Source organism: Glandiceps talaboti, chromosome 17, assembly GCF_964340395.1.
Source record: "Glandiceps talaboti chromosome 17, keGlaTala1.1, whole genome shotgun sequence".
NCBI classification, from domain to species: Eukaryota; Metazoa; Hemichordata; class Enteropneusta; family Spengelidae; genus Glandiceps; species Glandiceps talaboti.
The window spans coordinates 10662527-10724241 of NC_135565.1; the positions used below are offsets into that span (position 1 = coordinate 10662527).

General features: G+C 34.3%; 2 protein-coding genes across 2 annotated transcripts; one reads left to right on the plus strand and one right to left on the minus strand.

The window, feature by feature from the left end:
* Positions 1 to 6669: 6669 nt before the first annotated feature.
* Positions 6670 to 7779, minus strand: LOC144448055 (5-hydroxytryptamine receptor 1B-like). The gene has a single exon (XM_078138205.1). It carries the CDS (start codon positions 7777 to 7779, stop codon positions 6670 to 6672), a length of 1110 nt encoding a protein of 369 aa, XP_077994331.1.
* A 3933-nt stretch (positions 7780 to 11712) lies between these two features.
* On the plus strand, positions 11713 to 60381 carry LOC144448056 (putative ATP-dependent RNA helicase DDX60). Its single transcript, XM_078138206.1, is given in 39 exon segments — positions 11713 to 11846; positions 12117 to 12303; positions 15415 to 15749; positions 18222 to 18783; positions 19386 to 19493; positions 20285 to 20437; positions 21686 to 21874; positions 22238 to 22397; positions 23466 to 23678; positions 25151 to 25250; positions 26198 to 26316; positions 27493 to 27665; positions 28657 to 28705; positions 29394 to 29615; positions 30672 to 30877; positions 31808 to 31972; positions 32533 to 32682; positions 33433 to 33552; positions 41391 to 41486; positions 42587 to 42702; positions 43233 to 43321; positions 43480 to 43625; positions 44738 to 44842; positions 45406 to 45537; positions 46581 to 46756; positions 48430 to 48591; positions 49153 to 49297; positions 49958 to 50107; positions 50986 to 51090; positions 51880 to 52080; positions 52378 to 52482; positions 52837 to 52966; positions 53238 to 53350; positions 54435 to 54484; positions 54486 to 54583; positions 54949 to 55400; positions 57008 to 57159; positions 58039 to 58101; positions 58711 to 60381. Coding segments are annotated over 37 exon segments (5931 nt in total). The 5' UTR covers positions 11713 to 11846; positions 12117 to 12303; the 3' UTR covers positions 58832 to 60381.
* The last annotated feature ends 1334 nt before the right edge of the window (positions 60382 to 61715 follow it).

Genomic DNA, 61715 nt, shown 5'->3' on the forward strand with positions numbered 1-61715 from the left:
GGTCTTCAAACAATAAATTATCATTAATTTGTATAGTTTGCACTCTCTCTCTCTCTCTCTCTCTCTCTCTCTCTCTCTCTCTCTCTCTCTCTCTCTCTCTCTCTCTCTCTCTCTCTCTCTCTCTCTCCCACACACACAATTATATATATGTCTGTCAGTCAGTCTGTCTGTTCTGCCCGTTTGTGTCCCAGTGTGTGTGTGGACATGTATGCCTGTGTGTTTTAGAGTAGACACCTGTTTCTACCTAGAAAATGGTGATTGAATACGCTCATGTCTTCGTGAACAATAACCGTCTAATGATAATAAGCTTGCCGGAGGCTGATCATTTCAAGAAGCCTGATAAGTAGTGTAATGGCGTTGCATAGGATAATCACATTTACAGAGAGGGAGACTAGAAATGGACCATTACCTGTAGTAACTCTGTACATGCTTAATCATTTGCCTCTAACGAAGTGGCGTCGGAGATATAGTTTGTAATGTGTATAACCTTTCTGCCTGCCATATGAAATAGGGCAATGTTTTTTTTTTCAAGCGAAGGTAAAAAGCAAAATTCATATTTTGTGAAAAGTCGTGGTTTTAATCAGTTACTGTTTTCAAATGATTATCACTACTAAACAAATTATCTTTTGTTTTATTTTTTTGTTCATTTAGCTATAATTCAGGTCATTCTATGAATTCGCGTCACTCGTACTCGTGACTTCATTGTACGTTTTTCCATGCATTTGATTGTTACCCGTTGTATTCGTAACTATTCCGGTTCTTGATATATACCCCTGATAATCGAGCCTTTGGTTTTACTAAGATAGATGCAAACTAAATATATTGTTCTTTAATGCGGTATATTACACAAGTGAGTCTCTGTAGTGCGATTCTAATCACCCTGTGATCAACATTGGAAGTCTCAATCTAAATCAACTAGTTGTCAGAGACGCCTCCCTCCTGAGACTATAATCAAATCATGATCAACGTTAACGCCCATTCATTACCTTATTACTGCTGTATCAACATGTGGCGACAGTAGTACTAGTTTTATTTTGTGTCTATCTTAGAAAACCAATGGCGTGACCACCAGGGTAATATAACCCACTGACTTGCCAAACGAGTCGCAGTTTTTTGTAGCTATTCACTCCTGATTTCTAAGATAATGTACCATCTTCCAAATTTTACTAACATTCATAATGTATACCATACATGTTTCATGCAATTTTAGCCAAATGTGGTGACGTACACAGGAACGTCATTTCTGACACATTACACTCGCATGATTAAATATTTAAGCGGATTACTTTTTATAAGCACACATCTTATGTATGGCACTTATCAATCTATGAACTCACAACAAATCAAGGTTATTGAAATAACTGTTGTTTTATTAAACCTACATTAAACCTTCAAATACACAATAACTACTTGAGTGTAAAATCGTAATTCATGTTTACTGATGAGCTGTATAAGAATCCGTATAGTTATCAATCTTAATTGCATTCTGTAAAGAATAAAACACATCTGTAATTTTAAAGGAAACGCAATAATATAACGATCGAGCTGAGTAATTTCGAAAAACTGCAACGTTTGATCTTATCATGATCATTTATATAAATAATGTATGTATGTATGTATGTATGTATGTATGTATGTATGTATGTGTGTGTGTGTGTGTGTGCGTGCGTGCGTGCGTGCGTGCGTGCGTATGTATGTATGTATGTATGTATGTATGTATGTATGTATGTATGTATGTATGTGCGTGTGTTTGTTTGCTTGTGTGTGTGTACATGTATGTATGTATGTATGTATGTATGTATGTATGTATGTATGTCCCATGTATGTATGTATGTATGTATGTATGTATGTATGTATGTATGTATGTATGTATGTATGTATACAAGTATGTATGTATACAAGTATGTACGTACGTACGTACGTACGTATGTGTGTGTATGTATGTATGTATGTATGTATGTATGTATGTATGTATGTATGTATGTAAGTATGTATGTATGTATGTATGTATGTATGTATGTATGTATGTATGTATGTATGCACGCATGTACGTACGCATGTCACCATTGTTATCTCATACATATTATATTCACATTTCGCTACATCATCACTTGCGTGTGCGTTTGGTAATCCCAGCTCAAAAAGGTCTACGAGCTGATTCAACTGTTATGACTAGTGCGAAGATATGTTATTTTATTTTTAAATTAACATTTAAAGTGGTCATCTGTAGAATAGATCAGATCAAAGAGTCAAATGAACCATAGAAGGAACAGTAGACTTACTATAAGTGGTACAAGGAGTTAAAGGGAACCACTACTCCGGAAAATCAAGGTATTTTCGTAAACTTTTGGTTCTGGACAGTCATTTATGATTTTACTTCACATGATTTTTATTCGGTTGCCAAGCAACACCAACGTGAAACTCTTTTTCACCTATAGTGTTATTTCAGTTATAGGTAATTGCCTCTTAGCAGACATGAATGTCCATTAGATTAAGTATGCATATTCATGCTATGACTATTTATCTGCAGGAAATAAGCACTTATTTGTCATGAGTATGCAACATGCTATGGTTTGACGGGGAGTTAAAGTTGCTGTCAGCATGTTGTAGCTGGTACAATTATCCTTAATGATGCATGTAACACACTCGGTAGACCATTGCATGTTGTAATTTCTGGCACGAGAATAGTACATACATGAGAAACAAATATAGATAAAAAAAAATCAGTTATATATTTTCAAATTATACCTCTGCGACCTAAATTAATAAAACTCGTGTATATTTAATGTAGTAATAAAGATGATAATTAGTCGACCTGCATACACCATTGGCGGGAATCTAAAAAGTACGCTTAACCTTCAAACAGCACACTCATTACCTTCCGAAATCAACACCAGATATGAATTATATATATATATATGCCATGAATGTTTCATCACATATTCAATCAACCCGTTGAAGATTTTTTGACCTCAAGGAGATTTGTATTTCAAAGAGGCAATCTATTTCACTCGTTAGACTTCTTATAACGGGTTTCAAATTTCAACCTTTCTAGATAATACCTTTAATGAAACCCCTTGATGTATATTAATATAGATTATATTACACCTATTAAAATTAATGTCAACTGTGTTACAGATTTGTGTTTTCGTGCAAACTACTTATGTATTCTAATTCTTGGTTGAATCTTTAGGAAGAGTTTGCACCATAATTTCTTTTTTGGAGGGGAGGATTGATTCGTTTTTTGACATGATCGATGTATATACCTCTTAATAATGAAACCACGTCTCACATTAACAACATGATACACATAGGGCAAAACTATGTATACAGCACGCTGTAGCTTCGGTACTTGCATCCTGATAGCATACACGTCACCAAAGCACTCCGTTTGTAGGTCAGATATCAATCAATCAATCAATCAATCAATCAATCAATCAATCAATTAATCAATCAATCAATCAATCAATCAATCAATCAAATTTCTATAGCACCGATTTCCAGAGTAATGTTCTGTTCTGTAGTACTGAATGGCTAAAGCACACCATATGCTTTGATGAACAAACATGTCTTCAGTTTTGTTTTGAAACAATCCAGCTGCAGGCTAAAGGCTTTGAGAATGTCAAGTGGCAAAGAGTTCCATAGTTTGGGGGCAACGTATGAAAATGAGCGACCACCATAGATGATTCGATCGTCTGTAATTTGTTGTTGCAAGCAGATTCTTGTTTGTAGAACGTAGAGTGTGAGACACAACTGTGTGTGTTTGGCTAGAGTCGATGATCACACATATACTCTAGGAGTTAAGCCATGGAGAGCTTTATACGTCAACAGCGAACTGGTAACCAATGCAGGCTGATGAGAGAACTGGAGAAATGTGTTCATACTTCTTGGTACGAGAGATGATCCTTATCGCTGTATTTTGAGAACGTTAATAGGTTTATGGAGGTGTCAGGAAGTCCGTATAATAATACGTATAATTATATCTCTGTTCATTATAGTATGTCTGGAGAACATTTCATCTGGAAAATGTCAGTGAATGTCTGTCATCACTTTAAACTTTTACTCGCTATAAACCAATGTAATGTTATGGACGACCATGTTAATGTTATCTTCGTCAACAAAATAACCAATGAATTGCAAATACGATGACTGTTAACGCCATTGCTAATGTATGGATACCAAGCATCTCGACGTACAACTAAAATGAAATGTTTCACATTTAACCCTTTTCCAGCGAAAGCAGACATAGTTCTATAAAAAATTCAAAATTCAATATTAAACGAAATAATGTCTGAAACCCGTGTTGTACATAAAACAAAAAGTGCTGACAATACAGATTTCGTGAAATAGTTCTTTTGATATACCTCCATGGTGAATGAAAATTTAAAATCTTAAATTTCCTGATAAGAATAAATACGCAAATAGAAAACTTGATATCACCAACAGAATCTGGCAGTTCTAATCGTCAGTGAGTCGACCGAGAAAAAGATCGTACGTAGTACCGAAGCAATATCGGATTACTTTAGCTACTGTGACAGTCGAAAGCTGATAACGTGTAAGCTGTTTTATATAGAATCAGAAAATTACACAACAAACTATATAGACGTACCTGGTAAAAGTGCGGATATTGAAGATAAATTTGGTAAAAGGAAATATTATCAGGAGGTGGGGTGGAGTTGATTGATGGTCAGTGGGTCCAGGGTGGTATTTAGCGCGAAACTGACGAAATATTCCTAGTTCTAGTTGACGAACAAGATAAGGCAACTCTAGTTCCAATCATCCGAACATAACCATGTCACACCTGCCAGTAAAGTCATCACAGACTGTATGCCAATGTTTACAAGAGGACATGTTCACTTGAACTTTTCACCTTAATGATATATAACTGGGCTGTAATAAGCACTGAGGTGATGATGTTTTTTTTTTTTTTTAAAAACCTATAAAACAAATTAAATAGGCCAATTTCAACCATTAAAAAGAATTGTTTTGTATTTGAAAAATCACGCGTGTTATTAGACGATACTGACATTCCAAGGGAGGAGAAAGGTCAAGGTCACAACTAAAATGAAATTACGACCTTTTGGTTGGTCATGACATTCGTGGAATTTCGAAGCTAAAAAAAAAATCTCGTCTCAGTGTCACAGAATTCCAAAAAAATAAGTAGCCTATACTATGATACGGGTGAGAACAATGGTCATATGTTAATCATAACAAATACTGGATACGGCTGTACAGAGTTTAAAGTGTGATATTTATTTTGATTGTTGATGACTAATATGAACATATAATTGCGTGTACTACGTTAAAAGGGTTTTGTAATTATGAAAACAATTTTTCCAGAAATGATATCATAAAGTTGACATAGGTCACAGTATTGGGGACGTCATTACAAAATAGTTCCTGCTGACAAAATGGTGTAATTAGACATCGCTGTATCATCATTATCACCATATATCGTATTGTACCATCATACTGATGTGAATGGAAGGCTTGTACCCATATAGCAAACTTGCAAATCAGCCATCTTGAATATCCTGAATGTTGCATCATGGGAAATGTGATGATAACTATGAGTTTGTCAGTATTGTAAACAATATTGTTTATAACAACAAGTAATCTAGTAATGGTTACCCTCACCATTGCGGGTGACACAATTTTCATTTTGGCACTACTAATGTTCGTGACTTTCCATTGCGACACTAACAAGGTAGTTATGTTTTTCTGTTGTTTTCCGTATGGTGTCTGTGTTACTGGTTTCTTCTCATCAGATGTACAGCCATTAAAGATTGGAAGAATAGTTTTATATTGTCTTTATAAGTTGATGTACATGTCAGTTTCTGCATCCTCTATTCTCGCGAGACTTCATAATTTTCGCGACTTTATTATTTTTTCTCGAATATGTTTAAAGTTTAGGGTCGGGTAACCGGAACCAAATAATTTCTTTAGGCCTAAATATTTTTTTTTTAATTTTTTTAATTTTTTTTTTACAGAACGTCTTGACAGAATTCACAACCAAATGATATTGTTTCTTCAGCTTTTACTAGGTAAGTGGAGTATCTACAAATACTGGATGTAAGGGAATAGTATTCCGATAGATTTAAAACTAAAAGAAACTGACGTCACACTCTATCCAAGTCCAATGGTTTAACATTTTAATGAAAGAAAATGAATATTTGGGTTACTTATCCTTAAACAAGCTCACCTTCACTGAAATACATGTGTGTTACTATCAAATACAATGCCACAATACAACTGAAAAAATGATTAACTTATGCACCGGTCAAGAACAAGTAAGTAGTGCTATAAATGTCACCCTAAAGCTTAAGTGGTCTGAGAACAGCTGAGAGCAAAGTAACCAGGGAAAGAAAAAAAATAGTTTTAAAACTAATAAGTGAATTGATCAAAATCACACACAAAATAAGTTATATTGCATCACAAAAATTCAATCATTCAATCGATCAATCATTCAACCAATAATAAATAAATAAATAAATCAATCAATCAATCAATCAATCAATCAATCAATCGATCGATCGATCAATCAATCAATAACATGCTCGCTGCCCCCTGTGGTATATAGTAAAAGATTATTATATTGTCAAAACAGGGAAAATTATACTTCTCGTACCATTAAATGTACGTATTTTCTTCTGCGTTATAATCACGGTTTCATCGACCGTTCCTCACTTGGTTTAAGCGTTGACATCCAAATATTCGTTTGAATGCGTCACGATACTGCGGTACTGTGAAAATATAGACAATCGGGTTGATGGTAGAGTGAAACCACACCAACCAGTTCACAAAGGACCATGCGTGTTCATTGTACGATTTGGGGCAAACGATATCAAGAATAGTGTATACATAAAACGGTGTCCAGCAACCAACAAAGAAGACAACTACAGCCAAAAGGTGTCTTCCCGCCTTAAAATGTTTTGGGCCGCCGATAGCTTGCCTTTTCTCAAACGTTTCGCCGTGTCTGCTCCTGCTTCCTGTTACAGTAGCGCCAACTTCTGTCTGTGTCGCTTCACAAACATCTACTATCGTATCCGAAGGTGTGATTGTTACTGGTAAAGTAAACACCATGTTTTGATTATTTCGAATCTTGAACGATCCATTCAAACGTTTACGGACATGACAGTACACAGCGACGTTTAGGTAGGCTATCAAAAATCCAGGTAGTATGTACCCGACCACAAATTTACAAATGTTATATGGCAAAGAATGGAACTCTTCATTCTTACAAGTGACGTCATAGTTTATATTTCTTTGACCCGTTACAGTTGACCACAGTAAGGAAGGTGTATACAGTAGTAAACCTAAGAGCCATGTTATATAGCAGTATATTACAACTCTTTTCCCCGTTTGGATAACAGCATACTGCATTCCTTTGGTGACCATGATATAGCGGTCAACACTGACCAGAATAACACAGACGACGGTCACAAAACAAGCAACAAAATCCACAAGGAGTACAAATTTACACGTTGTTTCGCCATGTTTCCAAATATCTCGGTGCATCCATTCAATTTCGAATGGCATCGATACAGCACCGGTTAGTAGACCTGAAAACGCCAGGCTTACCAGCAAACGATTGGAAGGTTTCTGACGGAGCTTGACATCCGAGTAGAAAGCGAAGATAATAAACAGGTTGTCTAGAACGGTAGCTAGAGAGACGAGGGACAAAACAATGGCTATACACACGGTGACTTCTTTGGAGTGAAGCATACCACCATCGGAAGATGGTGGAAATTCCTTATCGAATCCTCCACTTGAAAACATCACGGCTTTAAGTTAAACTCTACTTAAACAGTGCGTGTTCCTCGGGAACATAGCCGCCATCTAGTTTTGATCTTTCCAATGACTTATTGTCACGTATTACAATATATATCAACGGTACACAGAAATACATCACTTGCATGAATTCTTAAATCGAGAGATCTGCTTTACAAGTTAGTGATAACGAGTTAGAACAAGTTGAATTCTACCTGCGTTGACACGACGAATGTAGAAATAGATATATTACAAAAGTCTAGTACAAAATGACATTAAAAAACATGTTATTATTTAAATTTGCATATATATTTACAAATAATTTGATTGTATTGACCAGGGTATTAACTGTCAAGGTAAGTTGATGATTTATTTGTGCGTTGCTGTATTATAATTGTGACGATAGAAAAATCTGAATTTCCATATTAAGCACAACTTGTGTAAAAAAGTGTTTTATTTTCTGGACCACGAACCATGGTTATATATTTTGAATGTGATGTATTCACACTAGCATGATACACATTTTCATTTATTGTCATTTGTCATTTTAAAGTTAAATTCCATCTATTGAAAAAAAAAATTATATACGTGCTATAATTACTTCAATACGCCAACTACTTCTCCCATATGATGTTTCAAGCGGGAAACCGTGCATTGCATATCATATATGTTAATCACCTGTCAGAATATAATCTGACAGTTCGATTGGTGGGTCATGGTGGGTACAGGTAGGTAGGTAGGTAGGTAGGTAGGTAGGTACACGCCATGACTTGTATAGATAACATATTACCATCGTACCTTTCTGAACTTATTTCAACCAATGATACGTTTCATCAATACAATACAAGGACCAAATTCCACATTCCGAAAGCCCACTCTCGTTCCTTCAGATACAGGGCATCCATCGCTGCAAATAATTCATAAATTTAATGCCCTTTGCACTCCTTCCTCAAGATGGTCATTATTGTACAGAGCTTAAATTTGTGTCTGTTATGTATATTTGTATTTTAAATCTGTATTGTATTTGTTTTATCTTGTATTTGCATGAAAAGCCATTTAATGGATGCACTGCCATTTATAAATAAATAAATAAATAAATAAAAATAAAAATTGAAACTTTGGAGTCCCGTTTTGTTGAAATTCAAATTGTCTTTTCATTGTTCTGTCAGACGCAACATTATGCGCCATATGTATGTATGTATGTATGTATGTATGTATGTATGTATGTATGTATGTATGTATGTATGTATGTGTTTGTATGTATGTATGTATGTATGTATGTATGTATGTATGTATGTATGTATGTATGTGTTTGTTTGTGTTATACTATATCACAGTTCAAAGGTCAACACACACACAAATACAACTTAGTATCGATGACATCTACGAATAATACTTTCCATCAAATGTGCACTTATCCATTTTAATGTCACATTGAACAAGCGTTGTTTTTTATGAGACCAGTGTCACATGTAGTTGACTTGGGAATAATGATGAACGAAAGGAGTAGCTAGTTTACCAGTAGACGACAGGGTGTGTCAGATTGTGTGTTTTTTGTATTTAGGAACCCAGCTGTTGACAATACATGTCTGTCTCGTCAAGACAGAGCAAATCATTACATTGAAGACATAATTATATGGCTTAAGTCTTGGTTGTGTTATAAGAATGATTTATTTTCGGCTGATCATATCCTGGCCAACAAGTCAGATTACAGCTTCAACGATGGCAAGAAAGTGACACTACAAGCGTGTGTCTGGGCCAGGACAAAAATGATTGTTTATCGCTGAAATTGGGAATATATCAAAAAGGTCGCTTTGTCATTTCTAAGACATTAGTCTACATCCAGGCTGTCAAAAGTACACTTGTTACAAACTTAGTGCATGACAGCATAGACACACACACACACACACACACATACATAGTTTTTTTTGTCTTAGTTTGAACCGTGCGAGTCAATGTTTGAGAGGGTACCATGATGAGAAACTTAATTGTAAAATGCCATTCGTACGTTATACCAGGGCTATATATACAATACTTAGTAATATTGATGAGTGGACCTGCATTCCAAACCATTTACTGGAACATCAACTTGCAAGAGGCATGCAGTGTTTGGTATTATGCCATAGTGTATGTTATTCTCCCACACAAGTATTCAACACTAGAGGGCGCTATGTTTCCACTTCCGGTTTGCATTGTACAATCGGCATTTGGAAATATATGTTGACTTGTAAAATATTTCCAATTGCTAATACAATAAATATCGCAAATTGTAATATAATTAGTTGATCGTGAAAAGTAGTAATCGTTGTCATTAAACTGTTTCTCATGGATAAATAATATTGGCCTACACACTGCATCACGTTATTTGTTATTCATGAGACCTTGTTAACTTATAATAGCCTACACTTTTCTAATTTGTCATTACATATTTTGAATGTATTAATGGTCACATTTCTATCGCTTTTAGAAGCGTGATTCATCCCATGGTTTGCCAGCTGCTGTACAGTGTATCAGACCTCCTCTTGGAGTTTGTTACCTCTACTGAACATAACATAGTCAAAAACAGGTTTGAATATTTGCATATCCAACGTATTCCTCTTGTATTCTGTGGCCAGAATAAAGCCTCTATGCCAGTACATATACATTAAAATAGCGCCACTAACGTCATCATCTTAAAATCGTTTGTTGTTGAATGAGAACTTACATATATGGGTGACAATGTTGTACTTGTGGACTAGTGTAGGCGTCTTCAAGGTCAATAATAATATAAATTGGCGAATAATAACAAAAAATGTGATTGGTGTTATTTTAGGCGTCATATGTAGTGCAACTTTTCGTTCCCTTATAGAAAGCTAGGACGAACAAGAATGAGATGTTTGGTGTCTCCAATTGCAAGGCATTTGGGGGATCGGGAAGGATAGGTGAGAGCTAGAGAGGGGGGTATACGTATTTTATTGCAGTAATAATATATTCACACATACATTGAGGTGTATACTAGTATATGACATTACGGTTGAGGGCGCTCCTCTAATTTCACTCTGTTAGAACATAACTACGGAAGTCGTTTTCTTTCGTATTTGCCATTATTGCCTCCATGGCAAAAGGAATTGGATCATGGGCATCATGGCACAATAAAGCTAAGATTGTGAATATATAAAATAACAAAATGAAAATAGAATTTAAAAACGAAACTTTTCTTATTGTAGAGGTAGATTTCTGATGTAATGCATGTGATGATGTGTGAGTTCGAGAAATATTTCGTGTCAAAATGAACGTTAGTGGCTCACTTCTGTAGCGAGAGTGTCAGATGATACATTGTTGCAATTGGTTGCTAAGGGCGAGGACGCGCTCGCTAATGTCACCTTCTCCGCACACTATAACATAGACAGGGTATGCAATCCAAATTTCATACCCTGTCTTCATATGAATATGAGAGCGCTTCCTCGTTCTTCCTAGCAACGCAACAAAAATATCGATCGTCGGCTCGCGCCCGCGCTTCGTTTTGAAAGTGCGCCACCAACGTCGATGTAAGGTAAACCAGGAATAAACTTCCGGCGTAACTTCATTGTATCACTGTCATCATAGTAAGCAGGACTATGATGACCGTGATACAATGAAGTTACGCCGGAAGTTTATAGGCCCTTGACCTAAATTGACCCGGGCCGTTTGTCTACATGATCACATGAGGAAGGCGTTGATTATATACATTGTAAATAAGCTCACACACCATAGGTGTTGCGACTGTCTGCAATGGCGATTATTGGCGTACATTTTTGAAAAAGGGAGTGGGTGAGAGAGGGGGATATACGTATTTTATTGCAGTAACATGTACACTCACACATACATTGAGGTGTATACATTACCTTGTCATTTACATACCGTGAGAGCACGGTGTGTAAATTAAACCATTTGGAGGATTGCATGCCGTTTGAAGTTGGTGCCGTTCAATCATGTGTGTACGCTACCAACCCTCTTTTAAATGGTTGAGTCTTTGTTTTCCGATTATCGGACGTGACGTCTACGTACGCGTCTGTGTCCTGCATGCGGGCGAAGTAAATAATTTTGCTGGTTATGAGGTCCGTAGCACTATTATTTTCATTAAAAGTTGAATGTGGTACATGTTATAATCAACATTTTTTTTTATTCATTCCACGAAATTAAACCAAATTCCAATTAATACTATAGCATGGTTTTTTTGTGTGCTAGACAATGACGTCACTCGATGTCGCGATATGGAGGCAATACCAGGAAATCAATGTGAAACGAAAATATGTCATGTGTACATGCACTTCGGAGAAAATGTATTTTACATTGAGGCACTATCGCCAAATATCGTTCATTAACAGATAAGTCATCGACCGGGAAGGTGCCAGAGGCTAGAGGGTGAAATAAGACTACAGTGGTGACGTGACATATCGACCGGGAAGGCGCAGTGAGAGAGGCTATAGCCGGCTAGAAGGTGAAATAAGACTACAGTACAGTGCTAGTGGTGACCTGACATGTGCAACTTTGTCTCGGAACTTGCGTAGGAAGGTATGGTTGAGGTAACTTTTATTTGTTGTTTCACGGTTGTCTGTGAACTTATATTCACAAGTCCTGCTTGCAGACTAGACGGGACCATGTGTCATAGTATCTGCATGGCTGTACAATAAAATGTCGATAATACGATAATATTGGCATATTTTATAGCTAACTGTATATGAAAGGGGTAAACTTATATATTATATTTTCTGTACTGTGATCGCACAAGTTCACTCAGCGATGAAGGAACAAAATAATGGTGTTATTAGGTATATACTATATGCAATATTTCTAAAAAAAAATACCGTTACCGGTTACTTTTCCGTTTTAGACTGAATATTAGCATACAAATGACTGTGGTCATCAACCACTGCCTCTTTTACGGCATGCACCGTCAAGCTCGCAGTTCTAAGAATTAAACAGCTCTGGATTTGCGAGAATGTATGATGATGTGCCGGTTGCTGGACCACGAGTCAGAAACGTGACAAAACAAAATCTAAATACTTTATTCAAATACCGGCGACAAAATTCATATACATGTCGATCAAATCAAATAGTTATCAATTCATGTATATCCAAATTTTAATAGTGGGTATTTTCTCATCGCAATTCGAGCAAGGGCCAGCACATACAGGCGATAATATTATTCCGGCGCGCGCGGCAGTACCGGACAACAACACATTTAAAAACTGGCAATTACCGAGAAAAATCAATAAAAAGTGGGTGGAGCTTGACTAGATGCGTCACTATGTACAAAATATAAAAAATTAACTAAATTGGTCAGCTGTTAAACTAGTGTCAAAGTTCAACTTGTGACTGTCAAAGCATAATGTGCTGAACAACAAACAGTTTCATTCAAGCTGGTACCAATTACATTTGAAATAAAATATTATGTCCGTCCATTGGCATACAATTAACAATTAAACACAGTACAAATCGTATGTATTAAAAGTTGAAAATTTTTAAATACCAAATAGTAATGTATTCAGTTATCCATATGGTATTAAAATAACATCTCTATGTAAAACATGTACATGATGATAAAAATATACAGGTGTGTGTGTGTGTGTGTGCGTGTGCGTATGTGTGCGTGCATGTGTATGTGTGCGTGCGTGCGTGCGTGCATGTGGTGTGTGTGTGTTTTTTTTTTTGGGGGGGGGGTCATTTTGGAAAATGTTAAAATGTGTTTACTGGGGATGATTTAGACTTTGGTCATGGGGGGGGGGGGAGGAGGTTAAGTTGAGAAAACCATGTTCAACTCTAACCCCCTCCCCTTAGTATTAATTTTGATTTTAACCATTTTCATTTAAATTTACATTTTTAACTGAATGCTCATTTGCATTTGACTACACTATTGTGTGTACATGTACTTTCGTTTTCATTTTAATAAAACTTTCCCTTCAAATTCAGGTTTAACTATTTTACTGGTATTTTCATATTCATTCCAATGTGAATTTTAAATTCAAAAATTTGATTTTGATTTCATTAAATTTAATTATATTTTTTTTTCTGTTTTAAACCCATTTTTATTTTCATTTGGACACCACTTTCATTTCATATTTTATTTTCATTTCATGTCAATTTCTAGGAAAATTAGGTCAATTTTCATTTGTTAAATTTGGTACAGACTCAGACCGCTGTAGTGTTCTGAGATAGACATTTGTACAATATACATTGTACAACATGGGACATGTTTTAGACCAGTGTATATATGTACAGATCAATTTGAGAGGAGGGTGGGGGTGGTGAGGGGGGGGGGGGGTTAATGAGCTTTCCTAACAGATCTAGAGTAATCCTTGCATTGCATCTTAATTAAAGGTGAGCTGCATATGTAGTCAAATAACTGTTTTGCATGCCATGGTTCACAAGTGACTTGTGACATCAAAGTAAATGTATTGTATATGTGTAATCCCAGCACGCACATTCTCGCAAACCAGAGCGGTTATTTCTTCCATGGACTTTGAAATAATAAGACGTTATCAAGTTGACGGCATGTTTTGGATGGTGCCATGGAAGAGGTCGTGGTTTAATTGAGACAATGAGTACATGTACATGTACTCAGTATGCATTAATTCAATACAATAAAGATTAATACCAGTACATGTATGAACTTTATACTTAAGCACAAGATCTAGGTGAAGATACATGACATATGCTAAATATAGTGTCTACATGTATATATCATTATGTCAAACAATGTAAATGTGTACATTTCGGACAGATTGAATGACCATTGTCTGTGGGGTGACCTCAGAAGGACAAGGTGTGCAAATCATTAGACCTAGTAAATCACCTGGTCCATTTCTCATAATATCGGATACAGGAAAGTCTGGTCAGGCTTTTTTCTGCCTTTAGGCCTCATAAAAAAATTGTGTGGCTCCGGCTACACTCGATTTTAGAATAGGTGGGGTAGGTAGTTTTTTTATTTTATTTTATTATATTTTTTTCTGTTTGAGTGTCTAGTTCAGGTTTTCTGTTTTCCAAACGATCTCTATGTTTTTTATTTCTTCCTATCAGATGTACAGCCATTCCAGATTGAAAGAACAGTTTTAGAGTGTCTTTTTAAGTTGATGGCAGTTTCAGCATCCACTATTTCTCCTGAAACTTCACACAATTTTTGCAATTTTGTTATTTTTTTCTCGAATATGTAAAAAATTGTTTAGGGTCAGCAGTGAAAAGTTAGGTGGGGTTGGGTAACCGGAACCAAATAATTATTTGTTTTAGGTCTTTAAGTAGTTCTACTCTTGTATAGTAGTTGCTGCTGCATGTTACATTGTGATGTAAGTATATACATAGTCAGAGCTTCTAATACAAGATTTCAAAGTTGAGTAAGTTATTGAGGCACTGTTTTATTTATCAAGTTATCAAGTTGGAAGCTGTAATCAGTACATGTATGTATGTGTGTCAAAGGAGGAAATGATCAATTCTGACTTCATGATTAGACTTAATTTTCCTTCAAATAGTTGTTCACCAAAGCATATGGTGTGTTTAGCCATTGACCACTACAGAACAGAACATTGCTCATATGGATATCAGTGCTATAGAAATTTGATTGATTGATTGATTGATTGATTGATTGATTCAACAACCTGAGTTGTTGATTGATTGTCATTTTTCCTTCAGATGGCTAGCAATTATCCAGAATCTTGGGATGATGAGGATGATAAGGATATTCCAGACAGCTGGGAAGACATGGTTAGTGATGATCAAACTAAAAAGAAAGAAGGTAATGAGGAGACAGAACTAAACCATGATGTGCAGCAACTACCGGTAGACTTGATGGACGATGAGGATTGGACAGAGATAAGTTCCACACATGAAATGGATGAAAGCACTTCCACTTCTACACAGCAAGATGAGAGTGGTGACGCTTGTGTAACATTAAAGACACGATCAGGATGCAAAAGGATCAATATATTTACTTTAGCAAATACAATGATTTCTGAAATGCGTCCACAGTAAGTTTTTTTCTTTGTTAGTCCTCCAAAGGGGGGTTATTACAATGAGCTCTGTCTGTCCATCTGTCCGTCCATTTGTATGTCAGCAACACATTATTTCTCAGACATATAGCATCCGATTTCTTTCAAACCTGGTACAAAGCTGACATGCACATTTGACCAAATGGTGGCCATATTTGTAGTTTAAAATCAATATTTACAGCATAACTAATACATAGAGACACCATTCAAGTGTCTACCGCCTATTATCAGGTACAAGTTTTTTTTAAAGACCTTGACCTTTGACCTTGATCTTCACTTTCAGGGGCAATTATGTAATCCAGCCATTTGTGCCTATCACAGACACTTTCTCGCATTTATTTGTCGCCAGTTTCTGTTATATCATGCCCACAGGTAATATAGAAGAAGAAAAATAGACACAAATTGACAATTGGGTTTAATTTAATTTTAGTGCTCATATCACTTGTTACTGAATGGTGAGTAATAGATCAATATATTACTGCATAACTAAAAAACTTCAATATATAGAGACCCCATTCAAGTGTCTAAGCCTATGTAATCACATGCAAGCTTTCTTGTAAGACTTTGACCTTGATATTGACATTGACCTTTTTTATCAATTATCAAAATGAAGCTATTTTTTTGCATATTGCACAATCTGTAGTATTTATGTGCGGACAATTTCTTTCAAGATGATGTCTGAAGATAAAGCTGAAAAAGACGAGAAATTCATACATTACTTTTTGGTGTTCAGATAACTTTTAACTGAATGATGTGGCCATGGCCATATTTACAGTGAACAATCATGATATATTGCATAAGACCGAGACTCCATTCAAGTGTCTATCCCTAACTTATTAGGTGTACAATCTCTTTTGAGACCTTAACCTTTGACCTTCAATATCACAATCAGGGGCAATTATGAAAATATATCCATTACTTGCATATCACAGACACATTTTAGTATTTATTTGTTACATGTACCACAAATTTGTTTTAAAATCATATCAACATTCAGTCACATACAAGTAAAGTATTTGAGGGAAGTGTGTCTTCAATGAAGACTTGTTTTATTTTAAGAAAAAGTCCTGTCAGACTATTTTTCCTTTAGTACACTCAGCTATCAACTTGAATATGATTTTGATTGATAACAGTGGACCGCGTTAATTTCTTCGAATTCAAATAGAAAATTGAATACTACACTTGAGATTTGTTTGGCCCTTTTGGGGATTCTTGGCAAGGGTTCCTGGGAAAAACCCAGGTGATGATATCACATTTACTGCAACCTCTGTGTGATCAAAACAACATGGTGAAATGCAGCATACCACATGATATCATTTGCATATAGTACAGATAGTGCGATTACATCAATGAGAAGTCTCTGTTGATCTGTACAGCTCCTCAAAGATATAATTATATTTTTAAAAAATTGTGCCTACCCACCCTATTTTGAAATTGGGCATTATCAGAACAACACAATTTTATTTTTTGCCTAATGGTAAATGTGACATTTTTTCTGCAATGTTTCACCATAAACCAGTTAATTAGATTGGAAATCATAGTTATGCTTCAATTAACCAAATTATTAGACTGTCGACAGTCGTTCGTGCCTTTTTTTGCTTTTTTCATCTAAATCAAAGTCGTCGCCTCGCTCCGTAGCACTGGATAATGCATACTGATAGGAACTGCGATTGCCGGGGAAGGCACGAACCTCCGGCACTCGCTGATCAGTATGTGGTTATAGTATTGCTTCGGATCGGAGCGAGGCAACGACTTTAGTTTTAGATAAAACATAGCAAAAAGGCATGAACGACTGTCAACAGTCTACCAAATTATTTACTCTGTTAAAAATTGTTCTTGAATAATCAAAGACGTCTTATTATTGTTCATCTCCTTTTTGAAGAAGTTGTCAGTCTATTATTTTTGCACGGAGTGAAGAGATTTTGGTGACAGTGATGATGTCATTACATTGTTGTTACTCCATGAAGTATTGATGTCATTACATTGATGTTACTCCATGCAGTGATGATGTCATTACATTATTGTTAATACTCCATGCATGCAGTGATGATGTCATTACATTGATGTTACTCCATGCAATGATAATGACATTACATTGCTACATCATGCAGTGATGATGTCATTACATTTGCGTTACCCCATGCAGTGATGATGTCATTACATTTGCGTTACTCCATGTAGTGATGATGTCATTACATTTGCGTTACTCCATGTAGTGATGATGTCATTACATTTGCGTTACTCCATGTAGTGATGATGTCATTACATTTGCGTTACTCCATGCAGTGATGATGTCATTACATTTGCGTTATTCCATGTAGTGATGATGTCATTACATTTGCATTACTCCATGTAGTGATGATGTCATTACATTTGCATTACTTCATGCAGTGATGATGTCATTACATTTTTACTTCATGCAGTGATGATGTCATTCTATTGTTGTTACAGGTATGTCAATTTGATGAATGACTTTGTAGAGTCTGAATTGTTTGTCATTGACGGTGATTCTCTTCTCCTTGAAGTTCTATCAACACCAAGCCTTGACTTCAAACATGGAGGACAGTATCTTCAACTTATCTATCTTGCTGAGCAGTTCTTGCAATACTTCACACAACGCGGGGGTTTGTTCAACATCGTCTTCTTCAAATGCATGAAGAGTGTATGGCACAGTCATCCATCCATGCAGTTAGCAAGACACATCCTGATTTCTCATCTTCAGATGAATACCCAGTTTCCTGTAGTTACCACTCATGGTGATTGGTACGAGAAGAATTGGTTAACCTATCTCCATGACAACCATCCAGCATTCATTATGGTAGCTGATGGTGATACAAAAGCCTGCTTCGGAGAAACTAACAAAAATTCCAGATTTCTGTTTCAGACTCTTATTCTGCACAGTCTTAGTGAAAAAGTGAATGTAGCGTATCCATCAGAAATACAACACACTGTGACCAAACTGTTTGGATACTACATAGAGAGTCATTATCACGTACACATGAGAATAAATAAGGTAAATATTATCTTATTAACTTTACATTCAGTATAAAATTGAATGTAAATTATCATGGTAAATAGGTTTACTACACTCAATTAAGTTTAATACATGTGCTTGCATTTAGTGAGTGTTTTTGATATTAAGAGCCAGGTTAGCCGGTAAAATCTACTGGGCTTCCCTTGTAATTTTACTGTAGTTCCCAGACAAAGTTGTAATCATGGTAGATTGTATGGGAAACTATGCTACATTTACCTCCATTCCTCCTTCCTGTTACCTGAGTTCCCCAACCTTAGCAAAAGCACTGTTAGTGTTCAACTTAATGTGCAGTAAAAGCAATGTCAGTAGGAGACAAGAAAAGCATGTTATGGTATTTAAAGTTTGTATATTGTGTGCACAGTGCCAGGACCCTCTGTCTTATTTAAACAATCGTCCCTAATAATGAGGAATTTCTCCAGGAGGTCCAGTCAAATTTGCACTTGCCTTGTCGGTTTAGACAATATGGGAGAGTGGTGCAGTCTAACACCCAAAGAATATAGTGAGCAGCACATTATGTTTTGATCTGAACCACATTAACATTCACATGTCTTTTAATTTTTTGTACTTTTGTTTCTACACAGGAAGTCAAAGCTTTCAAGCCTATATTTATGAACGTTCTAAAATTAGTTGTACATGAAAACATTAAGAGCCAAAGTGTTCGGGTGATCCAGAAATATGACATTGTACAGGTAAGTAATGGCAAAGTTGTAAAGAAACCATTTTCATAAACTATTGGTTCTGGAGAGTCATTTCATAATTTTACATCATCTACAATTACTTGCAATTTCAGAGAAATATCAAGTTGATCTTGTGTCTTTGTAGGATATCTTTGCTATGGGCTATTGCATCATGGGAGATAGCAGAAATAATTAATCGATTCATAGTTGAACAATGGATATTCTTGAAATGTTGCGTTGTCTAATATAACTAACACCACGTTGCCCCTGACAACCAATCAATGAGACATGATTTGAGTGTGGATGTTGGTGGATATGTGAAAATAATTGATTAGTTGTGTAATGAATATCATCAAGTCATCACCACAAAAAGAACTGTTTACAATAAGACCAATTTGGTTCTGGATACCCAAGCCCACCTAGATTTTCACTGCCAACCATATTTTTATTTTTACATATTCATGAAAAAAATAATAAAATCGCGAACATTGTGAAGTCTTGCCAGAAATAGCAGATGCGGAAACTGACATCAACCAAAAAAGACAATATAAAACTATTCTTCCAATCTGTAATGGATGTAAATCTGTTTAATAGGAAGAATAAATAGCACAGACCATTTGGAAAACAATGGAAAACCTGAACTTAGACCGTGCACTCACACAGGAAAAAAAATATAATAAAATTAAATAAAAAATCTACCTACCCCACCTATTCTAAAATTTAGCATAATCAGAACCACGCAGTATTTTTTATTAGGTCTTTTAAACATACAATACATGCCTCTTGGTATGTTTATTTCATAGGACAAAAAAGAACGTCTGCAAAAAGTGATATCAAAATACCTTATTCATGAATACATGAGAAGACATTGCAGTTACAGTATGAGAACAGTCGTGACTCTGGCAGCCTGTGTTGATGTTCTAGAGGCAATAATCAGGAAGAAGGAACATCAAAAGGTAATTGTCATACATGTATAATTCTTAATCATTTGATGTTTACAGCTTGGAATTAATTGTATTGTTATGACAAAAGATATGTATGGATGTTTTTTTTTTTTCAGAGAATTAATTTAAAGAGAATCTTACATTGTCACAAACTTGGAGACGTAGTGTGTTGCTGTGTAGCATAAATCTTTCCTTAACCCTTTCATTCCTAGAGACGACATTGGAATAAATAGAAACTTGATTGTAAGAACATTTTCTAAAATTTAAGAATATTACTTCATTGGGAAGTAATATTTCTTGAATTCTGATCTAAAATAAAGTTGATCTTTTTCCAAAAATTACAGAGAAACAAGAATTTTTGTTCAAAAATTTTGGCGTGAAAGTTTCTAGTCCTGAAAGGGTTAATTTAGGGGAACAAAGTTGAGGCAGATCTGTTGATGTCTTTTGCTTCAGGGATCAAGGAATTTCAAAGCATTTTTACTAATTTTGCATCGTATAACCGTTATAAAAGAAACTTATGAAATTAGTAAATTTGGTTTTGAAGAAGCCTATATTAACTGGAAACAAGGCATTATGGGAATTAAATAAATTTAGGATCATAACATCTCTTTAAAATTTTGCCTTCACTTTTTTTTGGCAAGGGTTCGAGGTGTGTGAACCTCCTAAAGATTGGTAGATTATGGAAAACATATATAGCATTGGAAATAACATGGAAATCATTCACAAAAAGTATAGACAAGATGTTATGACCCTTAAAATAAATAGAACACTATCTTTTGGTATGTGAAAGGTAAATTAATGATGTACAGTGAACCACCACAATTATAGAATTTAAATTAACCATGTCCTTGGTGTGAAAGATGTCACCAGTATATTTGCATGGTGAATTAATCATAATAAAATATTTTTTGTTGGTCAAGGTGATGAAAATTTGGTTTGTTTGTGAGTTATGAAATATTTAGTCAATATTTGGGATAGGAGAACACCGAAATTTGGTGCATCACATTCACAAGGATTGACACTATGCATCAATAATGGTGTGTCAAATTGTGTCATTATTGTGTATGCACACATACATGCACCCCCCCCCCCCACACACACACACAGGCACAGGCACAGGCACACATATAAACACATAGACACATATGTAAACAGACATGCACACACAGTGGCACAGGCACACATGTATTTATGTACACACATGGACGCATGTGCTAGCATGTAATACTAGCAACTATACATGTAGTGCATTTTCCTAAGTCAATTTTGTTTTCAATTTTCAAACAGATCTCTGTGTATTACGACTTGGCATATGTCTATTTTGTACATGCTATGCTAATGGCATACTTACCATTACAAGTGAGAGCACAATCCTTACCAGCAAACTCTACCGGAACAGATCGACACGCTTCAAGTCATTGGAAATCACTACCAAGTTTTATACAGAGGGTAAGTGTCAAAATGTTATGTTACATGAAGATCCTCACTGACAGTTAAAATGCAAACTAGATATTATGATAACTTTCATGTTTCTGAGATCTGAAGTATCCATATGTACAATGTATAGTGGCTATTGCAATTACAATCTGAGTTAAAAGTCTTTTATAGGAAACAACAGTCTGAGATTACTATAGTTTTAATAACTTTCATTTAATGTACAATGTAACAAGGAAAAGAAGGTAACGCTACGTACAGTCTTAGCAATATATACATGTAGCTTGAAATTTGCACCAATGTCACAATAAACCATGATTTGCATACATTTATGTAAATTGTAATGTTTTGTGTTTTAAATCAAATATATAAAAATAGATCCAGCTCTCACTGTATCAGATTCTACTTCAACTTGATGTCATACAGTTGTCAGTGGATGAAACACACTCTATAACAGATATCATGGATGGCAGATTGTTCTACAGAATTATGATGCAATTGACTGAAGACAATTCCTTAAATGGAGTTCATGAAAAAGGTCGGTGTTTTATCAGGGGCTGGTTATAGCTGGTGCTTCATTCGCATATGAATTTTCAAACTTCATGCAGGGAATAGCTATATTGTTGGGGCTTCATTTGCATATGAATCTTCAAAACTTAATCTTCCAATGAATAATAATAGACTGGAAACTATCTAGAAGATAGCGTAGTTAAAGGATCTGTTGATGCCTTCAAGGCACCCATCTAGCACGACTATTAAATTGCCTTCTCTCTCGGGCAATTATATATTGGTTATCTGGTCAACATATTTTAATAAGTATAGAGAGATATAAATTATCATTTATTTGGATTTTACTTTCCTTTTTTTGAGTTTCGTAATATATTTTTAGTGTGCCTATATTCATAACTTGGTCCTAAGCATTGCTACAGTATGCTAATTAAACTCCGTAAACCAGAAGTTTAAACAGGGACACAATATTCAAATGAACCAAGGGTTCTACTGATCCCCAGAAGCCAGATTTAGTTCTTTTGAGAAAAATCTCAACCACACATTCTTATAATTTCTATTTTTATGCATCTGTTCCTGAATGTAGCTTACACAATAAATAAATACTTTGACATAACACATCGCTAGAAATGAAGCAAATAACACTTTTCACTAGAAATCAACAGATTAACACTTCACTAGAAACAAAAAAAATTACAATTCACTAGACCAAATGCAAAAGACCAAAAAGTTAACTGTACCTTGTATAAATCAACAAACAAACATACCCCTACAGATCAATTTACAACAACAGGGTTTCATCTGGTTAAAGTATTCTTAAATTGAATTGTAGACGATATTCTTAGGGCAGACTAAAAGTGTATTATAGTAATATTACATTCAGTGTGCTACTTAATGATAGCCAGATTTTTTTGTGTGAGTCAAAATGATAAAAACTGGGATTTCTTGTGATCACCACATAGTAAGAGATAAGGGAACACCAAATTTTGGTGTGTCATTAGAAATTGTGTTCATCAGTGGCACATCAATTTGGCTCAGAGGACACACTGATTACATTCATGTTGTGTTTTGACTTTACACTTGCGAACTCTTTTCATAGGTATACAACTACCCGAATCGATATCAGATGTATGCTCCACTTTGTGGCAATTGATTGTTGATTGCATTGACTACAAGAATGATGGTAGTGGTGCCAATATGTCATTGCCACAAGAAGTGAAATGTAAGACTTTTACTTCAACATCAAGAAATGAAGATAGCATATTCAGCATATTGTCCAGGAGAAGTAAGGATTCTAAGTCAGCCAAAACTTGTAAGTATATACATGTACATTGTACATGTCATACCTTATATGGTTGTCAAGTCTCTACATCAAAATTTAACTTTGTTAATAAAAGTATGATAGTATCCTTTTCAGCAATGCTGCTTTTGGCATGGTTGTGTGTGTGTGTGTGTGTGTGTGTGTGTGTGTGTGTGTGAACAATTAACTGAAAGTTACAAAACATATACATGTACTACCTACCTTTGCCACGTAAATTAAACATGTTGGGGATGTTACTTTTCACATCTAATTTTTTGAAGTCACCTATATGTACATTTTCTCACATATACATTAAATGATATTCCAGCGATTGAACTGTTCAAAATCATATTATTTTGAATCATTGTTTAAGTCATGCAGTTAAGTTGCAATACCATTGTCATAGACAAAAAAAGTACATAGTCCAATTCAAGTAGCATTTCAAGTGGTTTGATAAAATCATTGACCCAATCATAATCATAGTATCAATATCAATCTAATGAAGGAATTTTAAATGCATAAAACTCATGACAGGTTCGAGAATGAATGTTCATGGACTCTGTTTTCATACTTTTGATGGAATTTCTACTGACACAGTCAAAATATTTCCTGGAAGCGAATCACAAATTTTCACCCACATCTCCTCAGCAGCATCAGGAGTGTACTACAATGGGTATTTGTCACGTGTTTCAAGCTCATTTCCTTTGTCTCTCAGGGAAACATGACAAATAGCCCATTGTGTACTACTATTAAAATATTAAAATATTAATTATAGTGTTAAAAATAATATAAACAGTCTCATGTATACTGTATAACAGGTGATATGGTCAACTAGTTTGCATGGGAATTCTGACCAGTGTATGTACAGTGTTACAACAATGTTCGACCAACTGTATCACTTAGCCTGTCTCAATTATGCTATGCTACAACTGCCTACTATAGCAGCAAGTTTCTCTATTGATCACAGTGTAATCTTTCACTCCCAGATGTTTCATTAATTAGTGTAGTGGTGTTTTATGTGGAATCTTCAGGATAGAGACCCTGTGGGATATGTAATCTGGTATAAGTTGTATTGTGTTCAAATTGCTAATTTAATATCAAATGTTGGAGTTGTATGTTTACCATCAGAGTGAAGTCAGTGAGTGATAATGTGTGTCATATTATCTGTGTAGTGACTAGCCAGTCTTGGTCTTATCAACAATTTGTTTACAGTGAAACACCAGGGAGTGAAAGATTACACTGTGATCAATAGAGAAACTTGCTGCTAGTAGGTAGTTTTAGTACAGCTTGAAACTTGCTGAATCGTACATGACGTTGAGAAATTTGCTGCTAGTAGGTAGTTTTAGTACAGCTAAGAGATACAGTTGGTAGAAGATTGTTGTATGATAAACAATATACAAATAATATGTTTAAGATATGTATTTCATATTGAGTAAAAATTTCATTCAGGATTGTTTAGCAGTAATCTTTTGTACGTGTTACAGGTACTAAACAAGATCGTATGGAAGGTTTAATACCAGTGCAGTGCGATTTGGTTGAGAAGTTTGCAGGAGATGTAATGAATTCTGTGCCGCGTCTTAATGTGTAAGTTAGCTTTTTACAATTTACCAATTTACAAACACTGACTTGGGATATGTTATTTCACATTCCTATTTTCAAGCAGCAAAAATATGTTACAGTAATGCATTGCTGTATTGTTTCATTCATTCATTCATTCATTCATTAAAGCAAATTACATATCAATTTCTGAATCATTTAAATTTTTTACAAAGGTTAAGTCCATCAAATATATAGTGACAGATTTCTTAGGCACACATTTTGATATTGATCAAGTATCAGGCTCTATATGCGCATAGGATTAAAACATTCTCATTGCAACCTCTATCCTAACAGGTCCCTGATTATACTGAGGCACAGTCGTTCATGGTTCAAATGTTGCCCAAGGACTTTAGCCATTCAGAAACAAACGGCAGCGATGGGGCTCAAACCTGCAACCTGCAGATTCCAAGCCATCCGATCCACTCTAACCATTCGCCCATCACGACTGCACATTTAATACATGTATACACTGTTGCTGCATGTATTTGCACATATATTTCATGGTTAGGCCAAAAGAAATTGTGTCATTCCGGATCCGATAACGCTCAATTTCACAATAGGATGGATTTTTTAAATTTTTTTATTTTTTATTTTGTTTTATCTTTGAGGATCTGTTCAAATGTTCTCTTCATATTTACAGAACTTCTCATCGATATAATCACACTTTCTGTACTATACCGTACGCAGAAGATATCATGTGGTACACTGTAGTCCATCATGTTGTTTTGATCAAACAAAGCGATGGTGTGCAAATTTTTCCAATCTTTCATTAATTTTTTTGAATTACGTAAAAAGAGTGCTAGTAAAGAACTAGGTTGGGTTGGGTTACCGGAACCAAACAATTTTTTTTGGCCTTGCAAGTATGAACAACTTCAGAGTCACATATACACTGTAATGTCGTTCATGTAAGATTTTTTTATTATCATCAACAGAGATAAAGAAGAAGTGAAGAAGTTCCTCGTCAGTGGAAATGACTTTGATGAGAAATATCACTGGCATTCTGGAAAGCCTTTTGCTGATGAGTATGACAATATCAAAGATACTTCATTCAGTAAGTAGTAGAAATTAGTACCGGTATCACATACCGGTAGCTCAACCAGTGAACTTACATATGACTGTACACTGGTGTGCATGCATTCTAGTGGTATTTGGACTACAGTGCACTACTGAAAACACTATGTGCATGCAAATGATATGCAAATGAGGGCATGATCGTTCCTAATGTGCACAGAATTGTGTGATCGCAGTCAGAATGATTTTTATAAAGGAAATTGCTGTTTCAGATAAACATAATGTAATAGAACCAATGCATGCCATGTGTGAGTTCCAGTGTGGGTACTCAGGGGTATTTGTATTAATTTTGTGAGTGTACAACTGCTGAGAATGCTGCAAGTGCTCGTACAATACCCTGAGTAAAATACCACACTTGCAGTCAGGTCCAGTCATATTATTACACATACAGTATTTACCAGTGATTATATCCACAAATACTGTTGTTATTTCTACATGTACTAAAACACCATTACCCACATATCTCCATTGGTATATGCAGGTATGACATACACGTGCAAGTTATGTTTATATATCCTGGGGGCAGCTCCCCTTATTTCAGTATACATAAATGTACATATATGTGCTGACCTTTGGGGTGTGTTTTTCTAATCATGAACACCATGTACAATTCTTGTAATATGCATAAAAGTTAATCTGAGAACTATCGTAGCTGAAGACTGTAAAATAAAATAAAAAATTTCCAGTGGCAAAAATTTCTAGGTGTACAGTATTGTATTAAAAGAGTTCTGTACATGGATGTTATTCTTTATTCATTACAAAATAGTCTTCAAGCAGTCTGTTGATTTGAAGGATTGTAGTCACATTATTTCTGTATGCTATTGTTCTCTCGCCCTCAGTGCTATCTCACGACTATAGCCAAACATATTTCACGCCCTATTGACAACTCCTATTGTACATGTATGCTTTTACCATGTTTGTATATTTCATGGTTTGTAAACTTCGGTAGTTCCAGTGGGCTACCAGTTTCAGAAATTAGTAATCCAAGGATGTTGACAGCAACAAATTATGGTAGCTCTATGACAAGAATTGGTAGTCTGTGGAATATATGTTATGCAAAACACTTTGGTTGTTGTTAAATTAATGTTTCCATTGTTATAACTATACTTATGAATGAATTACCATTTTCAATTCTTTTGACATTTGTTATACACAGCGGCTCTACTTCCAAAAGATCCATGGCAGAGGAAGAAACTGTTAAAAGACAAACAAAAATTAGCCCGACACATGCAAAGATATGGTGAGTCATTACATGGACAGTTATTTGGAGTGAGACAAGAAACGATTATTGTAGAGAAGCGTGCAAAGGGACAGCGACCTAAGCAGTCAGTAAGTGAAAAGTATTTAAATGTTGTCTATAAATTGTCTTTTGAGAAATTGCTTGAATTGAATGGAATATTGTCTACATAATGTGCAAGTGTATGTACGAAGGTTTGTGTCTATTTGTGTGCATGCATCAAACTTCCTGCACTGCAGTGCAATTTATCAAAATCATATTACCATATGCAAATCAGCACATTCCATGATGTGCAAGAAATCATTATACACCAGTTAATATTTTTCTTCAATTTTTTTTACTCAAATGTGGGGGGAGGGGGGGGGGGCATTTGAGATAAATATCTGTGATAACTTTTTGACTCACGAGTGCAATAGTTAGGTACATGTACATGTATCTAGGTAATTTGTTCTCCTGCTTGTCGTATTTTCTGCTGCAGAAAATAATCGCTGCAGAGCATGCAGCAAGTACATGTACTCTTAGTGTGGAAAATGACCCGAGTTAGCTGCATTTACATGTGTGCACTGTGGACTGCTGTGTCAGTTCAAGTTTAGATACAAGTCTTCATAGAAGACACAGGCCCCTCTCCCCCCTCAAATACTTTACTTCTATGTGACTGAATGGAGACATGATTTAAAAAGAAATTGGTGGCAACAAATGAATAGTAGAAAGTGTCTGATCATTCATGAAATTGCTGAATTTCAATAATTAAACCTGAAGGTCAGAGTCATGGCCAAAGGTCAATGTCTCAAAAGAAAGTTTAAACCTGGTCTTTGGGGGCTTAGCGTGTAATTTCTTCACTTTGTCATCAGGAGTTCACAATAAATGCATGAAGCTGTCAATTTTTACAATGAAAATAATGAAACACCAAAAGATATAATAAACGAATTTGAAATTTAACACTGTCATTTTGATATCAACATGTGTATAAATACTGATGACCATTTGATAAAAGTTGTGTTTACAGTAAATAACATATACATGGAAATAGTCAAAGACTGCAGTTTTAATTTGCATAACTTTGAATATTTTTGTTTTCTATAGGGAATCAAAAAGGATGCAATTATTAAAGGAAATATTAAAGATAAAGAAGGTATGTATAAGAAAGAACTTACTTGGCTGTGAATTAGTAAGTAGCTGTAGGGTCCAGCATACATGTATAAGGAAAATAATTTTGACCCAGTCTTGTGACTAAAGTACATTTGTGATCTTCATCTCCAGCCATACACACTGAGTTTCTCTTTATGTTCTACAAACAAGAATCTGTTTGCATTAAGTTGCAACAGATAAGTCACCTATGTACATCGTTCATTCTCATATGTAGCCCCAAACTATGGAACTCTTTGCAACTTGACATTTGCCAAGCCTCCAGCCTGGAATGTTTCAAAATAAAACTGAAGACTTGTTTGTTCACCAAAGCGTATGGTGGGCCTTAGTCATTCAGCGCTACTAAACAGAACATTGCTCTGGAAATCGGCGCTATAGAAATTTGCTGATTGATTTATTGATTGATAAATTTCAAGAACTTGTAAAAAAATATACACCATGACTTGTACACAAGGGAAGCATGATTTATACCATACATAAGCCAGGTTCAACATAAAATATGGAATATATACTCTGGTCATTCTACATCACAATAATGCATGTCTATGTCACGACAATACAACGTGTCTACCTCAATGGTTATACTGTGTTTGAAATATGAATCAAAATTGTTTGTTTTATATTTACTTCGAAATATGAATCGAAATTGTTTGTTTTATTTTTATATACTTCAGAATCAAGTAGAAAGACTGAATTGAATAAATGGCAATTCATACAGAAAGAAAAGTTGGTGTCACTACTAGGGAACGGAAACTATGGCAGTGTACTACAAGAGATTGATATCTTTGTGTATGAGTGTAAAAGTGATGCTGTTATTGTAGATGCAATGATGAAGAAACTAGACTACGCTTGGCAAGCGTGGCAGCACCAGAAGACGATGTCTGGTACAAGAGGCGGTTGGTGTACTTTGATTTTTATTAAATTATTATTAAATATTAAACAAGGTGAAATTTGATCCCTTTTGGTATATCTATCAAGACTTCCATATTAGATTTAAGTTTCAAGAAAATTTGTTCTAAGTGCATGAAGAGTCTATCTAAAAGTCATCTAAATTTAAGTCATGATAAATTTATTAATACTTAAATCTCATAAATCAGACACCTTAGTGCAAGCAATGCTCAGCTTTTTTGCAATATTGTGGTTGTTAAAAATGAATCTTATTTCTGAGTCAGCTTTGATAAGGCAGTTTAATTATTTGATTCTTTAAGAGAAAATTTAAATTCGAAAAATTTTGTCCAGCCGCAATTGGAGGTCTGCACAACAAGAGGAATATATTTTATAAATGTATTAACTTTAACCCCAATATTTGCATCGCATGTGGTAATTTATAACTACTAGTTTATCAGTTGAGCTGATGATTAACGTCTGTTGTATGGGACTAAAGTTGTCTAAGCTCTGCCAGTCAATAAGGCCGGAACTTGCAAACCTGCCATCTTGAATATTGTGAATGTTGCATCATGGAAAATATAATGATAGCAAACTGCATGAGCTATAACCCAATATGGACCTTTAAGTCCTGTAAGCAACAATATATATTGTATTAAAATACCTCTGTTAGGCCTAAAAAAAATTGTTTGGTTCCGGTTACCAGACCCCACTACTTTTTCACACCAAACCTAAACTTTTTATACGTATTCGAGAAACAAATAATCACGAAGTCTCACAAGAAATAGTGGATGCGGAAACTGACATCAACTTAAAAACACAATTAAAACTGTTCTTCCAATCTGTAAAGGCTGTACATCTGATGAAAAGAAACCAATAACACCGGGACAATATGGAAAACAACAGAAAACATAACTACCTGAAGTAGACACTCATACATGAAAAAAAAAAATTATATAAAAATAAATTGATAAATCTACCTACCCCACCTGTTCTAAAATTGAGCGTAATCTGAACGACACAATTTTTACTGTTAAGCCTTATCACAATTTTATATTTGCATATAGATTCAGCAACTACCAAACTAGTGTTGAAAACAATTGAAGGAGAGATGTATTATCCAGTGCAGATGTTTGACACGATTCAAACCATTCTAGACAAGTATGACAATTTGGTAACTAATAAAGACAAATCTAAAATGGCAGAGTATGTACTCAAACTTGGATTCCAAGACATGGCACTCAAGATTGTCAACTATAATGCTGCTACTACGGTTTGTGATATTTCTCCAATTCTACATTTGTTTTCATCTACTTTCTTCGAATTCAATAATATTGATTGACATTCCAAATTATGAACTACATCCTAGTATATATTCATTTTCACGGTGAAGTTTCCATGTTGTGATCATTCTAAGCATTCTGCATAGGTTAATACTTGTAGTCCTTGAACCTTAACTTGCATGTACAGTAGTGCTACTTTACTTTGTACATGATGTACTTTATGATGGCTTTCAAACCTCTAACTTATGCTTCTTGAAGTTATTGGCAAGTTATGGATAGCCAACACTTATAGCTGAAGTTGCCAGAATTTGTGTGTTAACCAAATTATATGTGTGTGTGTGTGTTGTTGTTATTGTTGTTGTTGCCTTGTGCTTGTATTTCAGTGACAAATTACATGTGTGGGCCAGTTTTAATACTTTTAACCAATTTTATTGTTCAAACTCCAGATTCACCCACTACAACAACAATAGACTTGTTGCTGCGCCGGTTCCAAGATGTATTGCGTGTCTCTCCATACAATACCATGTATTGTGTACATGCTGAGGGGTTTGCACGCACGACTCAGACCGTACCCTGTGTTCACTCGTAAAATCCCTCTCTATCATTGATGGTGTTCAGTCTTTGTTATATAAAATCACTCATAATCAAAGAGGTCAACATTTCTTTTTGTCATTTCCTCATAAAACAGTTATTTCAGATAAAGACAAAACAAGACTAACTGTAACAACATAATTGCTGTCCACTTACGCAATGCATCTTGAAACCGGAAAATCAACTATATATAAAAGACATACATGCAAATGAATCTCAAAGCACACAAATGTCTCAGGCAACCAATTTGCCAGAAAAAAACTAGATCATGTGGTGGTGTGAGTGGAGGGTAGCCTGAATTATTTTTGTTTTATATTTACACTATGTAGAACTCAAGGTCCTTGCCTAGTAACACTAGTGTTGATGAAAGGTTCACCATTAAGGGATTATGTAGTGCTCGTTTTCAATTACAACATATGGGTCATCTGCTGAAGAGAGATGTAAGAAGTGATCCCGACCCTCGAGTTTCTACATTTATACCAGACACATGGCAGGTAAGTACAAGAAATGATCAGTTTACATTCTTACCTGATACAATTTGACAGGTAGAAATAATTATCTGATAATCAAAACTGCTGCAAAGCCTTGCTTTTTATAAAATAAAAAGTCTATTTTCAGTGACTTTAAAAGATTCTGTGTTTGAGTGTACTTTTTAAAAGAATATTTTTATGTACTGGTTGCATAGGGAGGGTAGCTAGCTAATGAATTTTCCATTGTACATGTATAATTGATAATAAAACAAAGAAAATAAGTTTACCCCAAATAAGACCCTTCACTTATTTATTTATTTATTTATTTATTTATTTATTTATTTATTTATCATGGAGTTGAAGTTATATAAGGCCATTGTGCCAGTATAGGTCTGTGCAAGGGGTATTGGTTATACTATGTTATGATCATGCAGGAGACCTATTTTTTTCGGTATGGTGTTTTATCAATTTATACTATAATTATTATTACTATATTATAAGTCTGAGTGGCAATTTTGATAATATCACTGTAAGGAATAAAAGTTACAATTTTACTATATTTTGTAAAATTTTGTTTATTACAGAGAGAGTTACTGGATGCTGTTGATAACAATGAATCAGCTGTGATAGTGGCACCGACTTCATCTGGTAAAACATTCGCATCATTTTATTGTATGAGGAAAATACTAAAGGAAGATCACGATGGCGTTGTCGTCTATGTTGCACCAACTAAAGTGAGTAATATGCAATATTAGAGCGGTACATGTACTTGCAAGAGAAGCCATTACATCTGAATGGACTATTACATACTACCAAAAAAAGAGAGTGTAGATTTTCACCTAGGCAACATAAATTTGACAGCTGACAAAAATATTTTTGTTGCAAAATACACAAAATACAGACACTGATACAGTGACAGCACACATGCACATACAATGATACATTTTATTTATGTGAACAAAAAACCAAAATCTCTGTCAGAGACAATGATAGGATTCAAACACTCCACTTTTTCTTTGTGTTCACAGTGACATAAAATGTAACATTTTATGTGCATGCACACTACCAGTATTTGTTTGCGAAACTCATAACAACAAATGCGTGCGATGAAAAAAATAATTGTGTCACCCAATATAAAACTTTAATGCTTCTAAATTTAGGTAGTAAGTTGATGCATTCAAAAGAAATGTATACCCAATTTATTAGATGGCAAATGTAGAACAATATATATAATGCAGCTCATAAAAATATTAAGTAAAATCACTGAATCAGATGTATTAGTAATTCTTTTAACTTAACACAGTGGAGGCAAGTCAGCTATGAACAAACTACATCTCGACAATTACTCTTATAAGAGAAGATCTGTAATTTATCAGGTCTAGATCTTTATATTCTTAAATGTCACACCACCTCTAAATCTGTAAGTAAATTGAAGAAAAGAAACTCTGACTTGAAAAGCAAACATATGGTATCTTTCTTTGTAGGCACTAGTAAACCAGGTGGCTGCTGAAATCAATGCCAGATTTAAAAAAGACCTTCCTGGTGGGAAAAGTCTGTATGGAGTATTTACTAGGGATATGAGAAAAGATACTCTCAATTGTCAGGTAACTTGTCTGTGTTAGTATAGATACTCTCAATTATCAGGTAATTTGTGTCTGTGTAGTATAGATACTCTCAATTATCAGGTAATTTGTCTGTGTTAGTATAGATACTCTCAATTATCTGGTAATTTGTCTGTGTTAGTATAGATACTCTCAATTATCAGGTAACTTTTGTCTGTGTTAGTATAGATACTCTCAATTATCAGGTAATTTGTGTCTGTGTAGTATAGATACTCTCAATTATCAGGTAATTTGTCTGTGTTAGTATAGATACTCTCAATTATCTGGTAATTTGTCTGTGTTAGTATAGATACTCTCAATTATCAGGTAACTTTTGTCTGTGTTAGTATAGATACTCTCAATTATCAGGTAATTTGTGTCTGTGTAGTATAGGTACTCTCAATTATCAGGTAATTTGTGTCTGTGTAGTATAGATACTCTCAATTATCTGGTAATTTGTGTCTGTGTTAGTATAGATACTCTCAATTATCAGGTAATTTGTGTCTGTGTTAGTATAGATACTATCAATTATCAGGTAATTTGTGTCTGTGTAGTATAGATACTCTCAATTATCAGGTAACTTTTGTCTGTGTTAGTATAGATACTCTCAATTATCAGCTAATTTGTGTCTGTGTTAGTATAGATACTATCAATTATCAGGTAATTTGTGTCTGTGTAGTACAGATACTCTCAATTGTCAGGTAATTTGTGTCTGTGTTAGTATAGATACTCTCAATTATCAGGTAACTTTTGTCTGTGTTAGTATAGATACTCTCAATTATCAGGTAATTTGTGTCTGTGTTAGTATAGATACTATCAATTATCAGGTAATTTGTGTCTGTGTAGTACAGATACTCTCAATTATCAGGTAATTTGTGTCTGTGTTAGTATAGATACTCTCAATTATCTGGTAATTTGTGTCTGTGTTAGTATAGATACTCTCAATTGTCAGGTAATTTGTGTCTGTGTAGTACAGATACTCTCAATTGTCAGGTAACTTGTGTCTGTGTTAGTATAGATACTCTCAATTATCAGGTAATTTGTCTGTGTTAGTATAGATACTCTCAATTATCTGGTAATTTGTCTGTGTTAGTATAGATACTCTCAATTGTCAGGTAATTTGTGTCTGTGTTAGTATAGATACTCTCAATTGTCAGGTAATTTGTGTCTGTGTTAGTATAGATACTCTCAATTATCAGGTAATTTGTGTCTGTGTTAGTATAGATACTCTCAATTATCAGGTAACTTGTGTCTGTGTTAGTATAGATACTCTCAATTATCAGGTAATTTGTGTCTGTGTAGTATAGATACTCTCAATTATCAGGTAATTTGTGTCTGTGTAGTATAGATACTCTCAATTATCAGGTAACTTGTGTCTGTGTTAGTATAGATACTCTCAATTATCTGGTAATTTGTCTGTGTTAGTATAGATACTCTCAATTATCAGGTAATTTGTCTGTGTTAGTATAGATACTCTCAATTATCAGGTAACTTTTGTCTGTGTTAGTATAGATACTCTCAATTATCAGGTAACTTTTGTCTGTGTTAGTATAGATACTCTCAATTATCAGGTAATTTGTGTCTGTGTAGTATAGGTACTCTCAATTATCAGGTAATTTGTGTCTGTGTAGTATAGATACTCTCAATTATCTGGTAATTTGTGTCTGTGTTAGTATAGATACTCTCAATTATCAGGTAATTTGTGTCTGTGTTAGTATAGATACTATCAATTATCAGGTAATTTGTGTCTGTGTAGTATAGATACTCTCAATTATCAGGTAACTTTTGTCTGTGTTAGTATAGATACTCTCAATTATCAGCTAATTTGTGTCTGTGTTAGTATAGATACTATCAATTATCAGGTAATTTGTGTCTGTGTAGTACAGATACTCTCAATTGTCAGGTAATTTGTGTCTGTGTTAGTATAGATACTCTCAATTATCAGGTAACTTTTGTCTGTGTTAGTATAGATACTCTCAATTATCAGGTAATTTGTGTCTGTGTTAGTATAGATACTATCAATTATCAGGTAATTTGTGTCTGTGTAGTACAGATACTCTCAATTATCAGGTAATTTGTGTCTGTGTTAGTATAGATACTCTCAATTATCTGGTAATTTGTGTCTGTGTTAGTATAGATACTCTCAATTGTCAGGTAATTTGTGTCTGTGTAGTACAGATACTCTCAATTGTCAGGTAACTTGTGTCTGTGTTAGTATAGATACTCTCAATTATCAGGTAATTTGTCTGTGTTAGTATAGATACTCTCAATTATCTGGTAATTTGTCTGTGTTAGTATAGATACTCTCAATTGTCAGGTAATTTGTGTCTGTGTTAGTATAGATACTCTCAATTGTCAGGTAATTTGTGTCTGTGTTAGTATAGATACTCTCAATTATCAGGTAATTTGTGTCTGTGTTAGTATAGATACTCTCAATTATCAGGTAACTTGTGTCTGTGTTAGTATAGATACTCTCAATTATCAGGTAATTTGTGTCTGTGTAGTATAGATACTCTCAATTATCAGGTAATTTGTGTCTGTGTAGTATAGATACTCTCAATTATCAGGTAACTTGTGTCTGTGTTAGTATAGATACTCTCAATTATCTGGTAATTTGTCTGTGTTAGTATAGATACTCTCAATTATCAGGTAATTTGTGTCTGTGTAGTATAGATACTCTCAATTATCAGGTAACTTGTGTCTGTGTTAGTATAGATACTCTCAATTATCTGGTAATTTGTCTGTGTTAGTATAGATACTCTCAATTATCAGGTAATTTGTCTGTGTTAGTATAGATACTCTCAATTATCAGGTAACTTTTGTCTGTGTTAGTATAGATACTCTCAATTATCAGGTAACTTTTGTCTGTGTTAGTATAGATACTCTCAATTATCAGGTAATTTGTGTCTGTGTAGTATAGGTACTCTCAATTATCAGGTAATTTGTGTCTGTGTAGTATAGATACTCTCAATTATCTGGTAATTTGTGTCTGTGTTAGTATAGATACTCTCAATTATCAGGTAATTTGTGTCTGTGTTAGTATAGATACTATCAATTATCAGGTAATTTGTGTCTGTGTAGTATAGATACTCTCAATTATCAGGTAACTTTTGTCTGTGTTAGTATAGATACTCTCAATTATCAGCTAATTTGTGTCTGTGTTAGTATAGATACTATCAATTATCAGGTAATTTGTGTCTGTGTAGTACAGATACTCTCAATTGTCAGGTAATTTGTGTCTGTGTTAGTATAGATACTCTCAATTATCAGGTAACTTTTGTCTGTGTTAGTATAGATACTCTCAATTATCAGGTAATTTGTGTCTGTGTTAGTATAGATACTATCAATTATCAGGTAATTTGTGTCTGTGTAGTACAGATACTCTCAATTATCAGGTAATTTGTGTCTGTGTTAGTATAGATACTCTCAATTATCTGGTAATTTGTGTCTGTGTTAGTATAGATACTCTCAATTGTCAGGTAATTTGTGTCTGTGTAGTACAGATACTCTCAATTGTCAGGTAACTTGTGTCTGTGTTAGTATAGATACTCTCAATTATCAGGTAATTTGTCTGTGTTAGTATAGATACTCTCAATTATCTGGTAATTTGTCTGTGTTAGTATAGATACTCTCAATTGTCAGGTAATTTGTGTCTGTGTTAGTATAGATACTCTCAATTGTCAGGTAATTTGTGTCTGTGTTAGTATAGATACTCTCAATTATCAGGTAATTTGTGTCTGTGTTAGTATAGATACTCTCAATTATCAGGTAACTTGTGTCTGTGTTAGTATAGATACTCTCAATTATCAGGTAATTTGTGTCTGTGTAGTATAGATACTCTCAATTATCAGGTAATTTGTGTCTGTGTAGTATAGATACTCTCAATTATCAGGTAACTTGTGTCTGTGTTAGTATAGATACTCTCAATTATCTGGTAATTTGTCTGTGTTAGTATAGATACTCTCAATTATCAGGTAATTTGTCTGTGTTAGTATAGATACTCTCAATTATCAGGTAACTTTTGTCTGTGTTAGTATAGATACTCTCAATTATCAGGTAATTTGTGTCTGTGTAGTATAGGTACTCTCAATTATCAGGTAATTTGTGTCTGTGTAGTATAGATACTCTCAATTATCTGGTAATTTGTGTCTGTGTTAGTATAGATACTCTCAATTATCAGGTAATTTGTGTCTGTGTTAGTATAGATACTATCAATTATCAGGTAATTTGTGTCTGTGTAGTATAGATACTCTCAATTATCAGGTAACTTTTGTCTGTGTTAGTATAGATACTCTCAATTATCAGGTAATTTGTGTCTGTGTTAGTATAGATACTATCAATTATCAGGTAATTTGTGTCTGTGTAGTACAGATACTCTCAATTGTCAGGTAATTTGTGTCTGTGTTAGTATAGATACTCTCAATTATCAGGTAACTTTTGTCTGTGTTAGTATAGATACTCTCAATTATCAGGTAATTTGTGTCTGTGTTAGTATAGATACTATCAATTATCAGGTAATTTGTGTCTGTGTAGTACAGATACTCTCAATTATCAGGTAATTTGTGTCTGTGTTAGTATAGATACTCTCAATTATCTGGTAATTTGTGTCTGTGTTAGTATAGATACTCTCAATTGTCAGGTAATTTGTGTCTGTGTTAGTATAGATACTCTCAATTGTCAGGTAACTTGTGTCTGTGTAGTATAGATACTCTCAATTATCAGGTAATTTGTCTGTGTTAGTATAGATACTCTCAATTGTCAGGTAACTTGTGTCTGTGTAGTAATGATACTCTCAATTGTCAGGTAACTTTTGTCTGTGTTAGTATAGATACTCTCAATTGTCAGGTAACTTGTGTCTGTGTTAGTATAGATACTCTCAATTGTCAGGTAACTTGTGTCTGTGTTAGTATAGATACTCTCAATTGTCAGGTAACTCGTGTCTGTGTAGTAATGATACTCTCAATTGTCAGGTAACTTGTGTCTGTGTTAGTATAGATACTCTCAATTGTCAGGTAACTTGTGTCTGTGTTAGTATAGATACTCTCAATTGTCAGGTAACTTGTGTCTGTGTTAGTATAGATACTCTCAATTGTCAGGTAACTCGTGTCTGTGTAGTAATGATACTCTCAATTGTCAGGTAACTTGTGTCTGTGTTAGTATAGATACTCTCAATTATCAGGTAATTTGTCTGTGTTAGTATAGATACTCTCAATTATCAGGTAATTTGTGTCTGTGTTAGTATAGATACTCTCAATTATCAGGTAACTTTTGTCTGTGTTAGTATAGATATACTCTCAATTATCAGGTAACTTTTGTCTGTGTTAGTATAGATACTCTCAATTATCAGGTAACTTGTGTCTGTGTTAGTATAGATACTCTCAATTGTCAGGTAACTTGTGTCTGTGTTAGTATAGATACTCTCAATTATCAGGTAATTTGTGTCTGTGTTAGTATAGATACTCTCAATTATCAGGTAACTTGTGTCTGTGTTAGTATAGATACTCTCAATTGTCAGGTAATTTGTGTCTGTGTTAGTATAGATACTCTCAATTGTCAGGTAATTTGTGTCTGTGTTAGTATAGATACTCTCAATTGTCAGGTAACTTGTGTCTGTGTTAGTATAGATACTCTCAATTGTCAGGTAATTTGTGTCTGTGTTAGTATAGATACTCTCAATTATCAGGTAATTTGTGTCTGTGTTAGTAATGATACTCTCAATTATCAGGTAACTTGTGTCTGTGTTAGTATAGATACTCTCAATTATCAGGTAATTTGTGTCTGTGTTAGTATAGATACTCTCAATTATCAGGTAATTTGTGTCTGTGTAGTATAGATACTCTCAATTATCAGGTAATTTGTGTCTGTGTTAGTATAGATACTCTCAATTATCAGGTAACTTGTGTCTGTGTTAGTATAGATACTCTCAATTATCAGGTAATTTGTGTCTGTGTTAGTATAGATACTCTCAATTATCAGGTAATTTGTGTCTGTGTTAGTATAGATACTCTCAATTATCAGGTAACTTTTGTCTGTGTTAGTATAGATATACTCTCAATTATCAGGTAACTTTTGTCTGTGTTAGTATAGATACTCTCAATTATCAGGTAACTTGTGTCTGTGTTAGTATAGATACTCTCAATTGTCATGTAATTTGTGTCTGTGTTAGTATAGATACTCTCAATTATCAGGTAATTTGTGTCTGTGTTAGTATAGATACTCTCAATTATCAGGTAACTTGTGTCTGTGTTAGTATAGATACTCTCAATTATCAGGTAATTTGTGTCTGTGTTAGTATAGATACTCTCAATTATCAGGTAATTTGTGTCTGTGTTAGTATAGATACTCTCAATTGTCAGGTAACTTGTGTCTGTGTTAGTATAGATACTCTCAATTGTCAGGTAACTTGTGTCTGTGTTAGTATAGATACTCTCAATTATCAGGTAACTTGTGTCTGTGTAGTATAGATACTCTCAATTGTCAGGTAACTTGTCTGTGTTAGTATAGATACTCTCAATTATCAGGTAACTTGTGTCTGTGTTAGTATAGATACTCTCAATTGTCAGGTAATTTGTGTCTGTGTTAGTATAGATACTCTCAATTATCAGGTAACTTGTGTCTGTGTTAGTATAGATACTCTCAATTGTCAGGTAACTTGTGTCTGTGTTAGTAATGATACTCTCAATTATCAGGTAATTTGTGTCTGTGTTAGTATAGATACTCTCAATTATCAGGTAATTTGTGTCTGTGTTAGTAATGATACTCTCAATTATCAGGTAATTTGTGTCTGTGTTAGTATAGATACTCTCAATTGTCAGGTAATTTGTGTCTGTGTTAGTATAGATACTCTCAATTGTCAGGTAACTTGTGTCTGTGTTAGTATAGATACTCTCAATTGTCAGGTAATTTGTGTCTGTGTTAGTATAGATACTCTCAATTATCAGGTAATTTGTGTCTGTGTTAGTAATGATACTCTCAATTATCAGGTAACTTGTGTCTGTGTTAGTATAGATACTCTCAATTATCAGGTAATTTGTGTCTGTGTTAGTATAGATACTCTCAATTATCAGGTAATTTGTGTCTGTGTAGTATAGATACTCTCAATTATCAGGTAATTTGTGTCTGTGTTAGTATAGATACTCTCAATTATCAGGTAACTTGTGTCTGTGTTAGTATAGATACTCTCAATTATCAGGTAATTTGTGTCTGTGTTAGTATAGATACTCTCAATTATCAGGTAATTTGTGTCTGTGTTAGTATAGATACTCTCAATTGTCAGGTAATTTGTGTCTGTGTTAGTATAGATACTCTCAATTATCAGGTAATTTGTGTCTGTGTTAGTATAGATACTCTCAATTATCAGGTAACTTGTGTCTGTGTTAGTATAGATACTCTCAATTGTCAGGTAATTTGTGTCTGTGTTAGTATAGATACTCTCAATTATCAGGTAACTTGTGTCTGTGTTAGTATAGATACTCTCAATTATCAGGTAATTTGTGTCTGTGTTAGTATAGATACTCTCAATTATCAGGTAATTTGTGTCTGTGTTAGTATAGATACTCTCAATTATCAGGTAATTTGTGTCTGTGTTAGTATAGATACTCTCAATTGTCAGGTAACTTGTGTCTGTGTAGTACAGATACTCTCATGCAATTGTCAGGTAATTTGTGTCGGTGTAGTAATGATACACTCAATTGTCAGGTAATTTGTGTCTGTGTAGTATAGATACTCTCAATTGTTACATTTTTAGGTGACACAAGAATGAATTACACCAAAATTTTTAATTTGTATCTTGCTTGATGAATAGCTTGGAATTAATTGGGGAGATACATTTTTTTTCACAGATCCTTGTGACTGTACCCCAGTGTCTGGAAATCTTATTGTTATCACCACGACGTCAAAAATGGACAGAAAAGATGAAATATGTTATATTTGATGAAGTAGGTAGCAGCTTATATACCATTTACATTGCAAGTAGCTGTATTTCGCCAATTTTGTGACTTTTTGCCACTCGGAAAAATGGAACAGATCAAATCTTTGCATTAACATTATAAGATATTCAGTAATCATTAATTTGATGACATTGTTAATACAGTTTACAGTACATGTATGGTGATTATAATTCTTTGCATATCGAAGAGTGTATTTATAAAACAGAATCTTTATTAACAATATACAGTGTTTCTATTCATGTACATGTATGTACCGTGATTCTCTCCAATCAACTATTTGTCAGTACTTTTTAGGCTTGTTTTTATGGGCCTCAAGCCTGATTCTAATAATTACATGTACTACTTCTAATAATAAATGTATTTCATATCCAGATTCTATTACGGTTCAGCGAGTTTTTGCTCTGTTTCCCTTTTATTCCTATTTGTATACATATATAAAAGTGTCAGAGATTAGTCTATGGGGCTTAGAGGCTACTTATACATGGTATTTCTTTTTATGCAACTTATTTTTTCTGTTTAAGTGGCCATATGGATGAGGATTGGGTATTTATTTTGGATTTTCAATTGATAATTTAACAGTGTTATCATAGCTTTCTATTTGAACTGTCAGTGTGAAATGAAAATGACTAAAGTCTGTGTTTGTAACTCAATAGATTGCGAAAAGCTAAAATAAAAAATGTACAATAGTTTTAGTAATTGTACATACAATTTTACACATTGTTGGGTTCTTATATAGCACTTTCCCATACCATGCTCAAAACGCTTTATAATTATTACCCCTGGCTTGGATCAGAACGACACAACGACCCTTTAGTCTTCCTCAACTCCCCAGGCAGCATACAATCCATTGCAGCCATTTCAGCGCATAGGATTAAACCTTCACATATATTGTTTCACATACATTTTTCAAGTAGGATTATAGCCATGACAAAATTGTTTTGTAAATTAAAAGTCAAAAAATAAATACCCAATCCTCATCCATATGACCACTTTAATAGCTTCATGTCATTTAATAAAATGTTATGCAAAGAACCTGCTTTATTAATTCCACAGTGCTTAATTATGTTTTAAATTAATGAAATTAATAGGTTCATTGTCTTGGAAGTGAGTTTGGTGCAGAAGTCTGGGAACATCTGCTGGTCACAATACCCTGTCCATTTCTTGCTCTGTCAGCCACAATAAGAAACCCAAAAGACTTACAGAGGTAAATGTATCAATTAAATACTTCTCTGAGCCTATTTCATAGCATTGACATGCCACCTATGCAAGTCTTAATCTCTTGAAATGCTCCTGTTATGAATTTAGTTACATTTGTACAAAAGATGTTACAGCACCTTCTGAGTCTATTTACATAGATTGCCAGCTAAATCTCATTCTCGCAAGCCAGAGAGCATGTACTTCTGCGGAAGGAATGACAGAAATATAGCCAATTGGTGGGTACATGTATATTTTGAGAAGAGAGGGACTTATCCCGACAAGTCACTCAGTTCTTGTATCTTCACTGCTGCGTATGCTGAAATTTAGACTGAGGGACAATGGTCATTATAGGGTCCGGCAGCAAGACTAAAGTGTTGGCTAAATGATAGCACTAATTAACAATGGCTATACATTGATTTAATGTTGTTGTCTACCTGTTTTAACAATAGCCTAAAACCACTTCTGAGGACTGTTACACAAATTTGTACTTACAATTTTGATTCTAAACCATGTTTCTGTTTCATTTTTATACCCTAGCTGGCTGCAAGGGGCTCAGGACTTCAGGAAACAACTTGACGACGAGCAAGGACTAAGGAAAAGGTTGAATTCTTACAGAGTGAGACTAGGTAGGAATTTATTAGAATCAACTTGGTCTAACTTAATATAACAATTATTTTTACAGCATTTTATATCCTTTGTGATTGTTTACGTTTATCATCAAATTCATCAGATATTTAGACCTAGTAATTCTTACTGATTGCTCACATGTTTATTTTGTTATTAGTGACATACCATGAACGCTACTCGGATCTGAACAAGTATCTGTATTTGCCTACTGCTGACACAAATACATTGTTATCAGCTGAGCCTCGGGACAGTAAGGAAGGCTTTGTTACTCTTCATCCTGCTGCCGTATTGTCTTTTAAAGAGGTAATTATTATTATATCTATAGATGATGAGTAATTGGTATTTATTTAGGATTCTTTTAAATCTTCTAAAAGTCTTAAGGCTTGTTTCTGTATGTAACAAACTTTCAACAATTTCTTGGTAACTTAGGGATGATCGCTCAATGTCGCACAAGCTCAAGAATCGAACATCGTTCATTTAGGTCAAAAACCCCTCCCCCTAAATGAATGTTCACAAGTGTGACATCAAACAGTCATATATGATGTAAACTATGGTGAAAACTGTAGCTGTCACAGCACTGTGATCGATGTAATATTAAAACATGATTATAAACACATTAAAGTACTGCCAGAAACCCAGCACCATATCTCACGTTAGCAGTACATTAATTTTTTATCAACTTATCAACATCTCATTAGTAAATACAAAAGCTGTTATAATTGAAGGAGTGAAAGTTTTCCATCGAAATTTGGTTAGAAGTGCGAAAATGAAGTTCAGCAATTGTATTGATGCCAGACCCCCCCCCCCTCTCCATAACAAATGAAATTCACTTATTGAGTTTGTTTGACATTGTGCGATGTTCCCTTAATTAGTTACAATTTTTTTAAAAATATAGACTATAGTCTACAGGTACATTTGTGTGTTGTTTCACATATTGCCACTTTACCTGGAAATGAGTACCAAAATAGTTTTGAAACTGTGGCATACATGGTATCACATACTTGCTGTACACTTTTCTCTCGACAATAATTGGATGTTATCCTCAAATATGTTTTGTTCAGCCAAGGAAAATGCAAGTGCCCTAAGGGGCCTTGTCACTACGAGTCACCTTGTCACTATGTGTCACTAAGTGTTTTCTGGCTGAATATATAATTATATAATTATCCCTCCATAATTCATGAAAAATACTGGCAATTAGGAATGTTTTGACTCATATTTCAAGCACCAGGCAGTGACATAGATACAAGTTATCATGATGTAGAACAACCAGAACCCTTATTTTCAGTTTAGACTTGTGTGTGGTATGATATGTAACATTCTTATTTTCTGAAATTTGTTAGTGTTTTGTCGCTATAATCAACCTTACACCTTATGATTGTTTTAAATTATAATTTTCACTCTTGTCTTGTCATTAGTTGAAGAAGAATGGTTTCCCGGGAGACATGTCTTTCTCATCACATGAATCTCTACAACTCTATGATCTTATGAAGGATGTGTGGTCATTATCTCTTCCAGAACAGGTGCAGATATATTTTAAAAGACTATCAATGTCTTTGTTTTAATCATTTCCCCAAATTTGTAGATAGTATTTAAAAGTGACAAACATTCTGTATAGTAGCAATAGAATAAGTTACGTTAAATTATGATGTATAATTGAAAATCTAAAGAAAATTATGATGTCATTTTCATCTTCAGTGTTTATTGACAATTTCTAAGAAGCAATTACAGTCATTGAAATAGAATATAGAATATTCTACATTTTATTTTGCAGTATTATTACATTCTGAGAGAGTCCTTATTATTTCTTGTATTCAACACATTTCTGAAAAAATCTAGTGAAAGATTAATTTGCCCAGAGAGAGAGAGAGAGAGAGAGAGAGAGAGAGAGAGAGAGAGAGAGAGAGAGAGAGAGAGATTACACAATTATAACTATCTTTACAAGAAAAATCTTTGGAGAATGGTTTAATTAAAAAAAAACCATGTCGATTGTACTTGAAATTCCAACCGTGAAGTGACTAAATGTATGAAACAACCAATGTTTGACATGTGTACCACTTTTTCTCTCTCCTTATTTTTTGTTTAGCTTAATGATCTAGAACCAAGCAGGTACTTCAACAGTAAGCTCTTTATCACCAGAGGTGAGAGCAGAACATATGAGAAAGATGTGAAGAAAGAATTAATGCGATGGTTGCAAACACCAGAAGGAACATCAAAGGTATGTATTAATCCACCTAAATCCAGTAGTTATCTTGTTTGATAGACCAAGAATTAATGATTTAGAAATATGTTTTATTTTTTTATTTTTTTTTAAATAAAAAAGCAATAATTTAGAAGAAATAACTGGGATTTTTTAATTTGGTTTTTAGAAGGCATAGTTCCTAAATGTTTACATCAAGAGAATTGTACCTTGGTGTTCATGAAACATGAACTAACAGGTGTATATTTCCTAATGATATTTAGTCCCTCTTTATGTATCTTATATATAAATATACAATATGTGATCGTAAAAGTTTGATAAAATGCAATTTTATTTGCAACTTACTGAACTAACGTTCAATATATACATAATGTATACTGTGTTCAGACTACAAGGTGACACAAAGTAGTAAAACAATTAAATTGGATTTTGGACCCATTCACACTGAATTTTTGTACCTGACACATCACAAGTCATCCAATATTAGCATATCCTTCATTTGTTTCAATCATTGAGCAGCAACCCTGAACTTTAACCCTGGAACCCTCCTTACATAGGAAACTTATATCAATACACTTAGTACATAATCAAATCACTAAAGATAAGTGACTCTAAACACCCCATTGTACCTGACCTAAATTTAACTCGGAGTCAACATTAACTGTTCATATTTGTTTTGTTTTTTAGCACAACTGAACTGATAAGGTTCAGTAGTGCTATAAGCATGGCAAAGAGTCTGTCTGTCTGTCTGTCTCTGTGTGTGTGTGGATGTGTGTAAACAACTTAAAGTCAAAAAATTCAGGACTGATTGCTTTAATATTTGGTGGTCATGTTACTTCTGGTGGGTAGTTGGGAAATTGTTCAAATGAAAATGATAGCATCAGAGATGCGGGTTGTGGGTCAAAATATGTAGCAATATTCAATTTTGCTATCTTAAAGTGGTTTCTGTGTGATTGTATCAAATACAAAAGCTGAAAGGTACTGTGATTGGACTTCTCCTGTAAGTATATTTACCAGCTGTGTTACAACACCACTGGTAATTATTTTGTTTCATGTTCTAGGCCAGGGAAGTAATTGAAAGTATACAAAGATACCCACGGAATGAAATTACCAAGCACTACAAATCCATGGAAAAGACGAAATATCAACCAAATTCACAATTGATGATGATGATGAATTTCATGACACTCCTGGAGCAACTTCAGAGACAAGATAGACTACCAGCTATTGTTTTCAGGTTTGTTAAATTTAGTTTTTTGCCACCTCCCTCTCCAGGGGGTGCTATTATATTGGGCTCCGTTCGTCCATCTGTCTGCCTGTATCTGTGCATGTGTGTGCATCTGCATCCGTTCATCCATCCATAATGTCATTTCTCAGACAGGCAATATGCTATATCACTCATACCTATTTCTTACGTGACATATTATGTGGTACATATACATGTCACTTTGTTTTGTGGTATATGCATATTTGACATATTTGTAGTTAAAAATCAATATTTTCTGCGTAACTCAAAAACTGTAATACACAGACACTCCATTCAAGTGTCTAACCCATATAATCTGATGCAAGCTATCTTTGGAAACATTGACCTTTGACCTTGCTCTTCAGGGTTAATTATCAAGATCAAACCAATTCTTGCTTCAATGGTTACAGTAGTATTTACATATTGCCATATTGCCCATAACAAATTTCTGTAAGCTGACACTGCAATCCTGCACTTTCATGTAAAATGAATGATTGCATCTTAATTTGCATATTATTTGCATGCCGACATGCAGTAATTTGTTTTTGGTATTGTGCAGCTCTGAAAATACCACTAGTACTGGTATGCACGCAACCGTGCAAGTACATGTAATCTCTCATACATAATGTAATTGTTATCATGTTTATGTTTTGATAGTGTAAATAAATACATAGATTTAGCATTCTTCTTACAGAAACATTCACTAACTATCAAAAAAACCCTGCCCCTAAATGAATGTCACAAGTGTGACATAAGAAACACCAATACAAATTCAATATAAGAACTTGATGATATACACATTGAAATATATATTACCAGAAACCCAGCACTGTGTATCACATTAGAAGTAAATTTTAATCAACTAAATTTTAATCAACTTAACCATTATCTCAGTAGTAAATATAAAACCTGTTATCATTGATGGCATGAACATTTTGAAATTTGAATTGAAGTGCAAAAATGAAGTTCAGCAATTGCACTGACCCTAGATCCCCACCCCCAAAATTAATTATGTTCAATTTTGAGCTTGTGATATTTGGTGATCATCTCTATCTAAGATATTGTCAAAATGGAGCTACATGTCTACCAATGAATAATTGTCTTACTGCTAAATTTTATGAACACCTATAAATATATCAAAATATGTTCACAATAATTTGTGGATTTATCCTTTCTCTTTTTATATCATTTGATTGACAATATAATTTGGAGTCATGATGGACGAATGGTTAAAATGGCTGGCTTTGAATCTGCAGCATGCAGGTTCAATCTCCGTCACTGTTGTTTGTTTCAGAATGGTTGAAGTCCTTGGGTAAGATTTTAACCATGAGTGTGCCTACCCTGATAGTCAACCCAGCTGTATATTTAGGGACCTGGTAGTATAGAGGTTGCAATGTGAATGTTTTAATCCTATGCACTTATAAAGACTGCAATGGATTGTATGCTCCCCAGGGAGTTGAAGAAGTAAAATGGTCGTTGTGCTGCTATAGATCCGAGCGATGGGTAATATTTGTAATGCGCTTTGAGCACAGAGTGGGACAGCACTATACTAAAATCAACATTTAGTATTCTTTGTATAATTATTATGTTATTATTGATGTCCAGTTGAAGACTTTGTCACTATTCTGTAAGTCTTATCTCTTTTTTAAAATTGTCTTTTTCAGCTTTGACCGAAATTTCTGTGAGATATTGGCAAAGGCAATTACAAAAGAATTTGAACGGAGAGAGGAGGAAATCAAAAAAAAGTTTCGAAACTCAGAGCGAGGTAGAAGAGCTGGCAGAGTGGGTAAATCACAACAAAAGTCTGCTAAAAGACAACGTGACAAGTGAATACATTTACATCTTTATATATAAAAATGTGACTTAATGATGATTGGCATTTATTTTTGGTTTTTTATTTTTTATTTATAAAACAATTTCATCATTGTTTCCACTTGAAAATCAATGTATAACAACATATTGCTAAGTCCTTGTTTGTAGTTCAATGAATTGCTAAAAGCTAAAAAATGTGTAAAAATATTTGTTATTGTACATACAATAACAAACATTTTTACACATTTATTAATCTTTTGTAATTTATTGATTGTAATACAGACTTGGTCTATGTTGTTTCACATAGATGTTTCAAGAAGGAAGCCATGATCCATTGTCAAGAAAACTGCTGCTATTGTATCAAGTGGGCTAGAATACCAGAATATTATTTCAGTGTCAGTGAAGACAAACATAGACGTAAAGTTTAGTTTTGGGTTTATGTAAAACTTTTAATGTTTCCATCAGCATCAAATAAGTTGTAAACTCTGCTTCTGACATTTTACCCTCCAAAGTGGAGGATCCTTTAGCTAGGACCATTATGTTCTAATTATATCAAGTTTTTTTTTTCCTTTTAGGAAAACAGACAAGAAGAACCAACCTGATGACAATGATGACGATGAAGATAGTTCTGTAATTCAAGAAGATGAAAAGAAATTAATGGATGATGATTATGTGTTAGAACAGTGTACTTTTGCATCTCAAGGAACCCATTCAAAGGAGGTACTTTAAGTAATATCATCACATGATGTGTTACAACAGTGTACATTTGTACCTTAGCCCCATTCAATTTCAAAGGAGGTACTTTAACTAACATCAACAGTCATGTATTTATGTGTTAGAACAGTGTACCTTTGTATCTGAAAGTAACCATTTATAGAAGCTATACTTTTAAACATAATGGAGTAATTACAATCTATCCTATCCTACTGGATTCATAGTTGTTTTGAGTGGCAACAGATTGATGTCCTCTTCTGGATGTTTCTTCATGATGCCTGTTTATAATCTAATGACAGGTGGTTGGTGACATGAAACAAATGAAATGTTTTTCACTTGTAAATTCTGATAAATAAATGCAATGGGTATATTTCTTTTAAATCAATTACATTAACTGTCATTCTGATGTCACAATAAGAAGTCAGGCGCAAGTTATTTACCAAAATAAAGGGTAAATTAATATAAAAATTGTCTTTTCACTAAAATTCTGTACACTTAAATAAATGTATTCACAGTAATCATCACCACAAGTAGATAGGATTTCCATTTGACTAAACCTCTTTGAATGGGGACTGACCACTGATTAGCTCCCTTTTGCTATTTGCCAGCCTCCAGTCACACACATTTCAAATTTAATCTGTTGTTTCTTTTATCCTTTTTAAAAAGGATTTGGGCAAGATATTGAGACGGGTCCAATTTGATGGATCAAATCAGATGTTAAGATATATTAAACGTGGGATTGCATATCATCATGCTGGATTGAATAATAAATGGAGAATGGCAGTTGAAACTTTGTTCCGTACAAAATATCTCAAAGTAAGTTCTCAGTAATTACATAGTAATCCCTAATACCTTTCTTCCTTCAGCCAAGGAAAAATATGAGCAATGACCTAAGGGGCCTTGTCACTCCAAGTTGTGATAAACTCCTTAGGTCACAGGTATTTTGGCTTCAATGAAGAAAAATATTGTGAATATTTTATTCGTATATTGCATTTTCTATTTAATGTTTTATTCAATTGACGTTTTCTTTCCAATCTTTAGTTTTCAATTTTATTCACCTCTTTTTATGAGTTCACATGGAAAGCCAATTTCCAATGCATTTATGCAAATGGAAATAAAGTTATATTATTATTGTTTTTATTATCATTATACCACCTTGAGTATAAATTATGAAAATTGGGAAAAAATAATTGTGATTTGGAATATTTTTACTCATGTATTTTACTCAATGTATTTCAAGAACTGGAAAAGAAATGACCTAGTTGTCAATTGTGACTTAGAAATTAGAATGGCCAGTTTATAAAATGTAATTATTTTGTTCAAATGTATGGTAATTTACACAATTATATTTGTCCAACATCAATTGATGGGGCTATGGTGGTAACCACATTATTAATGACACCGAGAACTTCAATTCTTCATTTCATATGTGTGTGTTTGGGGGGGGGGGGGGATAAATGGGGGGTTGGAGGGGTGAATAAAACTATAGTGTGTATACAGAGAGCTAACTTGAAGTGATATAATGATGTACTTCTGACAATTAATGGACCTTTGGCAAACAATTTGTAGTCGCTACACAAAAAAAGAGTAACTGTTGCAAGTAACAGAAAATTAACATCCACTCATTCATGCAAATGTTATCCAGTCTGATCATGAATTAACAATATCAATTAAAACAACTTCTGTATCCATAGGTAGTTGTAGCGACTGGTACACTGGCCCTTGGGATACACATGCCATGTAAAACTGTGATATTTGCTGGGGATTCTGTGTATCTTGATGCTACGCAATACAGACAGGTATGTATTTGTATAATTTCCAGCATTTGTACAACACAATTCAATGTGTCATTCTCCAGCTCTGTTTGATACAACCACACACAAACTGATAAGAAATTGCATATTGTTCACTTAAAGAAAGCATAATCACAATATCTTGCTACATTTTAGTCTGAATGTCATTAACAATTTAAACACACTGCAATTAGATGCAGGCATTTTGGTGCCAAGGTTTTGACAAATATAGACACTGTAGAAATAATATCTTATACAAAACAGGTCTTGACATGTAAATATTATTAAATGTATGAATGATTACTTTGCACTGATGTGCATATATCTTATAGAGATATTTGTACTACAGAGCAATATGAAAAAACTTCATAGTGCAATACCTACATGGAAATGGTATACAAATGAGTGCATGACTATTCATTGTACATGAAACTGCATGGTAGCAGTGTATGATTTTTATGTAATTTGCTGTTTTGGTTAAGCAGAAGTTATATAACACTACAGAACCCTATGTTCAAGCTTTGCACACTCAAGAATGTGTGCACTCATGCATGCTGTGTCTTCTGCTACACTTTTGACAAGTACGCTGGTGAAAGTGTGACTGCAGACAACACTACAAGCACTCCTGCAAGTATACTCTATGTATGCCATGCTTACATTTATCTGCATCATTGGATTTCGTCATATCGTGACAAAGAAACTAATACAAAAGAAAATAGATGCCACTAAATCCACATCATGAATCAACTCTTTCCGGCTTTGTATCTGTCATGGTTTATATACATGTATTTACAGATGTCTGGTCGTGCCGGTCGTCGTGGTTTCGATCCAGTTGGTAATGTTATTTTCTTTGGACTACCAAAGCCCAAGATTGAAAGACTGATAATGGCAAATGTACCACATTTGAAAGGCAACTTTCCAATCTCTGTAACACTTGTGTTAAGACTGATGTTGTTGGCAGGCAATGCTGATCTCCCAAAGGATGCCCTCGGAAAGGTAATAATTATGCCAACGTCCATACAAAACTCATGAAATAACACCAGTGCAATTACAGCAATTAGACAAGCACATATGATATAGACATAATTAGTGTCGGTAACTTTTATCAGGTTCGAGTTCAGTCAATTGCAAGTTGTGCAAGTGTGCTTCAGTAAGCACCACAAGTACATTTTAAATATCTAGCAAAATCTATACCCAAATATGTATAAACTCGGCATGTGCCCCTTTCACAAATGTGAAAAATTCTCATTGCAAAAAAATAATGTTAACATGTCATCTTTGTTTAATTTCTAGGCTCTGTCACTTCTTAAACACCCTTTCCTGTGTCATGATCGTCCAGAAATGACAACCCAAATCAAGCACTACTTTTTGTTCAGCATTGAATACCTGATCAGGAAGGTAAGAATTATAATTAATAAAGATTTTTTCAAAAAATTTAAACAGGTGAAAATGAAAGGAACATATGTTTTCGATTAACCAAGAATTTTGTCAAAATTTACATTAAGGTGGGAGTTTCAACTTGAACCACACTTCAGGCCAAAATCTGAATAGCACCCTCTAGAGGCGTTGTTGTGAAAAATCTCCTTACAGTAATGACCAGACTATGGCGTATTTTGTCTTTAGTAAATGCAGTGTACTAGCAAGTAAACATATGCAAGGCGAGCTATCCACCTATACATAGTTTTGACTACTAATAATTGCAATTGTAATGTAGGTGAAATAGTTCTAACTACTGTACAACTCTGTTCTCAGGGCTTATTGGACATAAATGGCATTCCACAAGGTTTAGCTGGACTAGCAACTCATCTGCATTATCATGAACCATCCAACTTCGTTCTTGTCACATTCTTAAGAAGAGGAGCATTTCATAAACTTTGCAAGCGTGAGCCTGGTAAGTTTTTCGCATTCAGCTAAAAAAATATCCATGACACCTAACTTTAATAAACTTATACATGAATAATATTACCGCTACCACTGCATTGAATAAACATGTACCACCTGGAAGCAAGAACATGGTGAAAATTTGACCTGAGGTCACGTGAGAGCGCCCTCTCTTTTGCTAGACTACGAATGTCATATTCTATTTGCCAACACATAATTTTCTCATTTGTATAAAATTTGGTCACATGTCTCATTATTCTAACCTATCATAGGTGAGTCCAAGTTTTCCGAACACATTATGCGCAAGTTGGTTGCAGTTCTGGCAAACTTGTTTGGTCGACATCGGATACAAGCTGGAAATGCTGTCGGACGGTCTTCCTCAATGGTAACAAAACTTTATTACAAAAGTTGTAGCAACAATCTTGAAAAAGAATTGAAAGGGTTCGATATAATTTTGATTTTATTTGTTGTGAAAACAAACAAAGTGTGTGTATATATATATATATATATATATATAGTCCAAGTTTTCCGAACACATTATGCGCAAGTTGGTTGCAGTTCGGCAAAGTGTGTGTATATATATATATATATATATATATATATATATATATATATATATATATATATATATATATATATATATATATATAATATATATAATATATATATATTCCAGTTTGGTTTGTTGAAAGATAAACAAATATGGTATCATAATTTTTCATTTACAATCAATTGCATATTATTGTTAAAATAAGTATGTGATAATTTTGTGTTAATTAATTTATTAGTCTAGATGTTATCACAGGCTTCAAATCTCAACATCTCTCTTCACCTCCTCTACCTAAATGAGAAATCATGAACCAAAAGACGTTCATGAAAATGATCGAGTAAAACCCCCAACTGTTAGAAAAATGTTAACCATTTAAGCATCCTGAGCTGATAATAATGCGGAGCTGATAAATATACCATATTTTGAAATTACATTGTATGTACCTTCCCCAACACACAGTGTACACTAACGTATTGTTGGGTAGAATTCTGTGACTGATTAACAAAGACATGATGGTAATGACTGTGTGTGTACTTCCTTTGAATTTGAAATGTCATCTCAAGATCTCCTTTAGTCTGTGAGACATTTGTGTCACACTATCAGAGCACACTCATCATCATAGTTTTAAGAAGCCTGATAGGGCTGAACAACACAATGTAGTTTACAGACTAGATCTCATTGAGAAGAGATTTGAAGCCGCAGGTAGCCTCTAGACAATGAATTCATAAGGCAACATAAATTGTGTTACTGACTTAGTGGAATATATACAGTGACAGTTCTTTTATTTGGATAGTATGCTTTATATATCTCTAGGCGAGGTGTTTGTTTGGAAGGAGCTGGAAAGGGTGGAGGTTAATGGAAAAAGTAGAAATATTAGAACAATTCTGATTTTCAAAACTGTCATTATATTCATTTTCAGGTCATATTGGAACCCTTACCTGATCTCTTCCACCAGCTCTTGGAAAAACACTAGAGAAGTGCAAAGAGTTTTTGACTTGTACATCAAAAGTATGGCAGAAGAACTTACTGATGAGAGTGAATTAACTAGGCTTCCTATATCTGGCATAGGTAAGGAAGCTCTGAAAGTTTTACAGCAATCCAAAACTTATTTGGGTCCTAGTAGACATCATATTACAGTCCATTTCCCTAGACCGAGTCAAAGCTATTAAATGAACTATCAAGATCAGTGAGCCTGATCACAAGGTTTCATGTTTAGATAAACACCAAAAAGATAATACACAAACACCATGTATACTGTGTTGGTTTTGTATTTAGTTAATGATATAAACATGACCATGGATTTTGTTATACTTCAATTATCCCTTGTGCTGTTATCTAGGTATATTCTTGAATTAAGTGTTTATATTTTTTATGCATGTTAAAATTGAATGTAATTCACTGCTCTTTACTGTTCTATTGTATTAAAATTGCAGAGTTTACATCCATCCATACCAAGAAAACATCTTCAACTGCTGCAGAAGAGATAAATTCTGATAGGGTGGTGACTAACACTCCTACCAATGACAAACCAGGAGCTGTGACTGCTGCCACTCAACATGCTGTTGATATGGTAGTATCTGATGAGGTGGTATCAGACACCCAGACCAAAGAAACCCCTGGTGCTGCAACCTGTACCAATATAACAGTATCTGATGAGGTGATCCAGACCAAAGAAATAACTGATGCTGCAACCGCTACCAGTATACCAGTATCTGATCAGGTGATATCAGACACACAGAACAAAGAAACACCTGGCGCTGAAACTACTGGATTGGTTGCCAAATTAGAAAAGACATGCAATAGCTTCAAAGCAGTGTCAGTGTTCACAGCACTATCCGGTCTCACTGATAAAGATCTGAATGCATCTACCGGTGATATGTTGCAGGTAGGTTTCATTTCAATCTGGGTACTGTATAGAGTAATTTTAACACCATTTACCGACTCTTGTTCTAGGAATGATTCAAGATAGTTATCTTGTAAGGCTGAATCTAAGTCCACCATTTCAAATGTCTTTGTATACAGACAAGTACAATATGTTCTCCTTTTTTTCATTTTATTGCAAAAGTATAAAATAGAACATTCATATCGAGAAAATGTCCTGAATATAGGTTTGTACATACAGTATTATAGGACTATTACTGTAATTTACACCAAGTCAGGAGGCCACTTAAGACCCTGAGCTAAAGGTGCGTGTATTTGCTTTATACATTGTTTCTATTTGCAAATAACAGTTGTCACTCGGGTGCATTTCAAAACGTTGACAACGTATTTTGCAAAATCACAGTTTTTCACAGGGTACATGTACTCTCATACTGCACATCATAATATTTGCTTCACTTGCCCAGCAAGTATATCTTCATATCTGAAATAATTACAAATTTGGCATATAAAGCATGTAAGACAGATATGTTTGATATGAATGTACAGACATCCATGAATGACCAATGTTAATTGTGATGGGACCACATTTTGTCATATATAAATTAGAAAACCACTCCACTAAAAGAATGGTATTCAAACCCCATCTGTGTTATCTTAGAATTAAACCAACTCCTATATACCCAGGCAATATAACAATCTTATGATGCATGCATGCATATCAGGTAATTTCACCATTTATGGTCAAACAAATCACTTCTTATGTCAACAATATGCTGAAACTGAAGTTAGAGCCAGGAGTTGATTGAGGTTGTTTAAAACTATATGTCAACACAATAATCTGTAAGCTGTGATTACATCGTGTACATCAGGAACATTAATTAGCCTCACCAATCCTAGTCTTGCTGCTTAGACGTTCAGGCTTTCTTTCGATGCTATAACTATAAGCGAACGAAGTTCGCATGTCAGGGCTTGCCCGAACAGTCTAGAGAATGTCATTTTCAGACCGGACATTCCATTGAGATTACAATAAGCGGTGGGTTAAGGGTTGGGCCATATATGCATATATATACTTTAATATATTCAATAACCTATGACCTCAGGGAATCTCTGCATGCAAGTGTTGACAAACACATTTACATCATTACTATGGCTAATTGGTTTGGTAATTGTGAGTTTGATGAGTGTAGACGTTGTCATTCACACATTTCAGTTAACGCATTGGTGGTTATTTATACAAGCCCCTCCTTAAGATGAATATGCATGGAAATTTAGCTATTGTCCTCTGTTTGTGCTTGTCGCTAATACGGTTCTCTGATTGGCAGTTATTTATATCCTGATGACATTCGCTAGTGTTGTTCCATCCTCGATAGCGTTGTTCGGCTGTGTGTCATATTTTATCGGAAGAACATCCGAGGGCTAGCTGATAGACTACACCAAACCCTGATAACAGGGCATAACAGCAGTTGTTCCCTAGTGGTCCATTAATTAGCCCCACCAAATCCTGATATCAGGGCATAAGAGCAGATGTTCCCTAGGGCACTGATTATGTCATGGTTTAACTATTTGTCTTGTTGTAATGAATTTCAATCTTTTTTATTTTTATTATTATAGTGTGTACGTGAAGGTATTTATTTGGAGGATGGCATTATACCAATACTACCACACAGACCTATAGATCGTAAAGGAAGAAAGATGGAACTGAATGCGTTTGCCCTAGATTTCTTTAAGCATGGTTCCAAAACTACATTAATGAATGACAACAGGTATGAAATGCAATTGTTTTCTTCAAGAACATTACGACTAAAATTAAAACCCCCAAAATAAGTGTTTCTGGCAGCACACGCATCACTCAAACACCCCCGCATCAGTTGTTTGTCCTACTACTTCAGTGAAGATAACTGAAGAGCCAATTATGAACAAGGAAATTACATCTGCCCCACATACACACTTGCTCTAAGTGCTAAATGAAAATAACAGCACCTGTGATAAATAGTAGATTGAGTGACAGATTTGTTGAGAATAAAAAAAATATTTAAAAAAATTAGTGTTGTCACACCACTTTAGACTAAATGTCCGAACTCTTTTCTTTCTTTCTTTCCACAAACCAGAGATGCTTCATAGGTCTCTGTGGTTTGCTGGAATTTCAAGCCACAGACCTTAAAAATCACCCATATTATGCACAAAGTGGTGAAGAAAAATAGCCTATTTCCAATTTTTTGTGCATATAATGACCATGCAATTGACCATTTGGAATAGTCAATGTATTTTGGACTCAGTTTCAACATTATTTTAACAATTTCAATTCCAATACTGCAAAATTTAATTAGTACTGTTCTAAAGAAGTATACAATAAGTATACTCGTGTGAGAAAGTAATGATATAAGCCAAACATTTACAAAAGGTACATGTTATACACTGAACTATGTGACTGTGCAATTGTCTGTCTACAAATTAACATGATGTAAATAAGATATTCCATATTCCATAACATTGCTATTCAAGTAATATACTTGTAAGAATACACAATTACTCCTACAATGTTCTTGAAAGAAAGTCCACTTTCCACAATTGTTTAAATAAAGATCCCATATAACGTTTTAAATCATTTTGAATATTTACTGTGTTTTATTTCTTTGCTGTAGAATGTCATCAGGAGAGGTTTTTGATAGTTTAAAAGACTTCTATTTCACTATCAAAGCCATAAGGTAAGCCTATACTAAGGAAATATAATATTATATTATACATGTATATGTACCAGAGATTACTATTACAATGGTATAGTTCACAAAGCTAACAGCAGGGATTCTTAGACAAGGGAAGAAACATTCTAAAAGTGTATGCAAATATGCCTAGCAACAAGACCACGCCTATAGTAACAGTCAAATAATCGCATATATTACAAAGATAACAGGTTTTAATGGACAATTGAATAAACATTCAATAAATGTATGCAAATGTGCCTAGTAACAGGACTACACCCATAGCAATAGCCAAATGATGATGTATATTACAAATATAACATGAACGATTTATAGATAAGTGCACGATCGACCATTCAAGAAATGCAGATATGTGTAGCAACATGATCTCACCCACAGCAACAGCCAAATGATCGTGTATATTGCAAAGATAACAACAGGGCTGCAGATAGGCAACAGCAATGAACACCTATACCTAGCATGGATCAGCATGTGGGTGAACATTTTTAAGAATTGCACAGTTGTGCTACAATGCCATTGGTGATGTTTTGTAAATACCATATAATTACAGTCATTGCATGCTTATATGTAATATATTCTAATTACATCTTTCAGTGTTGCCATGGAAGCACTTGGCCCTCAAGACCGTGATGATGAAGTTGTGCTGGCCTTTCAGCAATTGAAAGAAGAGTATCGTCAAAAATATAATGACGCATTCCATATTGGGCAAGATTAGAGTGTACGGAAAGACCAATTGGTGATGAAGATGTAAAAGTGATAAAAAATAACTATGCATCAATCGGAACAATGAAATTTTAAGTTATATTTTTGACAATGACTAACCCGAGTGCCAACATATAAAAACATGTACATATGAATTATTTAGTTGTTTAAGTGTGGTAAGCCACAGGAGTGCACATAAGACGTGGGATTCAAAACAGTCATTTTGTTTTTCAAATAATAATATTATAAAAGATAAGACGATGATGCTAAAAACAAGTGAACATAAATGACAAAAATAATATACAGATACTTTTTGGCAAATCTAGATAGATGATATAAAATGTCGGCTTCTACATGTATGTGATATGTTTGATATATATGTTAATCATATATCATAATAGTTATGATGTAACATAACAAGTGCCTTAACACAAACAATAATAATGAAACAGGATGACATTTTCAAACATATTAATTTCCTTGTTGTGAAAGATTGACGGTAAAGGAAGCATTTTGTTGTTATATTGAGAATTGTGATTGTTTATGAAATTTTGTGATACTAGTAATATGTGGATGTTAAATGAGGTATGGTAAGGAACCACACTGAATGAAATACAAATATTTTCACTCTGACATATAGATAAGGTGATATTGCATATTACAGTATTTATTTAATATATCTTAAAACTCATTTTCTTTCGGGTTCAAGGTTATTGAATTTAGGCATGGAAAGTTTGTGATATTGGGCATACAGCTAATTGTACAAGGACAGTTCACAGCCAGAAGACTGTACATAACATCATAGATGATGACTTTTTTGAAGTGGCCATATGGATGAGGATTGGGTATTTATTTTGGATTTTTAATTTATAAAAACAATTTTATCATGGCGTCCTACTTGAAAATTCAGTATAAAACAACATATGCGAAGTCCTTGTTTGTAACTCAATAAATTGCAAAAGATTAATAAAATGTGTAAAATGTTTGTTATTGTATGTACAATAACAAACTTTTTACACGTTTTTCAGCTTTTCACAAGGTATTGGGTGACAAAAACAGATTTGATCTATGCTGTTTCACATCGATTTTTCAAGTCGGATGCCATGATAAAATTGTTATATATAATAAAAAATCCGACATAAATGCCAAATTCTTATCCATATAGCCACTTTAAGGTAATTCGAAATAATTATCGAAATATTGAAAAAAATTGCAAAGTCATGCAAGAAATAGTGAGATTTGATGATGTCATTGCTTCATCTGATTAAGAAAAAACTGGTAGAATACAGCATACTGCACAATGTTTTCTGTGTATCATACAGAAAGCGGCAATCACATCGATGATTTAAAAAAATATAAAAAAATTCTACATACCCACCCTATTTTGAGATCGGGTATTATTGGAACCACACAATTTTTTTTATTTATTTGGCCTTGCCAAACTTTTACATGTAACAATCAACTGAAATTATTTCTCTACAAATATCACTAATTTTGATACCTTTGATGCTTTCATGATTTGTTACTTTGTAATTTTCTGAAAATTGTCATAGCTGTTTTATACAATCTGTTGAAATAAAAATGCATTGCAAGTTCTCCTTACTGTTCTTGTGTCAGTATACTAAAGCCCTGACAATTGAAGGATGTGTTGCTATATTGTTGAAGTCTGGGTACCATTCAGTAATGTCCTCCCTGACATATCTTTGACATGCATTAACTATTAAGTCAATGATGAAACCCAGCACAATGAAGTCTGTTAGTATTTATGTACGCTGTATGTTGGGTTTATTAGCACAACTGAACTAGTAAGGTTCAGTAGTGCTATAGGTATGGCAAAGAGTCTGCCTGTCTATGTGGGGGTGGTGGGGGGGGGTGTAAACAACTTAAAGTCAAAAACTGATGGACCGATTGCCATGCTATTTGCTGAGTATATTACCTGTGTGTCTAGTTTGGAAATTGTTCCAGTCAAAATGATATTACCACCAGTGTATGATTTGTGACAAAAAAGAAAGTTATTTTTGGTCAAAAACTTACTCTCAAAAACTACTCGGTCTGATATTTGGTTGGAATGTTCTTAAAGGTATTTAGGTTAAGAATTGTTAATGACATGATGATCCAATAAATGATATAGAAATTAGAGTTGAAAATGTGTCTTGTTGGTGAAAAATCTATAATTCCAAAACTACCGAGCAGATTGGGTTGATATATGATGGGCATTCATCTGAGAATGTGTAGATGACGCTGTATTCACAACATGATAATCCCATTAGCGATATGCAAATAGATTTAAAAATGTCAGAAGCTTGTATCTTGAAATTGCATGGTGAATGAAGTTGAAACTTGGTGGGATGTTTCTGGAGGTATTATCCTGCAGTTATTGTTGAACGAATTTCGCTACAATTGGCCCTAGCAACCATGACCACACCCACAGCAACAGTGACATGACAGTACATATTACAAAGATAACAACAGGGATTGGTTAGTTAAATGAATATGCTTAGCAAATATGCTTAGCAACAAGATCACGCCCATAGCAACAGCTAATTGAAGATTTATATTGCAAAGATGAAAAGTGGGAAGGGCAGGCAAGTTAAACATTCCAATAATGCATACAAATATGCCTAGCAACAAGGTCACGCCCATAGCAACGGCTAAATACAGTTGTGCTGCAACACCAATTGCGCTATTTTGAATCTAAAGATCTCTTATAGTCAAACATATATAAATCAGAACATTCCGTTGTTACCACCTACAGCGGTATTTGAATGCTATTGTAACACGTTATTGTATCTTTGGGCGACTGAACTTAGACTGGAGATGGAGTTTGTAGTAAACATTATTTGCATATCATTAAGCGTTTCTCTAGAAAACCATGCCAGATTTAAACTGAATGCCTT

Coding starts and splice junctions, on each gene's coding strand:
- LOC144448055 (XM_078138205.1), bottom strand. CDS start 7,779: ATGTTTTCAAGTGGAGGATTCGATAAGGAATTTCCACCATCTTCCGAT.